At 30.8% G+C, this 52,614-nt stretch overlaps 10 protein-coding genes across 17 annotated transcripts; 6 read left to right on the forward strand and 4 right to left on the reverse strand.

Annotated features, from left to right (window-relative positions):
- The first annotated feature begins 12,278 nt into the window (after nt 1-12,278).
- LOC134829520 (clathrin light chain) lies at nt 12,279-14,718 on the forward strand. 3 transcript variants are annotated; one of them, XM_063842614.1, is made up of 6 exons: nt 12,279-12,474; nt 12,917-13,030; nt 13,271-13,309; nt 13,555-13,744; nt 14,089-14,100; nt 14,322-14,718. In XM_063842614.1, the coding sequence occupies exons 1-6, from the start codon at nt 12,357-12,359 to the stop codon at nt 14,494-14,496; spliced, it is 648 nt and encodes a 215-aa protein (XP_063698684.1). In that variant the 5' UTR covers nt 12,279-12,356; the 3' UTR covers nt 14,497-14,718. The 3 variants fall into 3 exon arrangements, with proteins under 3 accessions (XP_063698684.1, XP_063698701.1, XP_063698692.1); XM_063842631.1 differs by lacking the exon at nt 13,271-13,309; XM_063842622.1 differs by lacking the exon at nt 14,089-14,100 and having other exon boundaries at nt 14,322-14,706.
- Nucleotides 14,719-15,133: 415 nt separating this feature from the next.
- LOC134827970 (NHL repeat-containing protein 2) lies at nt 15,134-18,603 on the reverse strand. The gene is made up of 3 exons (XM_063840886.1): nt 18,094-18,603; nt 17,456-17,643; nt 15,134-17,401 (listed from the first exon to the last, which is right to left on the reverse strand). Exons 2-3 carry the CDS (start codon nt 17,616-17,618, stop codon nt 15,408-15,410), a joined length of 2,157 nt encoding a protein of 718 aa, XP_063696956.1. The 5' UTR covers nt 17,619-17,643; nt 18,094-18,603; the 3' UTR covers nt 15,134-15,407.
- LOC134837316 (dnaJ homolog subfamily C member 24-like) lies at nt 18,196-18,606 on the forward strand. Its single transcript, XM_063852686.1, has one exon. The coding sequence runs from the start codon at nt 18,196-18,198 to the stop codon at nt 18,604-18,606; it is 411 nt and encodes a 136-aa protein (XP_063708756.1).
- Nucleotides 18,607-18,808: 202 nt separating this feature from the next.
- On the forward strand, nt 18,809-21,707 carry LOC134827972 (protein AMN1 homolog). Of its 2 annotated transcripts, XM_063840888.1 has the most exons (3): nt 18,809-18,951; nt 19,373-20,028; nt 21,399-21,707. In XM_063840888.1, exons 1-3 carry the CDS (start codon nt 18,908-18,910, stop codon nt 21,464-21,466), a joined length of 768 nt encoding a protein of 255 aa, XP_063696958.1. In that variant the 5' UTR covers nt 18,809-18,907; the 3' UTR covers nt 21,467-21,707. The 2 variants fall into 2 exon arrangements, with proteins under 2 accessions (XP_063696958.1, XP_063696957.1); XM_063840887.1 differs by lacking the exon at nt 21,399-21,707 and having other exon boundaries at nt 19,373-20,560.
- A 3,094-nt stretch (nt 21,708-24,801) lies between these two features.
- On the forward strand, nt 24,802-26,235 carry LOC134838285 (telomerase Cajal body protein 1 homolog). The gene has a single exon (XM_063853784.1). It carries the CDS (start codon nt 24,881-24,883, stop codon nt 26,108-26,110), a length of 1,230 nt encoding a protein of 409 aa, XP_063709854.1. The 5' UTR covers nt 24,802-24,880; the 3' UTR covers nt 26,111-26,235.
- Nucleotides 26,183-26,807, reverse strand: LOC134838287 (histone deacetylase complex subunit SAP18). Its single transcript, XM_063853785.1, has 2 exons — nt 26,542-26,807; nt 26,183-26,482 (listed from the first exon to the last, which is right to left on the reverse strand). The coding sequence occupies exons 1-2, from the start codon at nt 26,692-26,694 to the stop codon at nt 26,183-26,185; spliced, it is 453 nt and encodes a 150-aa protein (XP_063709855.1). The 5' UTR covers nt 26,695-26,807.
- An 86-nt stretch (nt 26,808-26,893) lies between these two features.
- On the forward strand, nt 26,894-28,375 carry LOC134837137 (selenide, water dikinase 2-like). The gene is made up of 2 exons (XM_063852475.1): nt 26,894-27,084; nt 27,145-28,375. The coding sequence occupies exons 1-2, from the start codon at nt 27,017-27,019 to the stop codon at nt 28,193-28,195; spliced, it is 1,119 nt and encodes a 372-aa protein (XP_063708545.1). The 5' UTR covers nt 26,894-27,016; the 3' UTR covers nt 28,196-28,375.
- A 1-nt stretch (nt 28,376) lies between these two features.
- LOC134837135 (kelch-like protein 12) lies at nt 28,377-31,503 on the reverse strand. The gene is made up of 3 exons (XM_063852473.1): nt 30,877-31,503; nt 30,650-30,820; nt 28,377-30,246 (listed from the first exon to the last, which is right to left on the reverse strand). Exons 2-3 carry the CDS (start codon nt 30,794-30,796, stop codon nt 28,555-28,557), a joined length of 1,839 nt encoding a protein of 612 aa, XP_063708543.1. The 5' UTR covers nt 30,797-30,820; nt 30,877-31,503; the 3' UTR covers nt 28,377-28,554.
- Nucleotides 31,504-31,558: 55 nt separating this feature from the next.
- On the forward strand, nt 31,559-33,564 carry LOC134837136 (uncharacterized). Its single transcript, XM_063852474.1, has 3 exons — nt 31,559-31,690; nt 31,750-32,138; nt 32,201-33,564. The coding sequence occupies exons 1-3, from the start codon at nt 31,634-31,636 to the stop codon at nt 33,441-33,443; spliced, it is 1,689 nt and encodes a 562-aa protein (XP_063708544.1). The 5' UTR covers nt 31,559-31,633; the 3' UTR covers nt 33,444-33,564.
- LOC134837132 (myosin heavy chain 95F) lies at nt 33,462-47,808 on the reverse strand. 5 transcript variants are annotated; one of them, XM_063852465.1, is made up of 14 exons: nt 47,135-47,339; nt 46,502-46,894; nt 40,177-40,415; nt 38,616-38,689; nt 38,408-38,537; nt 38,182-38,343; nt 36,273-38,120; nt 35,750-36,212; nt 35,598-35,688; nt 35,398-35,537; nt 35,216-35,254; nt 34,778-34,898; nt 34,600-34,717; nt 33,462-34,140 (listed from the first exon to the last, which is right to left on the reverse strand). In XM_063852465.1, exons 3-14 carry the CDS (start codon nt 40,364-40,366, stop codon nt 33,782-33,784), a joined length of 3,735 nt encoding a protein of 1,244 aa, XP_063708535.1. In that variant the 5' UTR covers nt 40,367-40,415; nt 46,502-46,894; nt 47,135-47,339; the 3' UTR covers nt 33,462-33,781. The 5 variants fall into 5 exon arrangements, with proteins under 5 accessions (XP_063708535.1, XP_063708534.1, XP_063708536.1 ...); XM_063852464.1 differs by having other exon boundaries at nt 47,075-47,339; XM_063852466.1 differs by lacking the exons at nt 46,502-46,894; nt 47,135-47,339 and adding an exon at nt 47,716-47,808.
- Nucleotides 47,809-52,614: the final 4,806 nt, after the last annotated feature.

The following is a 52,614-nucleotide window of genomic DNA, read 5'->3' on the forward strand; positions in this document are numbered from 1 at the left end:
TAGTCTTGCCCTACGAATGGATGAAAAGAAAACTTGATTCCTTAAAGGGATTAGTTTAATCCATTATGGGTTAAGCCTTATCCGTTAAGGGATCAATCTAACCTCCTTTGAAGTTGATCATCTACAACTCTAAAAAAATAATTCCTTCAAAAGGTTATTTTAAACATTTAAGAGGTTAAATTAAGTCCTTGTGATGTTACTTTAACTCCTTGAGAGGTCATTTAATCCTTTTAATCCTTTTTAGGGTCAAAAGGGATTAAATGACCTTTCAAGGGCATTAAGATTTTATTTTGACCTCTTGAAATGTTAATTTAACCCCTTGAAAAGTTATTTAATCCCTTTTGAGCTTAAAGAAATGAACAAAAAGGATTAAATTAACCTCTAAAGAGATTAAATTTACTTCTGAAAGGACTAAATTAACCTCTCAAGAGATTAAATTAACCTCTCAAGGGACTAAATTAACCACTAGAGGGATTTAATTAATCTCTGAAGGTGTTAATTTAACTTCTAAAGGGACTAAATTAGTCTCCAAAGTTGGTAAATTAACTTCCTGAAAGGATAAAGTTTTTAGAGCTGTAGATGATCAACTTCAAAAGAGGTTTTATTGATCTCCCAAAATATTAAATTGATCCCTTTTCAATAATAAGGAGTTAATATCACCCCTTTTCGATCCGTAGGCTGTAATAGAGTATAAGGGTATGAGTGATATTTCTCTGTTTTTCCTGTCGTACGTTTAATTCATTTTGTATCAACTGCACGCTACACTGCCTTTCCTGAAACATCATTTTATTGCGATCACACACCAAACACCCAGAGATAGCACGACAACAACAACAACAACAACCATAACCATCACAGGACAGATTCCAATGGCGTTGGTTCGTTCGTTCGAAATTCCCATTTATCGCAATCAATTCGTGGTCTTGGCACGAATGGAACACCCGTCACTACAAACATTGATTCGCACAAATTTGTTATACATATTTTGTTATTCATTGTAATTTGATGTAATTTTCCATGTATCTGATTTTATGTTATGTACAATCGCAGCAGCAACAACAACAGCAACAGCGGCGCGCGCGGTAACACAAAACAAAAATGAGAAAAACAGACAAGCAGCATATGAATGAGATCATCAATGATGGTGCAAGTTATAAAAAAGAATGTAGCGGGCGAAAGAGTGGAAAATGAACAGAAACGATAGTAATAGCACGTCAAATGTGTCTCTCGGTAGACAAACACACATTGGAACGAGCATTACGTCGACGTTCGTGATAAAAAGTAAAGGGGACATTTTCGTTATCGAGTTATAGTAAAAGTTTCGGAATCACCGACAAACGAGATTGTGTGCAAGAAGTGAAGAGACCCAGAGGAGAATTAGTGTCACAATGAGTTTTCGTTCAAATTACTTTATCGAGGAAACTTTTTGAAGGTCGTTTGCGATGATGTAACAGCAAATAGCCTCTCTTTTTGATTGAGAACGTTTGTTTACTCTACTCTTGTGAAATATGACATTCAAGGATTATTTTGTCAAAGCAATTTTGAACAAAAGTTTGGCTTAGCTGCAAACATCCAAAATTTCATGATACTTAATCGAAAATGTGAAACTACATTCCTAATATTTTGGGAAATTTTCGAGTATCAAGAAATTTTTATAAAAATATTAAGATTTGTGTCAAAATCAGAATTTATTTAAAAACTATTGTCTCAAATTTTTTTAATTTTTAATAAAAAAAAATTTCAATTTTCAAAAAAAAATTTAATTTTCAAAAAAATTTCAATTTTCAAAAAAAAAATTCAATTTTCAAAGAAAAGTATTTAACATATTCTTGATTTTCAAAATGAATGCATAAAAAATGAAATAAAAAAATTAAAAATTGAAAGAACTTAAATATTTGGACCTCAAAAAGTCAAGAGATAACAATTATTAATTATTATTTTGAAGAAATTATTAAATATTTTTATTAATTTGTATAAAAAATATTCATTTTTTATTTTAATTTAAAGAATTATTTTAACTTATAAATTAAATTAATATTTTTTTTTAAATAATTATATAAATAAATAAATAAAATAATAAATTGAAAGATATTTTGAACATTTTTTTTAAAACAAAAATTTCAATTTAATTCTAGTTTTATTTTTTTTTTAATTTAATTTAATTTTTTTTAATTATTATTTTTTTTTAAATCGTCAAAATTATGTTTTTTACAGTTTTTGTCCAAAATTAGTAAAAAATTTAAAAACAGAAAATTTTATATTTTTTTTTATCAATTTTTAATTTTTTTCAAATTTTTCATTCAGGTAAGTGTTTCGGAAAAAGAGAAACGTTGTTGAATATTGAACTTGCTCAATTAAAAAAAAAAAGTTCGTGTATTTTTTTTGTCCCATAAAACTACCTCAAAACGTTAGAAACGAGAAAAATTCATCTAAAACTGTCACACCTGTCGTATTGTCCAACACCGATAATCACTCAATTGCGCTCCAACACAATTGTCATTTCCTCCTCACGTCACGCCAGAAAAAAAAACTACATCAATTTCAAAACATTCCATCATTTTCGATTGATTCATTTTTATTTTATTTTAAATTTCAAAACAAAAAAATTGATAAAATGCTTCTCTTTTTCACACACGATCCTTCACAATAATAATATAAAACTATACAAAAAAATTATTATTATTGTTGCTGAGCGTCAGCCGTGTGCAAGCCGTCAATAGTGAAAAAAAAAAATAATCGAGCAGAGGAAATCCATTTTCCACAAACAAGGCAATATACAATAAATTTCACATCACATCACGTGTTCACTCAGGCGGAGACAGGAATTTTTCCGATGTTCCTCAATTCGAAATGAATTTAAAATATGTTGTGTGTGTGTGCAATGATTGTCGCATCATGAATTTCATTATTATTATTAATATTATCGGGACTGAGCTTAGTTCGGGGATTGAAAACAGGTGCAATAAAAAAATTATTTGATTGTGAGCATCATTCAATGGAACTAGCGTGACACACTGAGCGAAGCTGGGAGAGAGAAAAAAAGTCGGATTCCATTTGAATTTTAATGAAAATCTTGTTTTCTCACAAAATATTAGCATATTATTGCATTTTATGCACTGAATGAATGGGATAAAGTGTCGTTTTTGTTCCGTGTTTGGATGAATGCATTGATAAGTGTGTGATTCCATTTTTTTTTGTTCAACATTTAATGGCTCTTATTATTTTTTATAATAATAATGAAAATTTCACATTTTTTTTTTACAATAGCAATTTTCGAGTGTGTGAATTTTCAGATTTTTCACACTCTCTTCAGTACCTGGAAGCACTTGCCTGTCGCTTTTTCTGTGAAGTGCACCAAAGTTTTTCCTTGTTATCGGTGAAAAGCATCAAAATATGCACTGTGCATACGAAATTTGTGAGACATAAAACTCGTTCGTCGTCTTCGAGTTGTTGTTGTTGTTGTCGATGTCACTAGCAACGCCTCGAGGTACCTTCCGTTGAATTAAACGTACCGCACGTTATCGTGGTACGAGCAAAAAAGAGCAAAAATGGATGCTGTTTATCGAAAAATATTGTAAAAGCAGGAAGTATTTAACGTTAACGTAATGCAAGCTGTAACTAAGTTAAAAGTAATAAAATATGCGCCAAAAAGTATGTCGGTAAATGTAATCTATCTCCCTATCCTCCCTGTTTTTTTTTTCGTTCTCTCTCAAAAGTGTTACGAGCATTTCCTGCTTATTTATATACAAAAAAAAATGCTCGGGATGCAAATGAACAACATGAGCTTATCTAAATTACCTTCTCCTCGCAGCTAAATTGGTAGTTAGTAAAAAATTTGTTGTAAAAAGGTAGAAAATGCTTCAAGGAATGAATGAAGGAGTATTATTAATACAAAAAAAAAGTCCTTTCAATTTTTTCCTTCTATTTTTTAGCACTGACTGAAGAAGATGCAAACACGAGAATTCTAGGAGAAAAACTTTTAATAAAAGTCTTTATAAACTTTATTGTAATAAAATCACAAAAGAGCGGCGAAGTTGGGCAAGGTCGTTCACGACATCAAGACTGTCACGGAAGTGCATTTCAGTTTTATTAATTTTACGCTACAACAACGAAAAAAGTGCATTTTTACAGTAACCAATGGAATTCAATTCAGATTTACACAGTTTTCAGTAATAGAAAGTAATGTTGGAGATTACGAAGTTTCTAATCTAAAAAAATGTAAAAACGCAAGTGCATTCAATGACTTTTAGCCTTCGGTTAAGCATGAAAATGCCTTATTTACTGCTAAAGTAAAGAAAATATCGGAAAAAGGTTTTATATAGAAAAAAAAATAAAATTAAAGGAAGACCACATTAGACATACAAGAGAGCATATGGCAAGTGACAAATGAACGAAGTTGGAAAAAAAATTGTCTATGTGGAAAAAAAGGAAAAAAAAAAGAAAATTTAATAAGCGACTTTTTTACAACGATTTTTTTTCAGTGAAGAAGAAAAATTGTAGTAATATTAATCCCTTTATAAGGAACTTTAATAGAAAAATGAGAGGAAAAAAAGGGAAAGACAATTAATGATGCCAATTTAACTAAACTTTTTGACCTTTGATTTTTAAAAGAAAGCATTGTCCGCTGAAATTTTGTTTTAAATTTTTATAAAAAAAAAATATTTTTTTTAAGTAATTTTTTCAACTACGTTTCGTAAATTAACTTACTGAAATAAAATAAAATTATATAAAAAATAAAATATATTTGCAAAAAATATATACCTAAATATAATTTTTTAATTTAAAAATAGAGTTTCAAGAAATAATATAAATTTAAATTAATTTAATTATATTAATTATCTTTAAATAAAAATAAAAATTTTTAAATAAATTTTTTTATTTTATTTAAAAATAATTTAATTAAAAATTAATTAATTAATTCGTTTAAATTAATTAAAAATTTTTAATTTTATTTAAAAATTAAATTTAATTAATTAATTAAAAAAAAAATTAAATTAAAAAATTAAAATAAATTAAATTATTTTTTTAAAAAATTAAAAAAAATATAAAACAAAAAAAAATAAAATAAAATAAAAAATAATAAATATAATAAAAATTAATAAAAAAAAATAAAATAAAATAAATAAAAAATAAATAAAAATTTTAAATTATCGATTTCATCATTTCATCGAAAAAAAAAAAAAAAACTAACTAAACTAACACATAACCATCAAAAAATATTTTTTTCGTTACAATGATAAAATCAGGTGAAATCAAAAATATTTCTAAAGAAGATAAACAAAAATTATTTTTAATTAAAATCATTGTAACATCAACCAACTAATCCAATCCGGGACGTTTCTTTCTCGTTTTTCCCTGCATCTAATTTGACAGACATCTACTTAATAAAAATAAAAAAAAGAAGGGAAAAAGCAGTTTGTCATCAAAAACACAAGAAACAGCTGAATAGGTATTAAAAGATAACCTCTACAGATACGGAAACGCCAACTAACAGAGACAACAGAAAATCCACTTCTTCTAATCTCGACTCGAAAACACAACCGATGGTCGTCGATGTAAGGCAAAGTGTGTGACATCAACCTATATTTCCATTAATCATTTTCATATATCTTTGAACATTGTTCTCGAACCCCTATAGATACACATATTTCATTATTATATTTTCCTCCATTTATTTTCACTTACCTTTTCCTTTTTTTCCTACTCACATGACGGACCGTGTGTCAGAATTTTCACAGTAAATTGTCTCACACGCACAACAGGATGGCAATAACAAGCAAATTCTATCACATACAAGCGTTTCCGATTTTTTCTCCAATGGAATGAAGGACAAATTTTATCATGTTTATGCCGAAATATGTTGTTGTAATATAAAATTGGGGACATAGACTTTGTCCAATAATAATTTATTGCACACTATTTATCAGTTTTGTGTCGCTTGTTTGTACACTTCATGTTTTCGGATGTCGTTCTTCGTATAACGAAAAGGTTTCTGGAGAATGACACAAAAGACGATTTTGGTACCCAAAAAGTCCCGAAGAAAATGGGGTTAAAGGGTAATTTATCGTTAAGTGTCTCTCTTTCTACTCCTTATTCCTTTTAACAACAAATGGAGAGAAAAATTGTTTCAATATTACTTCAGCAAAAAATGGACCTTGATTCTTCATCTTCTTCTGAAAAGGTAAAAAAACAAAAGTTTAAGTAAAAAAAAGTAGGGCACGTAATAATTTTCCACATTTCATCATATTATGATTTAATGGCCACAACAGACCAAAGTAATATTTCTTTTTATCCAACGAAATTCGCTGTGTTTTCTCGTGCAAAAGATTCACGGGAAATCATGAAGCAAAAAATGAAAGGATTCAGTTGTATACATTTTTTTTGCGCTCGATCTCCTTTTCTCTTTCGCCTCGTATTTATGCAGTCAAAAAGTTTTGTTGTAGAATGCCAACGGCTATAAAAATAAATCTAGAGGAAAATTTCATCCATATTTTAAAAACGTTTAAAATCAATTTATCACTGATTTTGGTTTGGTCGATTGCCTTTTTTTGTTTTTTTTTTTGAGAATGTTATTTTTTTATAAACACAAATAAATTCACAACATATCAACTTTTATCAGCTTGACTTGATGAGAAATTTTGCCTTTCTTGGAACCCTTTATCTCCATAAAAATAGCAAAAAAAACTCGCCCATGGGAGATTTTCCTCAAAAAAAAAAGCGTGGGAAATCCCGCAGAATATTAAATTTTTTTCCAAGGAACTGGACTAAATATTTTTTTTTATACTTTTTTCACGAAAAATTGAAAATTCGATACAATTTGAGGATGCCATGTTGTTGATGATGATCATCATTCTCGGGAGTTGACTGACTGACAGCTAGCTGACGAGAACAAAAAAAAATCCTATATTGAAAAATTTGTAGCATTTTTTTCACTATTCGTTGACGACGGCGACGACGATGATAAGCAAAACTTTTATTGTTTTTATTATTATTCATGTTATTTCATGCAGCATGGTGCCCTTGTCAAGTACCGCTCATGTATTCGGGTGCGAAAAAGGGAGAAAAATTGTTTTTAAGAATATTTTAAAATGCTTACGATGTATATTTTCGTTCCTCCTGTCTTGTTATTTTTTTGTGTGCTCCATCTTTTTTTTTCTTGTCACACAATTCAAGTCAAGAAGAATCCGATGGAAAATGAATATATGATGATGAGATGACGAACGAACATGTATGAGGAAACGAGGGAAACATTATTATATGACTGACTTAACAAGTGTCAATATGAACATAAAAATGGAAGTTTTTTCGATTTTTCTGTGAAAAGGGTTCGTGCATGAGTGAGGTCGACACGGTATATGGTTCATTAAAGAGGGATTTGATGGTCATATGACATTTAGATTAAAAAGTGTCAGATAATTTTGGTGAGTTCCGGGACCAACTTTTTTTTTTGTTAATTTAAACTTTTTTTCTCTTGTGAGTTGTAATCGGAAAATTAAATTTTGCTATGAAAAATTGGTGTCTCGCAACCTAAGAAGTCCGTGAAATAATATTTGAATTTTTTGAAATTGATTGAAAATTAGTTAAAAATCAACGTTAGGCCGTTCCAAATGTTTTTGTCCCAAAAGATTTTTTTTTCAAAATGGAGGGGCAAAATAAAAAAAAAGTTTTGAAATACTTTTTCATACAAAATGCCAAAATTTTAGCAAATTTTGGTCTTTAATGAATATTTTAGATGTTTTTATGGTATCTGCATTGAGATTTGATGATTTAAAATTGATCTGAAAGTATTTCAAGTTAAAAATTTAAACAAAAAAAATTTATAAAAATAACTGCCAAAAAATTTTGAAAAATAATTTATTTTTGAAATTTTTTTTTTAGAAAAGAAAATTCATGTTAAATTTCGTTTTTCATTACAAAAATTCTTAAACATTGAAAATATTCAAAAAAATTTTTAAAATTTCTTTGAAAAATATAGAAAAATACAAAAAAATGGTCAATTTTGATGAAATTTTCAACTTTTTTTTTTATTTTGCTCAATTTGAAATTGCCCGGCTTTTGAAATGGGACAAAAACATAGAAAAAAATTTGGAGAGGCCTTATTATCTTTTTGCATCAAAATTCATCAAAATTGGGTTGAAAATTTTTCTTGAATGATGTGAAAAAGGAATGAATATTAAGTTTTAGCTTTAGAATTTAACAAAAATAGGTTAAGAATCGACTTAAAAAGCTCAAAATGTTGTCTCGCGAAACACCAATTTCTCACAGTAAATGATAAAAAAAATCAATTATTCAAGGAAAATTCCTTCCCTCAATAAAATGCGAAAGACAACACAAAAGAGCTCCATTGAAGAAAAGAAAACAATAAAATTGTGTTACTTATTGACAGTCAATTAACTCACCATATCGACGCATCGTCATCCTCGACCCAACTTTCATGTCATATTTGTTAGGAAGTATTTTGGCCATTTTCCAACACACACATACCACACGTGTCGCTCCATCTCCTCCGCCACCTTCCAAGACAACGAAAGAAGGAAAGTTCATTAGTGCTCGCATATTTCAGCCACAGCCGAACATGTTTTATGTGTTTCTGTGTCATCATTTATGACGATAACGATTGTTAATATAATGTGATGGCAACGTAAGCAAAGTGCCAAACAATGCCGCTCTGTCTCGAGACATAAAAGAAGACAAAGTTAACATAATACAATAAGGCGAATCATTATATTAACAAACATTAACTTTATTATTATCATGCAAGTTTTGTTATCTCCGGTCTCATTTTGTGATTTACTTTTAATTTATTGTGTTTGATGTTGCCACATTTCGAATCGTCGTCGCCGAGCAAAAAGGAAGGAAGTTGCCACAATGATAATGATGATTATTATGCAATTTGTTACTTTTGCAACATTTTTTGATGTATCAGACGTTTATTTCGTGCACGTGTCTTCTTCGAGCATTACGTGAGTGTGCTCGCGAGAGTTAATTCTTGATGTTGCAAAGTTAGGTTGTTAAAAATTTCTTGTGAAACAGGAAAAAAGATAGAAAAAGAGAAAAATGTTAAATTGTAACTCTTTTTGAACAATGTTCGATGAATGCGAGTTTTTTCCTGTCTCATGTAAACGAGGTAATAGGAAAACAAGCGGGAAGTTTTCTAAGAAAAAAAAAGTAGTTTGTGATAAAGTTTTGAATGTTGCCTTATTGAAAAATATATCGGAAACAACAAAAAGGTGTATCTGCAATCTGCATACCAACGAAGGAAAAAAAAGTTATTTGAAAAAAGTGATTGGCAGGACAATTTTTAATAACAAAGGTGTATTTATTTTTTTGCTTTTTAATAAAATAAAAATAAATATCGAAAGAAAAAAGTACAAAGAAATCGCAAATTCTATTAAATTTAACGTTTTTCAGCATTTTTAATATTAATTTGTGACATTTTCATACAATTTCTTGACTTTTCAGTCCTGGTTTCAATCAAAGTTTGACACTATTTGTATTTTAACTTTAAATTTTATCTTAGAATAAAAAAAGTTCAATCTAATTTTTTTGTATTAATTTTTAAAAAATATATATTATTCTCAATAGTAAAATGGTCAAAGTACGAATTTTATCATCAAAGCAAATTTTTCTTAATTGTTTTTGCATTTTTTCTAATTAAAAAAAAAATTTCTTTAAAATTTTAATTTTTTCTTTTTAGAAAAATTTTACGAATTTTTAGAAAATTAAAAAAAAAGTGCAAATCCCAAGTTCTTTTGTATATTTCCATTATTTATTTTTATTTTCTAAATTATCACCTTGGTCTTTTATTTGAAAATTGTGAAAAAAAAAATTGATAAAAAAATTTTGTTTAAATAAAAAAAATAAATTTAATTTAATTAAATAAATAATAATTAAAACATTTTTTTTAGACTTAAATTTTATTATTATTTTAATTTATTAATTATTTAATTAAATTAAATTAAATTAAATTAATTTATTTAATTAAATTAAATTAAATTAATTTTTTTATTTAAACAAATTTTTTTATTAACGTTTTTCATAATTTTTACGATTTCCATAAGACCAAGGTTGCTTTTAAAGTGATTTTTTTACTTAATTCCATGAAAATGCATTTCAAGAGATATTTATTTGAAAAAAAAAACTTTTTAAACACAATCTAATGCAGCAGAGAGCAAAAAAAGAAGACGAGTAAAGTATTGGCAGTTTTTGCATCTACATAATTTGTGAACATTGAAGAAAAATTCTAAAGAATAAAAATGTTGTCGCTTTTCATTCCACTTTTTATTTTATTTTTCTTCATTACTAATAATCTCGATGCAGTTACTACTCTTGTTATCTCTGTTTTTTTTCTCTGCGCCTCGCTTTTAATGGACAAGTAACTGCTGTTGTTTCTGCATAAATGTTTCACATTATTTGTGCAAGCTTTTTGTCGCGTTTGTCCTTCGTGCTTGTTTTGTTGCTGAGAAGTCGTTAGATGCAACCACTAATGAATTCGAAGGAAATAAGAAATGAAACACGAGGCGTCTCCCCGTATTTTGCATCACCTGCTCAATGTAACTCATGATTTATTCAACATGACCGAGACATGACTTGGCCCTTTCCGCCTCCGCCTTCTCTATTTACCATATACATCTTTTATTACAAATGCTTTCAGATGCACTCAAATAACTCCCTGTGTGTGTCCTTTGTGTCACCGTGGTCATCATTCGAGACACTTTTAACGTAAACCTCTGCCACTGCCGAAGAGTAACATCTAAATCAGACCGAGAAGAACGGAGAGAAAGTTTAAAATTGAAAAGTTTTATTTTACTTTATTTTCTACTATATTGTTATATTACACCTGCATTCGCACAGACAAGCATCATTTGGATAGTTATTCAAGGAAAAAGTTTCTTTTTTTTTCTCTCGCTCGGCTTTTCTGTAGATCGTTCTGTAATAAAAAATGTAACGAAAATTGCTAAATGGAAATATTGTAAAGTAGTTCTTTTTTACTCGTTCAAATTTTAAAATGCAGAAAATTAAAATAATAATAATAATTTTGTAGTTTGGTGCATTAGAAGAATTGAAAACGAGAAAAAAAATTAAAACTATGGAAAAACTTACAGCTGAATGCATTGCGAGATAAGATAGACGACGACGACGAACAATCAAGAATTCAATGAAGAAAAGGTGATTTTAAATAATTCATTAACAAACTTTTGCAAAAATTCATGATTTTGGTCCACATGGACTTCTTTCGGTTTTTTGCTCTCCTACTTTTATTATTATTATTATTAGTAAAAAGATTTTTGTTTTAGAGAGATAAAACTTAATTTTATGAAAAGTTTGTTCGTCTTCTGTCTTTCAATTTTGAAGCAAAAGATCATCATCAAGCATTCATTCAAAGAGTAAGTAAAAGTTTTTTTTAATATTTTAGTCGTTGACTGATGAATTGAAGGCTGATTAATTTAATTCTTAATTTTTTTCTTAGAAGATCAATTTTTTGTGGATTTTAAAGGGAATGAAAATGTGATTTAGATTTTTTTAAAAACTTAAAATTCTTTTTTTTTTAAAGAAAAATTCATTAATTTTTCAATAACGATTTATCTGAGATTATGAACAAAATACCAGTCGTTTCCTCCATAAACTCGCTTTATTGCTAATTCAAGTATTTTATACATATGAGACGAATGAAAGTGATAAAAATGATCCCATGTCACAATTTGCAGAAATGAATATGCAATGGGCATCTTAGGCGTCGTTCAGATATGGCATTGGAGAAAATAAGACCCTTTTAGGACCCCATTTCCCCCTTGAAATGAATACTATCGTAATTTAGTCTAAAAATTTCAAAAATTTGCAATTTTGAGTAAGAATTTTTTTAATATTCTCTAATTGGGCAAATCAGATTCTATGGAGTTTCAGACAAAAATTCAAATTTTGTATTAATTTTCATCATTTTTTAACAGAAAATTTTTATAAGAAATTTTAGAATCAAAAATTTTTCTTATTTTTGAACATTTTTATTTATATTAGCTTTGCAATTAATCAAAAAATTAGTAAAATAAATAATAACTCCAAAATTTCAAAGTTTTTAAATTTTTTGAAAAATATTCTGTAATTGGTTACTTAAATTTTTTAAATTAAAAGTTCAGATTTCTCAAAAATTAAAAAAATATTTTAGAAAAATAATATAAAAATCACAAATCCCCCGTTAATTTACTTTATCCCTCTCCCCCATAAAATCTTGACGTCATAAATGAATGAGACCAAGTTAGCTCGTATTCAGAGGAAAACCATACGCAGTGACATTTGAAAATCAAAAACACCCATTTTCAATTTCGAATCCGATATTTTTAACAAAATTTTGATATAAAATGGCAGATTTCGAGGACAATTTCGAGCAAGATCCCGCCGCAGAGTTCTTGCAACGCGAACAAAGTGCATTAGCTGGCTTGGAAGACGAGATTCCGCCAGTAGCGAATGCTCCAACTGGTAAGAAAATTCGGGGATCGATTGATGACGAAGTAAAAATTGTTGTAAATCTTTTGTTTTTTGTGTCTCAAAGTTCTTTTTTCAATTGAATTTTTGCTGTAAATAACGAACTCGGTGTAATTTTTTGTTTTTTCCAAAAAAATTAATATAAAATCTCCTTCAGAAGCTATAATTTTTCGTGCTTGCTACAAACAGACACCACTTTATACACAAATTTAATCAATACACATACCCAGAAGTGATTAATTGAGTGAAATTCTCTGAGATTTGTTGTGGCTTTTGTGATTCGCTTCAATTGCTTCTGAATAGTTTACGCGAGAATCGAGCTTCCTGCATGCCAAACTTATCTTTTGCTGTATTTTTCTTTAATTTTATGTTTTTATTTGACAAATCATCGAAATACGACATCAACACACACACGCAAAACTCTTACGTTTCTCAGAAAATGGTACAACTACGGGACTTGAGTCATCAGGCAGCTTTGAAGTTATCAATAATGTTGAGCAGCAAGACGACGAGACAGCTGCTGCTGCCAATACGAATGGTTTCGATGGAGGTAATTAATGAAAAAACGAACGAAAATTCGTAAAGACAAAAGTTTCTTGGTGATCTCAGGTAGTCGGGTACAAATTTGCATGAAAATTATTTTTTTTTTCGCTGTTCTGCATGCCTTAACACTAATTTTTAATATTTTTTTTTTAGATTTTTATTATTATTAGATGATAAGCCAAAATAGTTGTTATTTTATTATAAAATGCAATGCATTTTTTCTTTTCTTTCTTTGATTTAATTGTAGAAGATCCATGTCTAAATGACGATTTTTCAGGTTTTACAGGTGAGAAATCCCATTTAAAAATTAAGTTTTAAGGACCAAACTGTTCATTCGTTGAACAAACCTTAAATTACCTAATTTTAAGTTGTCCCCCACTCGAAAAACAAATTTTTAACAAAAATATTTAATAACCACAAAACACGCGCCGCATGATAACTGCATGAAATCCTCTAGTCTCTAGTCAAACGCCCACATTTTAATTTTATTTTAAAGATTTTTTATTAAAATTTAATTTTTTTAACTTTCAGTGCCTAAACAGGTCCAAGAAGAACCTGAAAAAATCAAGAGATGGCGTGAAGAACAAAAGAAACGCCTTGAAGAGAAGGATGCCGAAGAGGAGACCAAGAAAACGGAATTGCGCGAACAAGCCCGCAAAGAGCTCGAGGATTGGTACAAACATCACGAAGATACCATTTCGAAAACGAAATCCACGAATCGGTAAGTTGTCCGTTTTTTCGTTAAATTTTCTCCCATATCATACATAAATATATTGGATTTTTATTTAAAATATTTATCAAAATATATAATAACCAATGAACGTTGTTTATTATTATTGTTACTCAAATATACTAAATTTTTGTGACTGCTATTTGAAATTATTTTCATAACTCACCAAAATTAATCGAAAACCTTTTAGTTTGCCTCTAAAAAATTTTATATAAAAAAATATTTATTTTAAAAACTAACTTTTTTGTAATATTTCCATTTCTTGCTTAAAAAATAAATAAAAAAAAATCTAAATCATAAATTGTCTAACACAACCCTGACTTTTGGGAACTCAGTGAGTCAGCCAAGTAAGTAGTGACAATCTATGTAATGTGTATGGAATGTAGTGCCTTTTAAATTTATTATTTTTTTTTTGTACATATTTTTTTATGTACCAAAATATTTTTGTAGAAAACTTTTTCTTGAATTTCAACTTTTATTTTACTTAAAATAATTATTAAAAATATTTTATTAAAAAAAAATATTTTAATAAAAAAATCTAATATTTAATTTTTTTTCCTCTCAACAGAAATGCTGAAAAACAATTCGTAGCCGATGACGATGATATTGAGCCCGGCACAGAATGGGAACGCATCGCGAAGTTGTGCGAATTCAATCCAAAAACGAACAAGGCAAGTAAGGATGTGTCACGGATGCGTTCAATCATTTTACAATTGAAGCAACAACCATTGACAAAGAAGTAAGAATCTTCTGAATCACTCTCAGCATTCCTTTCTTTTGTTTAATTTGGATTAAATCTATAAAAAAATGTTTCGAAAAGTATGATTTATAATGTAGAATATTTATCTACTATTAATAAATAAAAAAATTGTTTCACATAAAAAAAGAGTAATTAAATAATAAATATAATTATATATTGCAATGTAATCATTAAAAAATAATAATTGAAAATAAAGAAAATTATAACGATAGAATATTTTTAATTTTTTTTCACTTGTTTCACAAGATATTCACAAAATTTGTATTTTTCATAATTTTTTTTTAATTTTCTAGAAAAAAAAAAGAAATTTTATTTTTTAAAAAAATTAAATTTGCAAAATTAAATATTTGATTAATTTATTTTTTTTTATTTTGGTATTTAATTTATTTTTTTTATTTATAATTTTAATTAATTTTTTTAATTTTTAAGTATAAAATGGGAAATTTTATTTTTTTAAAATTTAAATTTGTGAAATTGCATAAAAAATTTTGATTTGATAAATTTAATTTTTTTAATTATATTTATTATGTAAAAAAAATTAATAAAAGGTATATTTTAGATTTTTTTTATTCCATTTCTAATTAAAACTACATTTTTTATAGTAATAATTTTCGGTTTTCAACATTTATTTATTGAGAAGACCATAAACTTTTTTTTTATATATATTTTTTAACATATGTATTTTTATATATGTTTCAAAAACGACGTTCTTAAATGCTAATTTTTTAAATTTTCTGGAAAATGCAGTTTTTATACAGTGTGCGCTATAAAATGAAAAGAAAATGTGATAAAAGCAAAAAAAAAGTTAACAATAAAACCCCATTTTCATAATTTTTTTAACAACTTTCATGCCAACAACTTTCCGTTACGATCGTAGCACAACATGAGTTTTTGCTAAATCTTCACATCCTGTCCAACCTTCACCGAAACCTCTTGAATGATGCAATCCAAGCCGTCATTCGTGTAGGTAACCGGAAAATCCAACGTGAAATTTTTGAAGAAACACAAGTCGCCGCTGCACAAATTCAACTTGAAATTCACCAAAAAATTGCAAAACTGGAAGCATGCTGTGAGTTTTCGCGGTACGGTGATGTCCAAATCGACGTTCTTTTTTGGCTTGTAGTCTCCGTGTGCGGGCGAGATGATCCATTCGTCACCCGGGATTTTGCAGATGAATTTTTGCGGAGCGCCCTCGGTTAGCTTGACACCCTGTTCGAAGTTGAGAGCTATTGCAAGTCGTAATTTGCCGCCATTGTGACTAACTTTGAGTTTATCGAATTTGAGAATTTTTCCGTAGTCGAATTCTTTCGAGGGCACATTGAATTTCAGATTGAGCGTGGTTGTTTTCATCGTTTTAAGCGTCACAACTTCGACATTGTGGTTGTTGGTGTCTGCTACGTACATCGTTTCACCATTGGGACTGAGACACAGACCTGCTGGCTCGTTAAATTGATGCGGCTTGTTCGCCTTGTCCGTGATGATCCACGTACTGACGGAATTTGTCTCCAAATCGATGCGTTTTACCTTGTGGTTGTAACTGTCAGCGACAAAAGCGCATTTTCTCACCGGATTATAAGCGACACCCAAGCAATGTTGCAACTTTGCAAGATGTAATTTGCCATCAGCGTCACCAAAAGCGAATAAATTCAAAGGATTTCGATCTCCTCCGACGATTAGAGAGACTTTTCCATCCGTGAGACAAAGTTTTCGCACACACGAACTCTCACTGTCGGCAATATAAACTTCCTTCAGCTCGCGATTTATCGTTAATCCCGATGGTTGAGCAAATGCCGCATTTTGCGGATACGAATTATTTCGATTTTCTTCGGCGCCATTGCCGGCAATGCAAACACACGTGCCCGCAACTTGCTTTTTGTACTTCCACCAAATCGTGTCTTCCAAGAAAAGTGCCCATATTTGATGCGTGCCTGCCATTGCAATTAGCACGACATATTTTTCCGGCACACTTTCCTCATCCATGTGAAAACTCATGTCCATGTCCTTCGTTTGATACACAACCAAATCCCATGGCGACGAAATTTCTTGCTCAACTCCGACTTTTCCGCCAATTTTATCGTTTCCCTGCTTTCCCGTGCCAGCAATTGTCTCGACAATGCCCAATTTCAAGTCAATGCGACGAATGGCGTGATTTTCCGTGTCAGCAACGAAGAGAATATTTTCATTGAGGAACGCCAAACCTTGCGGCGAATTAAATTTGGCAGTTTGGAAGTCGCCATCTTCGAATCCAGCTTCCTTATCGGCACCTCCGACTTTGAATAAAACTTCACCTTTGGCATTCATGACGAGAACGCGATGATTACCCGAGTCCGATAACGCATACAATTCTGGCGTTGGGTCACTCGGGTCATATTTCGAACAAACAATTTTGCCGGGGAAATGCAAATTTGATGCCGCGATCAAACTTCGTGTTGGATTCAGTGGTAACGGTTTTGTGCTGATCATGCCGCGAGGCGCATAAAAATCTAAAGCCGCTTTCACGTACATGCTGAGGATATCAAAGTGTCCCTCGCCCATAACGACAAAAATTGGGTTGCCCTTGGGACCGAGAATCAAAATTGTGGGCCAACATTGAACAGCCAAGTCGTCCCAGAGTAGAGAATTGGCGTCATTAACCACGGGATGCGTGATTTCGTAACGTTGCAGTGCCGAAAGGATGTTCGCGTCGACCTTTTCATTGTCAAATTTCGCGGAATGCACGCCAATGATGACGACACCCTTGTCAACGGGATAAAGACGCTCCAAGCGCTTCAGGTCCGGTAAGATATGCAAACAGTTGATGCAGCAATACGTGAAAAAATCCAAAATTACGATTTTTCCTTTGAGCGATTTTAATGGCAAGGGTTCGGAAACATTAAACCACTCAAGATCTAAAATTCGAAAAAAATTAAAATTTTAAAAAATTCGAAAAAAAATAATCTTACCTGGCTTAAAATCAGCTACAGTCGTAAATTCCTTATCAACTTTCTCCAAATAATTCTGAAGAATTGTCTCCTTGTCCTTTGGATTTTCAGCAGCCCATAAATCGCCCGATAAGGAACTGCAGTAAAATGCGAGAGTGTCTAGCATCGGCGTTTGCTCACTCATTGTGCTTGTGATTTCCTGCGATGATCTAAGAAGTCAAAAGTGAGAAAAGGCAAGAAAATTCAAGAAAAAATTAGATTTTTCTGTGCTAGAATGAGAAACTACTAAAATTTGATTCAACAAGCTGTCAATTCGTTGGAATATAAACAAAAAACATTCAAAAAGTCTTCATGTCGGTAAGAAAAAACATTAGCGGATTTTAAAAAATTATAAATTTTGTCAAGTTTTTACCAAAAATGATCGAAAAATAATAAATTTTAATTATTTTTGTTCAACAGACAGACACTGAAACGGATTAAAACGCATGTTAGTGAAAATGTGACAACCACTCGTTCTTTTTTTGCGTCAAAATTCAACATTGAACGCACACCGGAATGTTTTTTTCGCGTTTTTGGCATTAATTTCATGTTGCTTCAACCTAATTTTATAATTTTCCGATAAAAATATCATAAAAAGTAAGTTTTTTGATAAAAGTTACCTCAAAATCGAATGATTTTCAACCAAAAATCCTCTTCAAAACTCGCTTCTGACTCTTTTTATTTTTATAGATACGCAATTTGACAACTTCCAGTTTCCAATGATGGCAGGTCGCAACTTGTACGATGTTTTGCAAGTCTCCCCCACAGCCACTCACGACGAAATAAAACGTTCCTACCAAAATCTCGTCCTGAAACACCATCCGGACAAGGCTCAATCCGCATCTAACGACACTTTTATCGAAATTGACGAAGCATGGAAGGTGCTACGAGACGCAGAAAAGCGGAAACAGTACGACGCTGAACTCGGTCAAGCAAGATTCGACGACAAACCAATCGTGCATGAGACATTGCGGAAAAGCGATTTTGACTTTGATGCAGAAAGTGAGACATTTTATCGTGATTGCCGATGCGGAGGCGTTTACGTCATGCCCGACGACGACGGGGGCACGGATGACAGCATTTACATTGCATGCGACGAATGTTCTCTCGTCATCGAACTGGAAAAGGGATAAAAATCGTAACGAACATTTTGAAAAAAAAATAGTTTCTTCCAGTACATGCACTATGGCAACCCGAGTGGATGTCGTCATTCCAATGAGTTAGTTTGTTTTCGAACAACAAAGCGATCGGACGTGAAATTTATCGCTCTGTGACGTGCGAGCAACACTAAAATTGGAATGGTAAAAATTATTTACCATCAAGAAGCTAATTAAATACAGAGGAGAGAAAAAAACTTGAAAGACTTGTGCGAATAACATAAATTTTTATTTAATTTCGAACCTGAGAAAATAATAAAAAAAAAAATATTGAAAAATGGACGATATGAAGAAATATTCAGTACCTAGCTTGTACAAAACGTAAGTGAGGCTTAAGTTTTTTGTTTTTTTCCGTCATTTTGTGTCCGTCAACAACATCGTCCTACATTAATCATAAAATTTCGTAAACAACTTTTTTTGTTTTCGCGATGTGAGTTAGCACCCTTGATCGAAGGCCACGAAGATTTATGAATTTAATGAATGGTTTTTCCTCGAATTCAATAAAAAATAAAAAAAAACAAACGAAAAAAATCTTACTTAATCTTGCTTAGAGGAGAGAGAGACGTATATGCTGTGACATATAGAAAACTAGTTTTTTTTTGTTTGTCTCTGTTTTTTTTTTCTCGTTTGCATCACACCAGATTATGTTTTAAATAATTCTTTTACGTCTCGTTTGTTTACGTCTTGAAATTCTTTTCTTTTTCAAGCACATTGATCTCTTACCTGTTTTCTCCTGTTGTAGATGCATCCGGAATATCGCCAGCAACGTGACCTTCTTCAAACACGACAAACAGTATTTAAAAGTGCTCCCTGCTCACATGAAGAACGCCGTAATCCGTTTAGTGACGAAAATCTACGGCGGCTTCCAGGACGACGAAATTCTTCGACTAATGCTCAACTCGGAGCTCGACGACTTGGATTTAACAATTTGTAAAGTGACAGATCGACTTTTGGAAGACTTGCGATATTGCAAAAACTTGAGAAATTTGGTCCTGCCGCCGCTTAATAACACAGACTGCACAAAAGAGACACTTTGTGACCTCATCCCGTGCTTGACACGTCTCGAAAGTTTGCATATCAAGGATTCGCTGATAGTGGATGATCATGTTGTCGCCCTAATTGCCAGGCATTGCAAGCATTTGGACTTGCTAAATTTGGAAAAGTGCATGGCGATCACGGATGACGCGATGTTGCATTTGCGCGAAATGAAATTAACAAAACTTAGTTTGGCTCATACAAATATCTCGGATACCGGGATCATTCACATCGAAAACAGTGAGCTGGAAAATCACTTGGAAGACTTTAACGTCAAGTACTGCAATATTAGTTGTGCGGGCCTGAATCACTTGCGATGGGACAAAATTAAGTACATCGGATTCGAAGTTGTCGATATTAATAGTAAGGAAACGCGATCGGAAGCCCAAAAAGGCACCGGTCTTTGTTGGTTTCATAGAGATATTGTGTTAGCTTGAGCTTTTTTTTAGTTGATTTGCGTGATGATGACGATTGCTGATGTTTTTAATCTTCTTCCTTGTACAGATCGTCTCTCGCATTAAATGCGATACTTAATAGCAACAACAACAACAGCAGTCGTCATTATCATTTTTACCTCAAAACATTTTTTTTATATCTGTATTTTTTTATTTCAACATTCATTTTGCATTTCATTACCTATAATATTAAATTTTAATATTTTTTCAATTAAGCAACTGTAGCACTTAAGTAGACTGACTTGCATAGCTAGCTAGAGTTGACGTTTGTACGCACAATTTAAAAAATTACTTAGAGAGAATACTAATGAATGAATTTGTGTTTGTTTGTAGTTGTTATTGTTTATAATTTTTAAACTAAGGCTGATTGAAATTTATTTTTTACTTTTTGTTTCCTACCCAGAAAGTCAAAAATTCGAAATAAAAAAATTTTAAGGGAAAAATTTTTGGATGAACTCGAAAAAAAATAAGATATTTGAAGAAAAATATAAAAATTATGAATTTTAATTCATAAAATTACTTAAAAAATTTGACATAATTATTAAAAAGTTTAAAACTTTAAAAAAAAAAAATTTAAAAAAAATTAATAATTTAATTTTAATTTTTTAATTTTTTTTAAAATTATTTTCGATTTTTATTAATTTTTTCTAATTATTAATTATTTTTTTAAATATTAAAATTTTCATATCTAAAATTATTTAATTTTTTTTTGTTTATAAAAAATATTTTTTAGTTAAAATTAGTTTTTAAAATAATTAAAAAATTGTTAAATTTTTTTTTTTATCTATTTTTTAATATTTTAAATTTTTTTCCACTATTTTGATCGAATTTTGATGAAAAAGAATTTTAAACAAAAAGTTAAAAATAAATTTCAAACAGCCTAATATTGCTTGCTTGCCTGATGATATTTGTTTGGTTGACCAGCTTATGACAATTCCATATTTTTTGCTAAAATGCTAAAAATTTATCACAACAGCATCGCAGCTCACCAACTAACGCAAACAACGGTCATGCATATACACATGCGATTCAAGTTATTTTTATTATAGATTGTTTATTTTTGTTGTCAAGGCCGTTATTGTTATTAAACACTCACACACTGCATTCCCGTTATCATAAGCTGCTACCGTTGCAGGCACGCAATATTAATTTCTTTTTTTTTATTTTTTGACCATCTGTCCTGTCTTGTCCTGTTCTATCTCTTGCATGTTTGCTTTTTACGTTAAATTTTGAACTTTCTACCCAAAATTTAAAAAAACTCGCATTTTTACTTTTCAGATTTTCATAAAATTGAAATTTCGAATCATTGTCCGAAAATGATGCAGTGGACAATACCATTCAATTAACGCGTTATCACGAAAAAAAAAGTCAATTAAAATGTACCTTTAACTTTAAAATTAATTCAGAATTAGACAAAATGTAGAGAATTAAAATAGCAGTACAACAGACGTACTCAGAACTATTGATTTAGAATTAATTAGATGTTAGTAAGATGTCGAACTACTTAGAGTGCTACAGAAATATTATATTTTTACAATATATTTTTATACATACACAGAAGACCTTATGGAATTATTTTTAGCAATAATAAATAAATAAAATAACAATAAAAAATCAAAAATTTATAAAAAAAATATTTTTTTAATTTATTTTGTGTAAATTTATCAAATGAAGGCGATATGGAAGTATTTTTTATCAAAAAATAATTTTTTATTTATTTTTTTATAAAAGAAAAAAATATTAAAGATAATTTGACATTTTACAAAAAAAAATTTTTTTTTTTGGGTAAAAGTTGTTAAAAAAGCATTTTTCTTCCCAGAAGTGATTTAAATGGTCACGAGATTTTTTGCATTCGTAGCGAATTTGACATAGATTCAATAAAGAAATGTTGCAAATACGAGAAAAAAATTTTTTGAAAGTTTTCTATGTAAAAGTTGTTAAGAGTGAAAGGCATTTTTCTGTCCCAGAAGTGATTTAAATGATTTTATCTACACTTTTATTATTTCAAAGAAATATTTCAAACGTCAATTGTAAAATTTTCCATTACAAGCCAAGATAAAAGGTTCCCAGAATTAATTAACGAGAAAAAAAATCAGAAGTTCTTAAGAATTTAACAACTAATTATATACATTTTCAGCATTTTTTAGTCTTTAAAAATAAAAATTCAAAGAAAATTAATAAGAAAAAAATTTTTTTAAGGAAAAAATAACAAAAAAAATGTCTTTTAGATTAAAAAGTCATAAAAATAGAAGCAAACTTAAGAGACAAATTCAAAAAAATCATAAATTTAGCATTTTTATAAAATATTTTGAATGAACCTAAAAATTTTTAATTAAATGTTGATATTTTTAATGACATTGTAGCGAAATTACTATTCAAACAACTCCAAATAATTAATTACAACATTACTCCATAGCTTATTTACGCGATTTTTCATGGTTCGCGAAATTTCTAGTAATCTCTTCGTGTTATTCGCGCGTTCGTACACAGGTTTCAACGCACAATAACATGAAGTTAATATATGGGTAAGTAACACAATAGTACAATATAACCCGTTCGACTCATAAAAACTTCATTCATAATTTTTTTTTTAATTCTAGAATTGTAGATACAAAAAATGAGAATTTTTTATCGAATTCAGAATATTTATTACTAAAAAAATTTCCTATCCAAATAACGATCTATTAAGGACTTACGTGAGCAATTTTTTGTCGCGCTCATTCTTAATTTAGAATCAATCAAGTTCTGAAATTAAATTAAAATTCGCACACTCGCAACTGGTACCTTTGAAGGACAGTCGGTGACCCATCTAAGCGAATTTATTTACATAATACTACCTTTGACGACGTCAAGCAGGTAATTCGAGAGCGAAACTTTGAAGCCTAAGCTCATTTCATTTTTTTTTTCGTCAAAACCACTTTTAGACACATATCGCTTGTTAGCCATGTAACAGAAAACTACAATCATCATAAATAATAAATGAATGCGAAGCCGGTGTTCGCTTGTAAAGCAACTGAGAGGCAAATCCTTGAGAAAATTAGATTACGAAGCGATTGAAGCTAACAAAAACACAAAGTTTACCGGTATTCTCAGGAAAATTTTTATCACGAAAAAAACAATAGAAAAGGCATTTAATTGGCAGTTCTCAGCGAAAAATGTCTAAAAAGTCGTCGTGTGTGACTGTGCACCGGTTTAATTGCTCCACACATAAAAAGCAAAACAAAAACAAGTTTCCTAATAGGTGCGCGAGTTCTCAGCCAGCAGTACACGTGAGTTCGTAAGTCACGTATATTTGTATCTGACAACAACAATAAAATTGTTTACTGTTGTTGTTTCCGGTAAATTGGTGATTTTGCATGAAATTCCTTGTAAATAGATTAAAATTCAAGAATTTTCCTTGTTTGAATTTTTTTTTGTTATTTTTTCTTTAAATCTTCCGTTAATCCTTCAAGAATTGTAACAAAATAAATTATGTTCGAAAAAATAAATGACTCAGTTTCATGTAAATAAAATTTATTTAAATCAAGATCAATAAAAAACGACGTCATTTTACTGCAATCGTGACTTTTTATTGCAATTTCGACGCCTGCACCTTAACGACGCAAACATTCATTGTTTGGCTGCAGAATTAATGAGATTTATCGCGAATAAAGGAACAAAGTAGTTAATAAATTTAAAAAGCAAATGAGGAAAAAGATGATGAAATTATTCTAATGCTTTGCTTCATTGGGCATTTGCATGTGAGTGCGTTTGTGTAGGAAATGTTTTTATTTTTTTTAAATTTCAAATAAATAAAATAACTCGTTTTGTTTTAGTAATTTTTGACGCCATTCATGAGAACTTTTTTTTTAAAAAATCACGTAGATGATTTTTGATGAGAAGAAGCAAACAGGTAAAAATAAAAGAGTTGAAGGTGAGGGAAGGACAGTTAAGGGGAACTACCAAATTTTTTTTCGAAAGTTTCTAAAATTTTATTACTCTATAGGAGGTAAAAGATTTTTGTTGACTAACGGATTAAAATTGAATTAAAAAATTTTTATAGAAATTACCTGCAAGTTTAACTATTTTTTTCTAATAAGACTATTAAGACAGGTAACATGAAAATTAATTTAATTTTAAAATAATTTATTTTATTACAATTAAAAATTTTATAAAAAAAAAAAAAACTTACAAAAAAAAATTTCTCAAAAATCTAATTTTTAGAGCATTTTAAAATTTATTTTTAATTTTAAAAGTTTAAATATTTTTAATTTTTGCAGAAAAAAATTAAACTATTATTTTTAGACAAAATAATTTTAAGATTTTAAAAATGTAAAATTAATTTTTAAATTTTATGAAATTAAATAAATCAAATTTTTAATTAAATAAAATTAATTATTAAATTAATTAAAATTAAATAAAGTTTATTTTTTTTTAATTATGAACCTATTATTTATTTAAATTTAATCTAAAATTCAAATTGAATTAAATTTAAAAATTTATTTATTTTATTACTGAATTTAAAAATAATTTTTATTTAAAAAGAATAAATTTTATAATTATTTTAACGTGAATAAAATTTAATATTTAATTTATTTTCAAGATTTTGTATTTTTTAAAATTAAATAAATGAAATATTTCTTTTTTGCTACTTTTCAAAGTTTGATTCTTTACCCTGTTGTCATTTCATTTTGAATTTGTAAATAAACCGGCATGTATATTTATTTTTTAGTCCCGCGTAATTTTTAAAGTTTTAAGTTTAAGAAGAAATAAAAGTACAAATGATGGTTGAAGACGTCCCAATGAACGGATCTTCCGAGCCTACCGTCGAAATTTCCGCACAAAATGAAGTAAATTTGGAAAATTTTCACATCACAACCCCACAAGAAGAAATGGATGTCGAATCGCTGCAACCTTACCCAAGTTTGTCGATATCTGAAACCACTGATATCTTTGAAGTCGCCCGTTGGCATTCGTGCCAACCAGAAAACTACCTCAGAGGCTGCATTTTCTCGCCAGATGGAACGTGCTTATTAACTGCTGTCAACATGGATGGCATCCAAGTCTTCGAGTTGCCTCTGGATCTCTACGACGAAAAAAATGTGAAAGAATCTCGCGTTGTTTCGCGACTAAAACCCGCCGTACACGTCAAAGAAGGTCCAAAATCCACGGTTTACGATATGAAATGGTATCCGTTGATGAATAGTCATGTACCGGAGACTTGTAGCTTTCTTATTTCACGTCAACATGAACCAATAAAGTCAATTGATGCATTTGACGGGAAAATTCGTTGCAGTTATCGTGGATATGATGCCGTGGATGAAGTTGAAGCAGCGCTGAGTCTTTGTTACAGCCCCGATGGGACCCAAATCTATGCTGGTTACAAGAAAACAATCAAAATTTTTGATACAAATCGCCCGGGACGCGATTATGAAACACTCGAAAGTCGAATCCCGTCATCTGCGCTCGCTGTAAATGAAGATAATTCACTCCTGGCTACCGGATCATGGAACACAAGTGTCTCGGTGTTCGATATTCGCAGCAAAGATGTTGCTCCAAGACTCGTTTTGCAAGAAACCCATCGCGGAGGTATCACTCATTTGAAATTTTTGAGCGAAACGACGCTCATTTCGGGTGCTCGTAAGGATTCCAAGCTCGTAGTTTGGGATTTGCGCAATCCAAACACCCCATTTTTCGTTTTTAATCGAAATATTGATACAAATCAGAGAATTTACTTCGATGTCACGCCAGAAGGGAAATGGTTATTAAGCGGAAGTACCGATGGATGCTTGAAAATTTGGAATATGTTTGAAATTTATGCAGATAACAAAGCGCCAATTAAGGAATTTGCTTATAAATTACACGACGACTGCTTAAACGGGATCTCAGTTCATCCCTTTTTGCCAATTGTAGCGACAAGCAGTGGTCAACACATGCCAACGCTCCCAGAATTAGACTCCGATGCGGAATGTTCCGTCGAAAATTTCGTCACAATGTGGTGGCTCAAATAAAAATTCCTTTTTTTTACGTTCTTTAAATCAAAATTTTATTAAAACTCTCGAAAAAAATGCAGAAATCTCATTTTAGTATGGTCGTCTATCGCGTCGTCCCGATGGAGGCATTCGATTCGGTGGCGTAATACTGATGTCCAAAAAGTCCCCGATGGAAAATTTGGCTTGTGCTAATGTCTTGTTGTCGTCGCTGCCTTTTTGACCGGAACAGGTGACGCCAATTTCGCGCATTCGATAACCAGGTCGTTGCGGATCCGGATAAACAATGGCGAAATCGAAGTAGGTGCCTTTTTTACGAGTATCTGGGTTCACGTCGCGCACGAGAGTTGTAAGTTCGCGTAGACTGGCATCCATCCAGGTGTAAATTTGGAGCTAAAAAACAAATTTCTTGTAAATTTTTGAGGAAAATCAAGAGAAAAAACAATTTTTACCTCATTTGATGGAACATTTCCGTGTGCAAACTCTGAAACGGAGTTGTGTCGCCCGCCGGCTCCGCAAAAAACTCGCAAAAGCAACGGGCAAGTCTTTTCTCTGTCGATTACTTTGACATTTTGGGGTGCTTGCTTCTCAACCATTGATTCCATATTGCCTTCGGAGTCTTTTAAATCTCTTTCAAATGATTAAAAATAAGTTTTAATTGATGAAATTTGTGAATTTCGGGAGAAATCGAACCACAAACAAATCGATTTTGACAGAAATCACTTTAATTCGTCTCAAAATGAGATTTGTTCAAAAGGCAAATGAACTTACTTCAACAAAATTGTCTATTGAACGAGCCCTGAGTAAATAATAACAACAAAAATTGATAAGAGGGATCAAAAAATAGAATTTTCATAGATAAGCCAATAGATTTTTTGTTTAATTTTTGGTTGATTTGAAACTTTTGTGCCTTTAAATTCTAAAAAAATGTTCAATCCAGAAGATCACGGACTTGAGGCGGACTTTCGTCTCACTAAATTTTCAACTTTACGAGGGTAAGTTTTAAAAATCCTTCAAAAAACTCAAAAAATTTAATTTTTTTATTAAATTTTTAGGTGAGGTTGCAAAGTGCCTCAAAACGTTCTCGATAAATATCTGAATGTTTTGGGGCAGGATGATGCTCTCGTAGCCGCTCATCAACCAAAACCCTCAACTGACTCGAAAAAAATCGGCATTGGAATGGATTCGGCAGTCATTCCCTTATCACGTCACCAAAATTTATTTCTCGTTCAAACTGTCGACTTTTTCTACCCATTAATTGACGATCCCTACATGATGGGAAAAATCGCCTTTGCCAATGTCGTTTCCGACGTATATGCCACCGGCGTGTCTTCCATCGATAAAATCAAAATGATCATCTCCGCTCCCACGGAATTCACGGAGAAACAACGAGATGTCGTCATTCCGTTGCTAATTAAGGGATTTCACGATTCCGCAGCTTCGATAAAAGCCACAATTGACATTGATTGGATGGCTGTGAACCCGTGGTGCATGATTGGAGGCATCGCAACCAGCATTTGTCACGAATCTGAGATAATTTTTCCCACAGAAGCGGAAGACGGGGATGTTTTGGTACTTACAAAGCCTTTGGGAACGCAATTGGCGACAAATTCTTACATCTGGCACAAAGAAAAAAGCTCGGAATGGCAAAAATTAGAAGAAAATGGAGTTACAGTGCAAGAAATTACCGAAATGTATGAAGCAGCTATCCGTTCAATGGCTTTTTTGAATAAAACAGCAGCAGATTTGATGCACAAGTATAACGGGCATGCCGCTACCGACGTAACAGGCTTCGGGCTTTTAGGACATGCGAATAATTTGGCACTTTTTCAATCCAAAGACGTTTCTTTTGAGATTCACACGTTGCCAATTATCTCAGGTGTGATGAAAATCGCTCAAATTCTGGGACGAGACACAAAATTACGTGCTGGAAAGGCAGTTGAGACATCTGGAGGGTTATTAATCGCAATGCCAGAGAGCGATGCAGCTAAATTTGCCGAAGAATTTGAACAATTAACGGATTTTAAGGCATTTGTCGTTGGAAAAGTCATCAAAGGTGATAAAAAAGCAATTATGAGTGAGAAAATTACAATTATTGATGTCTAAATTTAAGATTTTAAAAGCATTTGAGGATTTTTAATGAAAAATTTTTGAAGCGTATGACTCGGGTGTCATAAAAAACGCGAGTTTGGGACACTTGACGATGTTTTCTTCTAAAAATTGTTCATTAAAGGTCTTAAAATCAACTTTTCATGCAAAATATAATGAAAAATATTTTTTAAATAATTTATTTATCTCTCTAACATGTTAAATAAATACGTTGTATAAATAAGTAAGTATAAAAAACAGCTGAGGTCACATTCGGGTCCGAAAAAAATGTTACCTATAGTACAATAAATTAGGAAATTCACGAAAAAAATTCAATTTTGTGTGACCAAATGTCATAAGAACGATCCGTGTCTGCGTTATGAGTCAATAACTACCATATCTTCGCGACATTTGGGAATGTACAAGCTCGCACACGCATGTTCCCAAATGTTCTTCGGATAATTATCCATTACGCTCCACGTATTTTTGTCAATATCGAAGACTTCAATGCGACTTGCCGTATGTCGAAAGATGTCATCGGAGCAAAAACCGCCAATTATGTAGATTTTATTATTCAAATGAACAATTCCAGCGTGAAATTTGGGCGTTGGGATTCGTGTCAGTGTCGACCATGAATTTGTGGCGTAATTGAAGACATCAATCGTTCCGGCGAGAATTCTTGTCGTATTTATTTCGTACCATCCGCCACAAATGTACAATTTTGCTCCGATATTCAGGATTACGTGATCCGCTCTTCCCGTCAACATCGGCGGTAATTGAGTCCAATAGTTGCATGTCGTGTTATACTTCCAAAAAGTACTCAAAACGCCTCCAAATTGATCGAGTCCGCCCGAAATGTACAAATATCGATCGACAGCGCAGCTGGCATGTTGCGAACGGTACTCCGGAAGAGCTGTGATGAACTCCCATTTGTCGGTTTCTGGATTGTAAACTTCGCCACTCGAATAATTCGTTTCTCCGCCGTCGTACATGTCGTCATCGTGACTCTCGCTAACACCGCCGATCGCGTAAATGCGACTTCCAACGACATTCAAGGAAAATCGACAGCGATCCTGGTTCATGGGCGAAATTGTTTGCCATTTATTCGTGATCGGGCAGTAACGGAAGCCAAACGGATGGATATATTCTTCCAAGGAGATGTCATAACAGCCTCCGACGACGTAAAGTTGATTGTTCAGGACGACACAACCAAAGTTCGACTGCTTTATATGAGGAATTGACGTCAAATAACGCCATACTTGCTCCGAAGGCGTCTTGGCATTCGGAAAACAATAAGTAATCTCATTCGTAATGCCACTCAAATCGAATCCCCCGATTTTTATGAGGGCAATTTCCATGCCTCTCGAGTTCACTAAAGAGGCACTATTGAGCAAAGATTGGGTTGTACGGAATTTTTTCCGCTCCGTACGTGCGTGAGTTATGACAATTTTGTACAAATCGTGCTTCGGCGTGAGTTGATTGTGCGACAGAGCTTGTTTCACGGCAGTTAAAGGCATTTCATTGAACCGGATCTGCTTGAGGAGATTATTCAGTTGTTCATTTTCCTCCGTGACGGGCAAATTCGTTTGAATTATCCACTGCAAGACGACTTGTGACAACACTTGCGACTCTGAACAATCAACGGGGTAGTCACAACTCAGGATGTAACTCAGTTGAGCAAATGTCAGTCGAATAAATTCATTTATTTGCGAAACTTCGAATAAATGCCCGCAAATGAAGCGATAAACGCGTTCCTTGAGACTATTCAGGGAGTACGTTTCGGAAATGGTGAGGATGTCAATGCAGTTGTCGATATCCAGTTGATCTTGCAAGTAATTGAGACAGGCTTCGACCACGGAATCGAGTTGTGTGTAGGAAGCAGCTGCCAAAACATTTTGGATGTTCGCTAAATTCAACTGTAACTTTGAGGTGTAGATGTATTCGAGGAGCAATTCGATGCCTTGGGATGAGACACTGAGCGAAACTTCATTCTGGTTGGCTTCTTTCATGCAATCGATGAACATGGCGCGAAAATAATCCGAACAAGCAGCTAAAACTGCTTTGTGAGCCTGAAAAAAAAATTAAAATATTATTTTTTTAAAGGAAATTTTGGGAAAATTTTTACAAATTTCATAAAATTTTGAGAAAAAAATTAATTTTAAGACAAAAAGTTTGGAAATATCTTAAATTTTTGTTCAAAAACCATCAAAAAACTTAATTTTTTTAAGAAAAAATTCTAAACTTTGAAAATTTTATTTTAAAAAAATTCAAATTTGACAAGATTTTTTACTTTTCAATAGTAAAATGGTCAAATTTTCGAATTTTTTCTTCGCAAAATAATTTTTTTTGATGATTTTTGAAAATTTTTTGGAGAAAAATTTAAAAACTTGTGAAGATTTTCCAATATTTTTCTCAAAATTATCTGAAATTTGAGTCCTGCGTGTTTTTTAGACACAAAAAAATTTTTTTTACCTTAAAACTCTTATCCTCAACTTTCAATGTGATATCGAAGAGACATCCTTTGAGCCTCAGATCGTTCAAACCCTTCAAAATCGTGTTTGTGTGATTAAAAGACTCGAAATTCACGCCATGAAGATGTGTGTCAACTGCACTCGCCATGATTCCGAACAACAATTAAGAAAACTGTAAAAAGACAACAATTACAGTAACAACTCTAGTTTAAAAAAAAAGCAACTTACCTGGTTCATAAAACAGTATCTATCAACGACGATGTAAGTTTATTCATAAAAAACGATTTTTTTAACTACTTTGTTGTACTTGTACTGGACTCAATATTGCTTAACTTTTCTCTTTTACATATTCTGCTTCAATTTGACTTCAATGTGTTGCTTGCACAATTTGTACGAACAATGAATTAGAGTAGCGATAGAGAGAGACGAGGTAGAAAGAAGAAGTGAATGGCAAATAATTATATTTTGTGTACTGCTCTATTAACGACACACGACGAAGTTGCTTTGTGCATTTTTTAGTCTTCAAATAATAAAAAAAAAACTAAATTATGCCCAAAAAATGATCCGTGGGAATTTTCGCACCGTTTTCCGTGATTAACTTTCGGGTGCAATACCGTGTAATTTTTTACAAATAATAAATAAATGGCAAGATTTGGCTACTGTGAAGGAAACACTGGAAAGTATGTCACACGATTTTACGACGTCCTATTCCGATTTGAACTTGGTTTTTATCATTTTCAGCAAGAATTGATGCAAATTTCGTCGTTTAACACGAAAATTCGCGTTAATTTCCACGAGAAATGGCTCGAAATTTAATTATTTTTGCACTTGCGAAATTCTTTTGTTTATATTGACTGACTTTTCCTCCGAATGAAACTCCTGTGTGATGTTGACAGTTTTCCAACGAATGAAAACCACGAACATGTTGATTTCCAAACACGGCTGCGAAATTTTTATTACCAATTTTAGTTGAAATTCAGTGATAATGGACAAATGTAAGGCTCTTACGAGTGACGTAACATCAGAAGTTTTGCAGAATGAGGTGAGAATTTGAAAATTTCTAAAAAATCATGACGTAAAATGATGAAATTTGTTTTGTAGGCGTCAAAAAGTTCCATTCTTTACGAGATTTTGTACTCCAAGAGGCTGCTAATTGAGCATGTTGAGGTCCTGGAAGAGTGTCTCTATGAGATTGAGAACAAAGAAGGTTATCATGAGAGGAATTACTTGAATGGCGTAACTGCTGGCGCTGGATTGTTGCTTTCGGGAGTGATGGCAGTCATGGGACGTCCTGGATTTTACATTTTACCGGTTGTGTCGACTTCGTATGCAGCAATGTACTTGGGAAAAGCGTTCCGAAGCTTCAGGATCAATAGAAATAAGGAATATTTGAGGGTTTTGTTGAGGAGTATCGAAGGATTTGAAAATATTATCAAGAAACACATCATTTTTTTCAACGAATTGCAACAATTTAAGACCAATTCACATGTGTAAGTGAAAATTCTTATAAGAAAATCAAAAAAATTCTCTTAAAAAATTTTTAAAATTTCAGGCCATCAGATGGAGATTTCGTCTCGACCTGCATTCAGTGCCTAAAAGACGTAATTTTAGTGGTTTATGACGGAATCAAGGAGTTGGAGACCGAATATACGATATCACACAAATATCAGCTGGTCTACGAGCCCATCGAGGAGCTCTGCCAAACGGAATATTTCACAAAAGATCCCGAAGAATTCACATCGAAAAACATCAAAGAGTTCCTGAACTTGTTCCTTCTCGTACAATCGCAATATTTAATGCGACTCGGTCTGATTGTTGCAACAGGTGATTGCGATGCGGATTTCATCAAGTACAACACACGAAATTTATCGCCTTTAATTGATGAGCAAACAAACAATTGCTTGTACAACTTTGACCTTATCATGTTTGTCGCGAGTCCGGAACAGGAAAATCATTCCTTCAAACATCTCGACAAAAATCGGGAGCTTCCCATGGATCTGCTGCGAGCTAAATCTTATTCGATGACTTTTGTACCGAAATTACTGGCTGTCACACACGAATGTGTTCGTCTCGATGCCTTGCTGAACACGCTAATCAACAAATACGACAACAAGGACCCCGAACAAGACGATTTGCACGAACTTGTGCCCGTGATGAACCAAATAGACTCCGAACTGGTAATGTGTCAGGATGAATTTCAGCGATTTTTTATCACGTTTCAGAAGTTTTTGAATCTCATACCGGAAGAAAAGCTCGTGGAGAAGAAAATTCTCGAGGATTCGGATGAAAAGTCCGTTGAACGGGTCGAACACGATTATCGTAAAGTAGGGGAAACTGCTTTTGGGTATCATGATGACTTTTTCGCGCTCGACGGGTTCGAAGATGAAGACGACGAAGGAGCCACTAAAGATAAAAATTCAAATTTGAATCAAGATGACGACCAAATCAACAGGAAAATTGTTAAGAAAACTTTTAAACCAGTACTAAAGCAGCTAAAAACGCGAATTGAACCGTTGGCGAACGACATGAAGGAACGCGAAAAGAAAGTTTTGACGGCAAAAGGGATCGAAGTCGAAGATTTGAATAAAACGCGCGATAGTGAGAGAGATTCCTGCAGCTCTTTATCCGAAATGTCGGAGGACGAGGAGTTAATGGCGAAAAAACGCACGAAAAAATCATCACAAAAATACAATGAAATGCGTGAATTTTTGGAACAGAAACAGCAATTTAATGTTTTTGGCTTTAAACCACCGGCGCCGGTACAATCAATGGTACAAGAGGATGTTATTGAATAAAATTCGGAAGTATTTTAGTAAATATTATCGTTTTTAATTATTTATTTAATATTTTATCAAAGAAAATGCTATAAATTTGTTGATTACAAACATTTTTGTATATTTTTATGCATTAAAATTAATTTTTAATGGAATTTTTTTTTATGATTAGGTACTTAATTTTTTCTGAAGATCTCGGATTTTTACGTATGAATTTTCCACTACTTAAAAAAGACACTTTTGCAGTCCAGAATAGTCAAATATCTCGTAATTCAATTAAAAACTATGAAAAAAAAATCGAAATCGTGCAAAAATCAAAATAAGGGAAGCACTTAAAAAAATCGTGTCTCAAAAAAAACTTAATTTCCATTCATTTTCCTGTATGGTTTCCCGCCATTTCGTTCCCACATCGAGTTGAATTCGTGTTCCAAGATCTCCGCACCGCGTTTTCTCGTCAAACCTGTTTCTTCCAAGCTCAATTCGCACATTTGCATGTCGTCGACGCCGGCAACGAGTAAAATTGGCGGTTTTTCGGCATGTAGCTCCATTTGTCGGGCTACATATTGACCATCAAAGTGCGCATACCACCATCCGCGTTTTGTGTTGTCGTTCGGATCGTTCGAGGGACGCACAAAGGGGATGCGGAAATAACGGTCGATCGATGTTGTGGTTGGAGCTTCGGGTTTGCTGGCGATTGCACGGGGAGGTGCTTTGGCGGCTAATGGAAAAAAAATGAGAAATTAATATTTTTTTTCAATTTAAACTGATGAAACTCAAAAATAAAATACAAAAATATTTTTTTAAATTAAAAAGTGAAAAAAATTGACAAATTATTACTAAATTAATCAATTTAAAGCTACCTACTTTTAAAAAAATTCCAAAAATTTAAAAAAAAATTAATATTTTTTTAATTAATTTTTTCATAAAAAATCGTAAAAATAAATTTATAAAATTATTCATTAGATTAAATTCTTTTTCAAAAATTTAAAAAAAAATTTAAATTTAATTTAATTCAATTTTTTTTAATTTAATTTTTTTTTTTAAATTAAAAAAAAAACAGAAAATTTTTAAAAATTTTTAATTTTTTTACATTTTTTTTAATTTTAAATTTTTAATTTTATTTAAAAAGATTTTCATTTTATTTTTGAGTTTCACAAAAAAAAAAATTAAAACTCACCAGCTTCCATGATACTCCTTGGCGCACGTTCATTCTCATCCATCGTCGTGCGTTTACGATTCTTCGCTTTCCATGCATGATAAACCTTCAAGCGGCGATGGAACTCGTGACGACATGCCTTGACCGGCGAAAAAAATTGGATTAAAAAAAATAGAAAAAAAAATTTCTAATAACTCACCTCGAGAAGCTCGATGTCACACGACGTATTAATTGCATCACGCAATTCCGAGTATTTCCACTTCGACAAGTCGAACTTTTGTTTGCCGACGAGTTGTTGTTGCGCCCTTATCTGTTCCGACCTGTAGACGAACGGAAAGAAAATCATAAAGAGAATGAAAATTTTTTCAGCAATTTTTATGCGAATCCAAATCCACAATTTTAACAAGAAAAAGGAAATTCGCCGCGGTAGATAATTCGTTACGACAAACATGCTTTCACCCGGAAGACAGAGGAAAAACTAAAATGTGATTTTTTTAATTGTTGTTAGTCGGTATTGTCTCTAAAGTATTGTTAGTAGTGTTACATATAAGTTTTAAGTGCATTACGGCAAAAAAAAAGATTAAAAAACACAGAAACATGCATAAATATGAGAACTTTCGTGACGTTCGGAAAGTACCTGATCAATCGATTTGAATTGCCAAGGCCAGTGGAACCGCTGAATCAGGAGAAAAAGTATAGAAAAAAACGTATAAACATTTTTTGTTTGTGTTGTGTGTATAAAACAATTTTTTTGAGTTGATCTCTCCCAAAAATGAAACTTTTTGATATTCACAAAACGAAAAAAGGTTCAAAACTTACTTCCGCATGAAGGTTGGACTTTCATCAATTTGTCCATTCGTTTCTTCAGCCAAACGCATTGCAAGCTCATGATCACGACGTTCTTGTTCCAATTGTTTTCGGTACCGTTGATCGTCTTGGGCTTCTTTTTCGAGTTGTTTCTAAAAGAAAAATTAATTAAAAAATTATTTTTCATAAATTTTCAAGAATTTTAGACTTACTTGAAGCTCCATTGCTGCTTTCATGTCTTCCTCTTCCAATCGGATTCGTTCCTGTTCTTCCTGTTTGCGACGCATTTCCATCTCTGCTTTTCTATTTTTTTACAAAAATGATTAAAATCCCTCTCAGGAATGAAAAAAATGCAAAAAATTACCTCTTTCGATCCTCTTCCTCTTGTTGCAACTTTCGTTGTTCCTCTTCTTTGGCTCGTTTCTCAGCTTCCATCGCTTGTTGGATTTTCCTTAGCCGTTCTTGCTCTTCGGCATTCTTCTGTTGTGCCAATTTCTGCTTCAACATGCTCATCTCCGAGTCCATTTTCTTCGCAATATCATCTTGAATGGATTTTATTTGATTTTGCGTGATTTTCGGATTCGATTTAATTTTCTGGATCGATCCGTCAATGAGTTGTTGGATTTCGTTGACACATTTTAGCAATTCTGCCTTGTCTCCTTTCAACTGATTCGCTAATTCCTCCATTTTACTGACATTAGCCTTCGTTTGACGAATATTGACGATTCCGCGATAACGGGGCTGATGTTGCTTTCGAACGAGATACCCACGAATCGTCTTCTGGAGCATCAAAACGCATTTGTTGCGGTATTTTATACGATTTTTGACTAAAAAATTTAAAAAAAAAAACTAATTTTGATTTTTTTAGTTGAAATAATGAGACTTACTTTTGATCACACTAATTGCACAATAAGCTGACTTGATCCAACGTGAACGCACCAACCACTTCTTGACATTCGCCACAATTGCACGCAAATTTTCCGGATCACTCTTCATGATACGATCAAATTCGACGAATTTTCCCGGTCTAAAGAACACTCGAGTGATGCCGAATTTGAAATCTTTGCTGTTTAACTTGAGCGAATGCAACATTGCCTCGCAGAAAGTACGTGGTTGAAGTTTTGCCAGTTCCGGCGGCAAGTATCCTTTGTACATGTTATAGAGCTCCGTGAAGGGTACACGTGACGGATATCCGTATTCCATGAGTTCCAACACGGAAGTTGTTCCAGAGCACTTTAATTGCGCCAGAGCCAAGCCTCCTTCGAAATCGTGATCCGTCATTTTGGAGTTTGGTTTGATGCAACGAATGAAATTTGTGCCATTCTGTTCCAATTTTTTCATCAAATCCCCAAGTTGCGTCTTAAACTTCGATCCGACTGAGATAAAGGACAACTTTCCTTTGGTACTTGAAGAATTTTTCGCTTCAAATAATTTTTTCAACAGCGGATTCGAGCATTCTTGCACCAAAGCTTCCAACGACGAGTGCAAGGCATCGTTATTTTTCTCAATAAACTGATTCGTGTTGTAACAAACGGCGCCGGCGAAATGTCGAATGAGGAAACCTTCTTCGTCGCGCAACGTTCGATGACTCTTGAGACGCGAGGCGCGCGGTAAAGAGATCCGGAAATGGCCTTGCCATTGTTTGTGTACCTCGGATGTGAAGTGATCGTATGACGGTTTCGGCAGTTTTGACTCTTCATCGAGCAAGGTAAAGACTCCCGTGGTCTTCGACTCGATCAGGTCGATGATGTCTTGGTTGTCCGTGAATTTGATCTCAGGTACGTTCAAACCTTCGCGCTTGTACAACTCCTGTTCGTGCATCAAAATGTTATCGTTGAAGAATTTCTGCAGTTTTTCGTTGCAATAATTGATGCAAAATTGCTCGAAACTGTTGACAGTGAAATATTCAAATCCAGCGATATCGAGGACCCCAATATAGAACGCAGAAGCTTGAAACGGAATATTTTGATTGATCAGAGCGACAATATGATCAAAAAGTCTTCCGTACAGCGCTTTTGCTAAGGCATCTCTCGCATTATTCGCTTCATGAACTTTAAGAGGCACCATGATGACAGTTCCTTTAATGCCCCCGCCTTTACTTTGCATGATCCTCGAAGTCAATGCGGTGCGCAGTTCAAACGTATCCAACCCAATTAACTTTGCGGAAATAGTTAAAGCTTGTTCTCCGTTCGTAGCAACGCGACATCCGCCTCTCGTATCGTCCGGATTCTCCTCAAAACGAATGTTGCCCAAATGCAAAACAGCAGCTACCAACGCATAAATTGAGTTTTTATGCTCGTCCGTGATCCCAAGACGAGAAAGTGCCTGATCGAGCTCCAAAAAGTCTTTGTAGTCATCCAACAAGGGATCTCGCAACGAACCTTGACTCAAGTGCGACTTGGATTTTTGCGAATTTGGGATAAGTTTATCCGTTTGACTGTTGGAGAAGTATTGATTGCATCCCGAAAGGATACGAAAATCGTCGGGATTACTCAAATACAGCTTTTCACGCAGCTGAGGCGGTGCTCCAGCACATAACATGTAAAAAACGTGATAATTTCGCTCCTCGGGGTTTTGCGTGATGATACGACTCTTTTCCAGCAAATAATGGGAGATGTGCCCACCGACAACTTGCCATTTTGGGTCGTAATGCACTTCAATAAACTTTCCGAAACGTGAGGAATTGTTGTTGCGTGTCGTTTTTGAGTTGCCAAACGCTTCCAAAATTGGATTTGCTAAAAATTTTAAAGAAAATTTCAGTTAAATTTGTTAAAATTTATTTTTTTCATGACTTACCATCCAAAATTTTCGTTTCTATCGGTCCCGCAGTCTTTGCCGACTCGCACAAATACCTAAGAATATACTTTGTACTTTCAGTTTTTCCCGTACCAGATTCACCGCTTACGATTATCGACTGTGACATCTTAAAAACTCGCATATCACGTACTGCTTTATCGGCTAATGGAATAAATTTCGTGTGATTCACTTTGGAAAATTAGAAAAAGTCAAAGGAAAAACTTACCAATCGCATAAACGTGTGGCGGCAATTCACCCAGTGACTTATTCTGATATTTCGTTATCGTTGTACTCGAATACAAGTCTTTAATTTCTTTGTATGGATTAACAGCTATCAATATATTTGCTACGAATGTCTGTGATTTGCAATGGAAAGTGAAAAAAAAAACGATAATTGACCGTGACTTTTGACATGACTGACAATTGATACTCACATAAATTTTGTCCTTGTAGTATCTATTTTTAATATTATCCAATAAAGTTGCTTCATTGAGGAACATCATTTCACCTGAAAGTTAGAAATTGGTAGAATTGATGAGAAAATTTTAAATAAAAGTGATGGAATGAGCTAAAATATTTCATTTTTTCTCACAAAAGTCAATAATTTTAAGTTAATTTGGCGAAAAATTATAAAATTTATTAAAAAATGGTGAAAATTCAGAATTTTTATATAAAATTTTTTTTTAAATTTTTTTACGAAAATTGTTAAATTTTTGCTGTTTTAAATTTAAAAATTATTTTTTCTGCGGTTTTGATTGAAAAAGTTCAAAAAAAGAATGGATGACAAAATGTTAATTAAAAGCGAAAAAAATGAGCAAAAATATTTTGAAACTTTGAAATTTTTTCATTAAATTGAATAATTTTTTTTATTTTTGTGAAAATTTGACAAAATTTTTTAAAGAAACATAAATTTTCTCTGAAATTTTTAAACTTTTCGAAAATTATCAATTTTTGACTCAAAAAAATTACTAATTAAAATTTATTTTTCCTAAAATTTTTATTAAAAAAATTGATAAATTTATTTAAAAATTTTAAATAAATAGTTTGTACCCAAATAGAAATTTTGACCATTTTTTTTTACTATTTCAGCCTAATTCATTAAAAATGCAAAAAAAACTTGCTTAATTGCGAATAATTTATCGATCTGTCACCTTTTGTCATCACGAAAGAAAGTAAAATTTCCATCGTGTGATGTCAATATCGAAGTCTAATCGATGTCTGTACGAACTTTAGTTGACTAATGATAATCTCTCCGAATATGGCTGAAGATAAACACTCGCATTACGCCTACGTTAATATTTGCTTGAATGACTCTCGTTCATATAAAACGTGATAATTCGATTATTAATATTGAATATTTTGTCAAATGAGAAAAAAAATCATGCTAAACAATCGTCTTGTAGGAGTTAATTTTTTTTAAACAATTCCATTCTAGACATTTTTTTTACATTTGATCCATTTTTAACGGTCATCACGATTTGCGTTCAACTTTCTTTTTGAGTAGATCACGATCGGATCGGGTCTATGCAGTTGTGTGGCAAGCAAAATTGCCCCAAATCCGCCGTTCGCGATGAAATTTGTAACAAAACGCGATATTAAATAATTCAATTTCACTCAAAAAGCTAGATATCGCGATGATTAGTGTAATCAGTATGATAAATAAAGTGCGCGGAGTGAAACAACAAATCGTCAGTCGGTCAATTTAAATGACCTTGGACTTGCATTTGATCCGCTACTCGACTTTTGTGAATTGTCTCGAATGAATCATGCCACGAATTTCAAGCAACGACGATTACAACGTAATTACAGTGATTATTTTGACGTCAATTTTATTGCTGCTGCGAATTCAACTTCGAACAAAGACGTTTCAAGACGTGCTAATTGATTGAAATTCAAAACAGACATCGATTATCCAACAAAATCTTAATGAATTCATTGACTTATGGCGATGCGCGAGCGATAAATCAATAAAGCAATCAAAGACAGGAAACTTACAGCTATCATCGTGATCCGTCTTGTCATTTTCACATGCCGGATAGATTTCGTCGAGTAAGCATTGGCGTTTGGGTGCCTTTCTATCCAGCGGTTGCACCTCGAATTCCTGCGCGCCCAATTCCGTGATTTTTCCTTTGACGTAGCCTTCGTGTGGGTCCCGTGCCCACACTAATTGCGAATCGACCATCATCGTTGTGAATTAATTTTGTTGCTCACCACTACGGACTACCAAGATTAATCTGAAAATTGAAGAGAAACAAAAAAAATTAAATAAAAAGTGAGAAATTTATGAAAAAATAATTTTTATTGTATGATGGTAATTAAAGTTTTTTTTTTGCTTAAAGTGGTTTAAATATTTATAAATTTCACTTGTTTGATGATTATAAAGTGCAAATGAGCGCGTAAAAGCTATGTAGATAAATAATTTGCTACAAGAAACGTTTTGTATGTTAAATCGAGGTGAAATGAAAGAGAAATGATTATTCACATAAAAATTAAACTTAATATAATCGTAATAGCCTTTAGCGAAAAATTAGATTGATTTTTCTCGGATGTGTATTAAAATTATTATTTCTAACCTCAATTTTTTGTTTGTTTACAAAATAAAAACATGTGTTCGATCTGTATGAAAGTGAGGTTAGATTTTTATTTTTTATTGTTTAAAATGATTTTTTATTCAAAAAAATTAATTTTGAAGCTTTTTCATTGAAATTATTCAAAAAACACTTAAAATATATTTAAGATCGACCTTTTTTAATTTAAAATTTAATTTTTTTCTCATAAATTGTACTTTTGAGATGAAAACAAATTTCTCATTGAGGCTCAAGTGTAACAAATACTTGCTAATAATCACTAAATGTACTTAATACTAAAAATTTCATATAATAAACACAAATAACACTCCATAAACATTAAATTAGCTTCATAAAACAGCTAAAAGTCACCGTAAACGAGTGCATTTAACAAAAAATTTCCATTGTACTATATTTACTATTTTTAGCCAAGTCATAGACGATTCAATTATCAACCGTAAAGCGATTATTGTTTCTTAAAAAAATATTAGCTACCATTATAAATTTACTAATGAACTCATCATTTCTTTATTTTTTTTTAAATCTAAAAAAAAATCGTATGTTGAACACTTTTTTCCGCTTGATCAAAGACAATCACTTCTTTATTTCTTTAAAATCTAGGTACTAAACTTTTGTTTCGTAAATTTTAAAGACATTCAACTTTTCTTCATTTCATTTCAACAAAGACAATTCGAAATCAGGTTAGAAAAAAAAAGTTTAATAACCGAAACCTTTTTATTGCTTCATTACTTACTCGCTTACTCATACTTTGTGAGAATTTTTCCTGCACATGAGAATTTCAAGCGACGAAAAAAAGATAAGATTAGATAAGAAAAACGACGAACAAGTGATGTTAATGTCAAAAATACGATCGGAATGTTTGTTCAAGTGGCTTTCAATCAGCTGACAAATGCGAAATTCTACAAGGTAATTTCTTTAATTTACTTTACTTTAATTTTTTATGGTTTCCCTATGGTTTAAAAAGATTATTAATATGTACAAGTTATGAGCAACTGGTGAATTAGCACTGCCCAATGTTGTTGATGATGTAAAAAGTAAAACCTTTCGTGTTTGTAGCTCGATTGTGTGTGACTTTTCTGAATAAATATAATTATTATTAGCCGGTATTGTATTATTTATTTTTTTTTTCGAAGCAAAGTTTCGTTTTGTATTATTTTTATTTTATTATTATTATGTGAAGAAATATTTTTACACACCACATATCATCGTCAGTCGTCATTATTTAACAAATTGTAAGTTATTCTATTTCGTAATGTATTTATTTTGCGAAAAAAAACTAATCTTGGTTGCGTGTGTGTGCTTTTGTTTTAATAAAATTAAGTAAGTTACGGAAAAATATTTTTTTTAAGACAAAGTAAACCCGAGTTCTCGCAATTAGACACAAAGAACTCCAACAAGTTGCCTTTTTTGGACACATGCAATAAAATTAGTTGGCGTAGGTGTTCGTTGTTAGTTCAAAAAAAATTATTTGTTGTAAATAATTCTTACAAATGAGTGATTCCCGAGCCATATTTGAATGAAACTGAAAGAAAGAAAGAAATGAAGATACAAAAAAAAATGTACGTGCGGGAAGTGATACATTTTTTCTACTTCGTTTCATCCTCTAATGGTTCAACTACGCGACTCAAGGAAAGTTTAGCGACCATAACAATATGAAAACATGAACCACTCACGCTAACGATGCGCAATTGTCATGATTTAAGATCATCAAAGAAACATTTTTTGTGTAACTTTGGTAATTTTTTAAGTGAATAGTAATTGAATGATGTCACAATTATTTTATTTTATTGTAGGTACAAGTCGGCGAATGTCGGTCAAATTTACAGAGAAAGACTTAAATCCACGAGGTGTTTGTGATTTATGATTGTTGTGTGCTATTGAGTACCCCTATGTTTATAACTGATATCATTAATTTACATTTTTTATGGTTGTTCTTCACCGCAGAGTGAGCTCAAACGATAGATAAATGTGCAAGAGACCGAGACAAGTGAACCTGCAGCGGTCAAGTTTCTTACAAAATGAAGTTATTTTAGGTAAGTTTGGACAAGAATTTTTACAGGAGAAATTATGAAAATTATTTTAGTAATTTTTCATGGTTTTTTAATTAAAATATCTAATTGTCAGCAATTTTTTCGATATATTGATTAATTAAATTATTTGTTATTTAATTTTTAATAAAATTATTGTAGAATTTTAAAATAAAAAAAAAATTAAAAATATTTTTAAATATTTAATTATTAAATTTAATTATTTAATTAATTATTTTTCTTATTTAACTTTAATTATTTTATAAATATTTTTTTTAGAAAAAAAAATTAAAATACTGTTTCATTTAAAAAAAAAATTATGTTATCTGTAAGAAATTTTTTATATCACTTTTTGGATAATAAGAAAAAAATAAAAAAAAATATTTTTAATAAAATTAAATAATTTAATAAATTTTGTCCTATTGAATTTCAGAATTTTTAAATGAGACAGTGGATAATAAATTTTAAATAAATTTATTATTTTTTTATTTTTTAGTATAAATAAAAATTCACAAATTAAATATAAGAAAAAAAAATAATTTATAAAAAATAATGAAATTAGTTAAAATATTTTAATTATTTTATTCTTAATTTATTGAAATTTAATATACAATTATTTTTAAAAAATTATTTTTTTAGATCGACTTTTTCGTTTAATTTTTTTTTTTAAATTTAGTAACAATGGGTTAGCAATTTTTATTTAATTTTTTTCTTTTCCTATTTATTTTTTTTATTTTGTTTACTTTTTTTTTAGAAAAAAACGAAGACAAGGAAAAACCTGAAAACTCCAATTTCCTGCACTTAACGATCAAACAATGGACAAATCGTTACTCATGTGTGACAAAACAAAAATTGTCACGAACCACACCTGTACCATGTTATGCAATCGATTTTTGTCTCCCCTCAACATTTTTCCTGTTACGTCGCAAGCAACTACGACAACGCGAACATCAACAAAGTCATTAAATTGATCGGAAAAATTGACATTGAAAGAACGCAAGAACGCGCGGGGCTTGTCTTCTTTCCTCGGTCACGTTTCAAAACGTGTTTAATATGGCAATAATAACAAAGTAATAACAGAAGACTGGGAAGAGAGACCAAAAAGAAATAAACTTGAACAAATTTTATGGAAAGTAGATACATTCTCATTTACCTTAATTTTATACTATTATCTGCTGCGTTTGTGAATAAGAAGCGAAAAAGAAGTAAATTGAATTTCTTTTTTTTAAAGCGAAACAACTTGCTGCTTGTTGCTCAAACACGGACATGATAAGATCATTAAAAACGACGTCAACGATAACAACGACGACGAGAGAGGAATACTAGAAGAAAGTGGTCTTTTAAAGGAAAAAAATCACGGTAGAAGTGAAATTTTCTTGCTTACGAACAAGTTTTCAGCAGAAATAGTCATCATAAGCAATGCAATTCTAGTTTCTCGATCACGGTAGTACGTTAGTGACACACGACTGCGATGAAAGTTATGTTGGACTACATTTCTCGTAATTTATGTTTTGCAGCGAAAAAAAGTTGTGTTCCGTCTTCTATTGTTTTTAAATTATATTGCAGAAGAGAAAACAAGGAAAATGCATTTCCGACTAAAATTGTCATAAATTTCAATTTTTTTTTTTGGATCGACGACCAGGTTTCTATTGGATTTGCGAAGGCCATAAAAACAGCAGGAAAAAGGGCGTAAACTAGCGTTTCTAATATTTTTTCACGCATGGTCGTCAGAATCTTTTTTTTAATAATAATATTCAATGCAATAACGAGCCTACAATTAAAATATATGCAAAAATCGCGAAACTGGTTGGAAATCAAGAAAAAGTGCTTTGTTCATGCCAAGTAAATGCTAATTACTGCCTTTGGGTGTTTAATTTTCTGCATTTTTTTTTTTTTTTTAATCATTAAAATGATTGATTTTCATTCCACAATGAATTTTTTTTGCGAAAAAAAAGATTTCTCACATTTTGTCGTCAATGCAACTCAAACATCCATGAAATGTGGTTTTCAATTGTTATTTCATGTGACAGAGTTAACATTTAACATTACATTAACGGGAATCCGCGTGACACAGTTGCTTGTATGTTTCTCTTTTTTTTTGTCAAAGACAAACAAAACATAACAGAATAATATTGAAAACAGCTAGTCGAGCATAAATGTCATAAAAAAGTGCAATGCTGGCTTGAATGTCAGTAAGTGCAAACAAAAGAAGATTTTTTTAATTAATACGAGAAAGGCTGATGCAAATTTATTTTGTAATTTTTATAAATTTTATAATATTTCTTAAAATTATTAATGAAAAAAAATTATTTAAAATTTATTTTTTAATTTAAATAAATTTATTTAATTTTTTTTAATTAAAATAATTAATTAATTAAAAAAATTATAAAAAAATGAAAAAATAATTTTATTCAAAATTTTTAATTAATAATTTTAATTTTTTTTAAATTAACCTTTTGAAAATATTTCTAACCAATTTCTAATAAATTTTGAGTTTTGATATGAATTTTCTTCTTCAAATTAATTTTCGATTTTTTATCATTTAAAAAATAATCAAATTGTAGGTGAATAATTTTTGAAGAACAAATCCATGCCAAAATGCAAAATTATAATTTTTTTTTTTTTATTTTTTTTTAATTTAAAATAAATAAATTTATTTTTGAAATTAATAAATGAAAATTATTAAAGTTGTTAAAAATAAGAAAAAAAAAAAATAAAAAATAAAAAAAAATTTTTTTCTTAAAAACCTTTTTTAACCAAAAAAAAAAATTTTTTTTTTTTTGAATTAAAAGTCAAAAATAAATTTGTATCAACCTCACATGCACAAAAAGATGGGAACAAAAGTCCCACAACTAACTATCCCACTTCTACTTTGTCTGACGAGCGACGTCGATATGATGTTAAGCAACACACACACACACCTCTCAACGACAGGCCTTTTAATGAATGAATGAATATTTTATGGCATTATTGCAGAATTTTGCAGAGAGTTGAACTTTTTATAGGTCATGATTGATTGCTGCTGCTGCTGACTGAACAAGAGTGGGTAACATAACAAAAGAAGGCACCATAATAGGAATAGTATTGCATGTCAAACAACTACGACGATGACGGGAACGAAATTGATTTGTTTACCTATTTAATATTTTTATTTTGCCATTAAGTATCATCATTATTTTGAACAAATTGGAAAAGTTTTGCACGAAACCCAATTTGCTTTGACAACAAAAATATCCTCAAGCATCACCCAGATACGAAATTCTTGCGCAATGCTAATAATTGGCGAGATACGTAATCATCGTAGATGCACTTTAATGCATCCTCTTGCACAAAATAAATACTCGGGAGAAAAAATTGATAACTACGAGCGATTTCAAGGTCATAATTTTTTATCACAAGCAATTTTTTTTTAATAAATTTATTCTTATAAGAATTCCTCATGCAAAAATCCAATTAGATTTTAATAAAAAGTGAAACGTGACTTTCTATTCTTTCACATGTCTTAAAACAAAAAAAATCTCTGATTAAATGTTAATTTCACTCGCAAGACGCGTGTAGCTAATTCATCACACAAACAGCATGACAGGAAAAAAAAGAAAGACACGAGCATATTTTAAATGGTTCAAAACAATAAAAGATTTGTATAAATTAGACAATGCGTTGCGGAGAAAAAAAACGACATAATAAGTGGAAAACTGTTTTCACCTTTTTAGCATCGATGTAAGAGACTCTGTGTGTATGTGTAGCGGTTGTCTTCTCTCTTATATGGTCAAATAAATACGTTCCGTTTTTTTTATGAATAAATTTTACAGTTTCTTTGTGGGTTTTCTTTGTAAGTTACTTTTTTTTAACACTCTTAAATTTTCACTGTTACACTGCTGACTTGACTGTTTTATTTCATTATTTTTATTTAGATTATTTTTTTTTTCGTGTATCTGCTTTATAATTGTTACACGTTGTTACGCTTCGTTAATTGCTTTAGTATGCAGCTCTCTTTGCAACATTAGCATATTTCTTCTAACTTTTTTATTTTGTTTTTTCCCTTCTTTTTTTTCACTTTAAATCTTTTTTTTTTGTTTTTATTTTGGTTTAAATGGACTGAAAAACATAATAATATTAAATATAATTAAACCCATATGTTTAAATAAAATTAAAATAATATTTTTTTTTTATGTATTCACTAATTTTTTTCTATTTTTCTTTTTTTTCCAGGAAATATTTTTTACACAATAATAAATAAAAATAATAATAAATAACGACAAATCCAATAATAATGACCTATTTCATGTTATAGAAGCGCATTATTGGATAACAAAACAATATATCACTCTCGCTCACTTCACTCCAAAGACTGTCTTGTTGCACATTCAAAACTGTATTTTTTTCCTATTATTATTTTTATTCTTGAAACATCAACAATATATGCGTCAACATATACAGTTAATTTTTTTCAACTACACTCGGGTACTGTACTTGCTTGATATAATAATAATAAATAATATTATTGTAAATAATACGAATATAAAAAAAATCCACGAATGCACAACTTTACCGGATGAAAGTCAACACTCAACTAATGAATGAATCACCGTCCACAAACAAAGTATACCTTTATGGAATAGATGATGAGATGGTTATGTATATTTATTATTATTTTAGTATTCACTATGGAAAAATTATTTCAACCTGAGCGCTTTTTCGTATTGTTTTACTACGACGAAAGAGGTAAAGACCATCCATTATGTACAATTCCCATATGTTTGTGGGGAAAATATGTTTCTATATACAACAAGTAGATAGATAAGTCATTAATGAATGTACTTTTTTATATGGGCAAAAATATTAAATGCCGGTTAATTAATGTTAATAATGAAAATTTTGATAAACTTTGATGAAAATTCACTTTTAAAAGTACTTACTTGCAATTTTTTGTATAATTTATACCATTTTTAGGTAAAAGACAGGAGAAATTAACAAAAACACGACACAGTTTTAAAGGTAAACAATTTTCTGTGGATGTCCCGTGAATGGTAACCCCTTGAAGGTTTGATGAATGAAATGTGACATGGTTTGTACATGATGTCTTTGCATTAGGAATGGGGATTGTAATAGCTCGGGTTCTCGAGTTTCTTATAAAAATTTATATTTTCAATAAAAAATAGGTTAAAAAATAATTTTTAAATATAAAAATATAAATAATTAATTAAAATATAATTTATTTTAATATATTTTAAGTAAAATTTAATAAAATAATAAAAAATAATTAACGATATTTTTACCGAATATCAAAAAAATCCATGTACGAACCTCTTACAGCAAATAAATGAGGAGTAAAATAATGTTAAAAGTTTTCCACAAGTTTTTACAGGCCGGAAAAACAAAACAAAATAAAATATAGTGAATTTGTGTTTTAATTAAATTAAGTTAAAAGTGTAAATATTATATTAAATTTGTAAGTAATAATTTTAAAATAATTTTTAAGTATAAAATAATGTTTAAAAAGTTAAGAAAAAATTTATTATTTAATGATTTTATTATTGATTGATTTTCCTTTGTATATTTTATTACATAAATTTATTGTTTTAATATTAAAAGTTAAATAAAATATATTTTTAATACAAAAAAAAATATTTTGTTTTTTTATTTAATTTAATATAATTTATGAATTTTTGATAAAATTAAAAAAATAAATAAAGGTAAGGAATTTTCCAAACATCAAAATGAGTCATCATTGAAATTTCCAGAGCTTTCAATACATTTATTTACAACTTCTTTAGTCAGTCACTCAGATACTGGCAATAAACATTACATTATTTCTCTTTTTTTTTTGTTTCATCCAATGAATTTGTATAGTTTTGTTGCCATCTTCAATGATAAAATATTTGTTTCTCTATTTATTTTCTCGACAAATGGAAATTTATTACACAACAAATATTAAATAAGGTGCATTAGTGTGGCGTGTACGGGATTCCGATGATGTTCTCGTATATATGTAGTTTACATTCTTTTCACAAGTAGAGAGCGATGAGCATTAAATATAAATACGGCAAAAAACATCGCAATAAATAAGTTACATAAATTATGGATGTTGTAATTTTAAAGAAAGAAACAAGAAATTATGTGCTTTATTCTCGAAATAATTTCCGATTTTTTTCTTTTTTTGCACTGACTTGACTTGATGACCTAGTTGGTGAATTTATTTATCCTTTTTATTGGATTTGCACAAATTTACGGTATAATTTTTATTATATTTATTTATATTTTTTTTGCAAAGTTATTTAACTTGTGACCTACTTTTTAGTGCGAAATAAAAGAAAACCAGACGTCTTTCATCCTTCTTAGTTTTATTTTTTTTTCATGTGTTTGGTATGTCACAAAAACAGTCAAGAAAACTAATTTAAAAACTTCTGCGAACAAAACATGCAGCACATTTATACGAGGAACGTGTATTTCGGATATCATGAAAAAAGGAGAACTAAACGTTCTTATCTTAAGAATACATGAACGGAACATGTTTGGAGGCGATACACCTTCCTTCGTTGATTATGCACTTTTGGAGCGACATGAAAAACGAAGGAAAAACAAAAAAAAATGCAATTTAATCATGAATCAACATACAAATCGAATACACGTAACTTATTACGAAAATCTTATTTCTTGTATAAATAAATGTTGGAGCGATGTACAATATTGGGAAACTCAATAGAGAAGTCCTTTGGCAAGAATTGTAAATTTCTTTGTTTCGTCTGGTTTTGAAAGGAAAGCAGTAAATAGTAATCATAATACGATTGTTCAACATGCGAAGCAAGGTTTGTGGTTGTAAGAAAATGGCAGAAAACTCCTTCCTGTTTTCAATCAGGTACCTGCCACACGTCGTCGTATTGAAATGCAGTTTGGCATACTAATCATCGGCAGCGTGCAACGAAGTAATTATAGTTTGGACGGTTTTCGATTAGGTTTAGGGTTGCCGTCGTTTTTGTTTCGAATTCTTCAGTAATTTTCAATTTTTTGTTGAAAAGTTTATTTTTGACCAAAACCTAAAAAAGATAAAAAATAATTAAAATTTGTTTAATAAAAAAAATTAAATTTTGTTAAATTTTTTAAACAAATTTTTGGATTTTATGATAAATTATTTTAAAATTTAATTTTTTTTTGAATAAAAAATCAAACTTTAAAAAAATTTTTAAAAAATTAAATTTTAAAAATAGAAAATGGATAAAAATAAAAATTTTTAATCAATAATAATGAGAAAAAATCATAAAAAAAAATTTAAAAGAATAACTGATATAAAATTTTTAAAAAATTATAGGATTTCTAAGTAACTTAGGTGAACAGAAATTTTTTAAAAAATTAAAATTTTACTTTAATTTAGTTTTTTATTTAAAAATTTAATTAAATTAAAATTTATTTTAATTAAACTTTTAATATAATTTAATTTTTTTAAAATAAAAATTTAAATTTTGGACAAAATCAGTTAAGGCCGCTCCAAATGAAAATCAAAAATAAAGTCCAAAATTTTTGAAAATAAAATGGGGGGGGACGCAAAATAAAAAAAAAACTTTGAAATACTTATTTTCATTTTTTGTTGTTTTTTAATAATCTTCTTTAAAACTTTCAAATTAAAAAAAATTTAATAAAAAAATGAAAAATTAAAATTTCATTTGTCAAAAAAATTGAAAAAAAATTCAGTAATTTTTGACAAAATTTAGAGAAGAAATTTAATATTTTTTCAAAACAAAAATTAAAAAAATTGAAAATTTTTTTGGAAAATGTCTTGAAAAATTATGAAAATACAACAAAAAACGATCAATTTTGATGAAATTTTTATTTTTTTTTTATTTTGCCCCATTGGATTTTTGACTTTTAAAATGGGGCATCGGACTTTATTTTTAATTTTCGTTTGGAGCGGCCTAAAAGGCAATAATTTCTTTAAAAAATTTCTAATTTATGTGAAAAAATGTTAATAATATTTTTTTAAAAAATTCAATAATTTTTTATATCTTTTAAAATTGATGTAAAAACATGCAAAACTGTCGGAAATTGTAAGAGAAAATATTTTGAAAATTTTTTAAATTGAAAAATATTTTTTATATTCGTATCATCGTATCTCTTCATCGAAAATTATTCAAACCGAAAAATCTTGAATTTGATCTAAAAACTTACCAAATTTTAATATTTTTCAAAAAAAAAAACTTTTATTTTTGAAAAGCCTCTAAAATAACGTTAATGAGAAAAAAAACTTTAATTTCGATTTTAAAATCCTCTAATATGCCTCCAATTGCATTTTAAAACTTACTTGAGTGACAAAGACATCTCTCATGCGATTCAACATGATATAATACCGTCTTGATGATAATAATATCAAATTGCGGTGCTTGCATTAAAACCACACAGTGCAAGAACTCAGCTGCAAATGAAAACATATTGAACAAAGATTTTCATGTCATTACACCAGGCATGCGACCATCTTTGTGCCACACATACGAAAAAGGAAAATTCCTTGATGATTTTATGAACATTTTAAATATATTTTGTTATTCACAGACAACGACGACGACTCGACTGTGAAGTGTCTCAGGTGACTTCAACTGATTCCATTTTTCAGTATATTATCTATGAATTGTTATTACTGCTTCTCCGTTCCGTTCCTTCAGTCAATCGATCGGGTGGTATTGGAAACAAAAGGCATGCAAACCGCACGTAATGCAATGCATTTTTACTACTGGGGTTAACACGTTGTCTGAGCAACGAACTGCATGCCGTGCCTGAAAAGAATGCGAAATTAGTGATGTTCCTTCGTATTAACACGTGCTCCGTGGGTTTTGATTGTACTTTGATTATCACCCGTTGCAAAATTGTGCTGATTGGAGTTCATTTTCGAAAAGGAAATTACGAAGAAATTACCACCGATAAATACGAGTTTGGTCAGTTGGATTTTTCCTTGGCTTGACCTCATATTTCTGCATGAAATTCCATTTTTAGAGAGAAACGTGCCCAATTCCCTCCCAAAAGCACAATTGAACCAGACAAAAATCCAGCACACACAATATGCTCTAAATTTTTCAACTAAACTCATTTAAAATGCATGCATGAAAAATATTTTTCCATGTTCCTTAGGAATATTGAGGAGAGATGCATAAATCAGCAAAATTCATAGCTGCCTTGAGAGATACGCGAACGGAGCAGAAAACTAAGCATTTTCTCATGTTAACGCGTAACGAAAGGAGAAAAAAAGGAAAAAATCTAAACGACAATCAAGCCTGATTTTTTTTTATTTCATAACAAAACAAGACAAAAGTATTGAATTTTATTAAAAAAAAAAAAAAGAATTTTTTAAAAGAAACAAAAATAAGGAAAAAGGCGAAAATCATGATAAATGGGCCAAAGAGCAATGAACGTATTTTTACCAAAGAGTGCAATATCCCGGAAAAGGGATTGTTCTATTTAAGATATTCAAAAGAGATTTGTCGTATTTTTTTTTGTTCCGTCTTGAATTGAATTTTTGTCCAATTCAAGTATTCTTATCAAACGAATTTTTTCTTTGTTTCTTATCAGTTTCTTGTCCATGTTTGAATAAATTGAGTTTTGACCAGTTACAATGCAAATATTTTTTTCTGGTCTTACCTACATTTCTTTCCTTTCAAATTCACTTGAAGAAACATGAAAAAGGAAGTTTTGAATTTTATATTTTTTTTTTTGCGAAACAGGCCGTTTGATAAATAAATGAATAAGTAAATAAATGAAAAAAAAAATTGTTTCTTTTCTTTCGTTCATTTGAATGAGTGAATGAACATCTCCGACAAGACATAACATAACAA

This window comes from Culicoides brevitarsis, chromosome 1 (assembly GCF_036172545.1).
Source record: "Culicoides brevitarsis isolate CSIRO-B50_1 chromosome 1, AGI_CSIRO_Cbre_v1, whole genome shotgun sequence".
In the NCBI taxonomy this organism is placed as follows: Eukaryota; Metazoa; Arthropoda; class Insecta; order Diptera; family Ceratopogonidae; genus Culicoides; species Culicoides brevitarsis.

Excerpts from the sequence above, each read along its gene's own strand:
- LOC134837136 (XM_063852474.1), top strand. The coding sequence starts at position 31,634 with ATGGACAAATGTAAGGCTCTTACGAGTGACGTAACATCAGAAGTTTTG. Across the intron at positions 31,691-31,749 it reads CAGAAGTTTTGCAGAATGAG|GCGTCAAAAAGTTCCATTCT; the intron begins GTGAGAATTTGA and ends TTTGTTTTGTAG. Across the intron at positions 32,139-32,200 it reads TTTAAGACCAATTCACATGT|GCCATCAGATGGAGATTTCG; the intron begins GTAAGTGAAAAT and ends TTAAAATTTCAG.
- LOC134838287 (XM_063853785.1), bottom strand. The coding sequence starts at position 26,694 with ATGGAATCAATGGTTGAGAAGCAAGCACCCCAAAATGTCAAAGTAATC. Across the intron at positions 26,483-26,541 it reads GAAATGTTCCATCAAATGAG|CTCCAAATTTACACCTGGAT; the intron begins GTAAAAATTGTT and ends TTTGTTTTTTAG.
- LOC134837132 (XM_063852466.1), bottom strand. The coding sequence starts at position 40,366 with ATGATGGTCGATTCGCAATTAGTGTGGGCACGGGACCCACACGAAGGC. Across the intron at positions 38,690-40,176 it reads GACGGATCACGATGATAGCT|GTGAAATGATGTTCCTCAAT; the intron begins GTAAGTTTCCTG and ends TCTAACTTTCAG. Across the intron at positions 38,121-38,181 it reads AGAAACGAAAATTTTGGATG|CAAATCCAATTTTGGAAGCG; the intron begins GTAAGTCATGAA and ends TAAAATTTTTAG.
- LOC134827970 (XM_063840886.1), bottom strand. The coding sequence starts at position 17,618 with ATGAGTGAGCAAACGCCGATGCTAGACACTCTCGCATTTTACTGCAGT. Across the intron at positions 17,402-17,455 it reads TGTAGCTGATTTTAAGCCAG|ATCTTGAGTGGTTTAATGTT; the intron begins GTAAGATTATTT and ends TTCGAATTTTAG.
- LOC134827972 (XM_063840887.1), top strand. The coding sequence starts at position 18,908 with ATGGACGATATGAAGAAATATTCAGTACCTAGCTTGTACAAAAC. Across the intron at positions 18,952-19,372 it reads GTACCTAGCTTGTACAAAAC|ATGCATCCGGAATATCGCCA; the intron begins GTAAGTGAGGCT and ends CTCCTGTTGTAG.
- LOC134837316 (XM_063852686.1), top strand. The coding sequence starts at position 18,196 with ATGGCAGGTCGCAACTTGTACGATGTTTTGCAAGTCTCCCCCACAGCC.
- LOC134837135 (XM_063852473.1), bottom strand. The coding sequence starts at position 30,796 with ATGGCGAGTGCAGTTGACACACATCTTCATGGCGTGAATTTCGAGTCT. Across the intron at positions 30,247-30,649 it reads TTGAGGATAAGAGTTTTAAG|GCTCACAAAGCAGTTTTAGC; the intron begins GTAAAAAAAATT and ends TTTTTTTTTCAG.
- LOC134838285 (XM_063853784.1), top strand. The coding sequence starts at position 24,881 with ATGATGGTTGAAGACGTCCCAATGAACGGATCTTCCGAGCCTACCGTC.
- LOC134829520 (XM_063842614.1), top strand. The coding sequence starts at position 12,357 with ATGGCAGATTTCGAGGACAATTTCGAGCAAGATCCCGCCGCAGAGTTC. Across the intron at positions 12,475-12,916 it reads AGTAGCGAATGCTCCAACTG|AAAATGGTACAACTACGGGA; the intron begins GTAAGAAAATTC and ends TACGTTTCTCAG. Across the intron at positions 13,310-13,554 it reads CGATTTTTCAGGTTTTACAG|TGCCTAAACAGGTCCAAGAA; the intron begins GTGAGAAATCCC and ends TTTAACTTTCAG.